This window comes from Psittacula echo (assembly GCF_963264785.1).
Source record: "Psittacula echo genome assembly, chromosome: 6".
Classification (NCBI taxonomy): Eukaryota; Metazoa; Chordata; class Aves; order Psittaciformes; family Psittacidae; genus Psittacula; species Psittacula echo.
The window spans coordinates 64,018,354-64,082,164 of NC_137743.1; the positions used below are offsets into that span (position 1 = coordinate 64,018,354).

A 63,811-nucleotide genomic window follows, 5' to 3' on the forward strand; every position below is an offset into this window, starting at 1 on the left:
TGGAGAGGGCTTTTTGTTTGTTTTGGGATTTTTGTGTGTGTGGTTTCATTGTTTAGGTTTTTTTTTGAGGGGAAGTGTTGTATGTTACTGTCTAGTCAAGTGACTTCTTCAGTTAAAGAGTGTAGGAAGATATTTGTACTTGCCTCTTCTCAGCTAACATGCCTCTTGCAATAGGAGAGAAAAGAGCCTGAAACCTACTTGCTGAAGTTCATTAGAAATATTCTTTTTCTATGATATATAAAAAGTAAAGTGGAAGGAAAAAGCTAGTGCTCAGTATAAGGGAAACACTTTTAAATACAGCTCTGTAATCATGTAACTTTTCTCCCTCTAAGGTCATAGAATCATAGAATGGTTAGGGTTGGAAAGGACCTTAAGATCATCCAGTTCCAACCCTCCTGCCATGGGCAGGGACACCTCACACTAAACCATGCCACCCAAGGCCTCATCCAACCTGGCCTTGAACACCTCCAGGGATGGAGCATTCACAGCCTCCCTGGGCAACCCATTCCAGTGCCTCACCACCCTCGCAGTAAAGAATTTCTTCCTTATATCCAATCTAAACTTCCCCTGTTTAAGTTTGAACCTGTTACCCCTTGTCCTGTCACTACAGTCCCTGATGAACAGTCCATCCCCAGCATCCTTATAGGACTCCTTCAGATACTGGAAGGCTGCTATGAGGTCTCCACACAGCCTTCTCTTCTCCAGGCTGAACAGCCCCAACTTTCTCAGCCTGTCTTCATACGGGAGGTGCTCTACTCCCCTGATCATCCTCGTGGCCCTCCTCTGGACTTGTTCCAACAGTTCCATGTCCTTTTTATGTTGAGGACACCAGAACAGCACACAATACTCCAAGTGAGGTCTCACGAGAGCAGAGTAGAGGGGCAGGATCACCTCCTTCGACCTGCTGGTCACGCTCCTCTTGATGCAGCCCAGGATACAGTTGGCTTTCTGGGCTGCGAGCGCACACTGAAGCCGGCTCATGTTCATTTTCTCATCGACCAACACCCCCAAGTCCTTCTCTGCAGGGCTGCTCTGAATCTCTTCTTTGCCCAACCTGTAGCTGTGCCTGGGATTGCTCCGACCCAGGTGTAGGACCTTGCACTTGGTATGGTTAAACTTCATAAGGTTGGCATCAGCCCACCTCACAATCATGTCGAGGTCCCTCTGGATGCCATCCGTTCCCTCTGGCGTATCAACCGAACCACACAGCTTGGTGTCATCGGCAAACTTGCTGAGGGCGCACTCAATCCCACTGTCCATGTCACCGACACAGATGTTGAGGAAGACCGGTCCCAACACCGATCCCTGAGGGACACCACTCATTACTGGTCCCCAGCCGGACATTGGGCCATTGACCACAACTCTTTGTGTGCAGCCATTCAGCCAGTTCTTTATCCACCAAGCAGTCCACCTATCAAACTGATGTCTCTCCAATTTAGAGACAAGGATGTCTCTAAATAGACAAAGTCTAGCTATCTTAATCATTTACATTTAATCCAAGCAGTTTAGGCTTTAAAAAAAAATATATGTTTTTTGCCCTCAAAATTCTTTCCAAATGAGTTTATAGGAAAGGCAGCCAAAATTAGACAGCTGTCATGTCATCAAATGTCACATGACCTCAGACATGCCTCCTTTGATGAGTTAATTAGCATTCCAAGAGGGCCAGGCCTGCCCTGTATTTGAACATATTCTGTGTAATAGGCAAGGTACTGCTTTTTCACAAGAGTTCTCAAAAACTAGAATAACTACTGAACTATTAACTACTAACTAATAACTAACTACTTAACTATTTTGGCTACATAAATAAGGTATTTGACACTTGTGTCCTTTTCAGAAGAGTCACAAAATGCAATGAACCAGGTATGGAGACATCTCCTAAGCCTTTGTGTGTGAAAATATACAGGATTATGTCCATTTAGCAAACCTGAGCCGTTCTGCTCCCCCTCCATAGAAAAACTTGAGGAAGGAAGATTCTCTAGGAAGTCTACGGTAGTACAAGGGGTTTGCTCATCTGACAAACTTCAGGAGAAAGTATTTTGTGAACATGCAAAAGTCTGTGATTGGTAAAAAGCACACTGCTCAAGAAAGTCAAAAACTGCCTGCTTAGCTTCTGTAAGAATGGTAATTGGTACAGCTGGTGTCCTGAAATGCCTTCTCAGCTAGAGAGAGGAACTTGGAAGAAATAGTGAGTCACACCGCCAGCTTTTGATGTGAAAAACCTGCCAGTAAGTGCTTGTGGAATATTGCTGCCCTCCTTCTGCCTGGATTCCATGAATTCCTGTCACCACAGAGCATTTAGAGTCAGGGGTATCACTACTTCCTGCACTCCTTCCACTTGTGCACACAGGACACCTCTGCTTGAAGTACTATGGATCCTGCACATCCTGAGGCCAGTGAGAGCATCCCAAAGGATTTTACCAAGCTAGAACAAACTCCAGTTTGCACTGTTAACAAGCCAAACCAAGATAAAAATTTGAAAATATAAGAAGATAAAAAAGAAACCTTTATCATACTGAAATAACAAGAGCCAGAGGTTGTGATTTTTTTCAGTAGTTAAGCAATGCTATATCCCTCTAGCTTACCAACCAAACCTACTTTATACCTACAAATCTAAAGTATATTCTTCAGTGCAAAATTCTATTCAGTAGTATAAAACAGGTAGTAACTAGTTTTCATTAATTCTCAGTAAGCTCTATTAAAACTACCAGATTGTAAATTGCTGCTTTTGCCTTACTTTTTTTAGTCACAGAAAGACATTTCTGTTTGAAGCTTAAAGTATATTCACTAGTAATTCTTCAGTGTTGTTGTAATTTCTTTGCTGTAATGTTTCCTTTTACATTTTCAAATCTTTCTTTACTATTGCAACAAGACTTACTTACTGTCATATTTATATGAGCTTTATTTTTATATCTTTAAATGCTTTCTGTATTGCTTTAGTGATAGGTACAACTTTATTTTTGGGAGTCTTAACTGCTTCCAAAAAACATCGGCTATCACAGTTTCTATTATGAAATAAAAAGGTGCTTCTCTCTGTGTTCAGACTTCCTAGGTCCTAAGAAAGCATATAGCAGGTTATTGTTACTTGCCACTATGTAATACTGGAAAGGAAATAAAAATAGCTTCTATAAAGCCATTAGTGAAATAGCAGTTAACTTTAAATTCTGGCATCCATGACATCTGACTTCCCTTTTTCAGTATACTTATTGTTGAGACAGCCCCATCATCCCCTGGCAAATTCATGAATGATAACCACTAATATGATTACATGAATGCAATTAGTTTTGGCAAAAGAAACGTTTAAGAGCAAAAGTTTTATCATCAATGAAAATTTAACTGAACATTACAACCTGAGACTTTTTACTTTTTAAATTACAAAGCATCATGAAACCAATTTTCTTTAAAACTGCAGTTATAAAGTACAAAGTCATAGAAAGACTTGGCCTTCATAAAGGACAGGTAAATGTGATTTAATATTTGACAGAGCCTCAAAAGAATCTTTAAGTTGAACAGGCAATACTACAATGCATCCAATAAATTATTCTATAGACCCTGTAAAGCAGGGATAGCTTATAATTAATAATTGAAACAGGAGTAACGTACTTAAGAACAAAAAAGCTTATGAGACTAATGAGGGATTTCTGATTCATCAGAAAGAACTCATTAGCTGTCACAAGGAAATATTTAACTCCATTTGGCACAGAAGGAGATGAATCTATCCAGTGACTACTTATTCACAGCTAAGACAAAATCAGCTATTGCTGGATCTACTCTGGTAGGTCTATCTACTCATGAAAAATATTCTCTGTCAACAGTACCACGTACCTGGACTACAGATAAATTATCACCCTTAAAGTTGACTCTGTGTAGGGGAATTAAAGCAGAATAACACTTCCAGGTCTCTAATAGTTTTACGACTTAAAAAGAAACAAACAAAGGAAACCCACCATTCCAAAAACCCCAACAATACTTAAAACATTATTAAAGCACTGCTTTCAGAAGAAAGAAGTATGCTATTCCTATGAGTATTATTACCATCTAGCAATCCTTGCTTAAAGATCTATTTAGCTACTAGCTTGAAAAAAATAGCTGTGTCACGCAGGATGAACTGAAGACAAAAACCATCACCACCTCACTTGATACCATAAAAATGGAGTAGCATTATACATATAGTTGTCAGGGAATGGTGGGCAAAAGGAACCACAATGATCACAATAAAGCAAAACCTGACTGAGAGTACAGAGTTTGATTTGTTAACAAAATGTATTCAAAACCCCTGCACTGATACTGAGGATACCAATATTACTCATTCTCAACTTCAAGTCACTTGTATTCCATAGGCACATCTATGTATCTGTGTATATATATGTATGTGTACATATACACATGAATCCTTAATATTAAACAGCCTTTGGAGAACATTAAAAAAAAAAAAAAAAAAAAAAAATTGAAATTTAACAAGCCATGAAAAAAATCAATAGCCATATATTGAAAAGAAACAGAGGACTAGAATGATAACCAACTTCAGAATGTTTTCTTACAGATTTTGTTAAAGCTGCATAGGCCTAGCATATAGCAATGTTTCAATCCAGCTTCAGAAATAATCAATAGGGTTATAAATGTAAGAACCAAACTGTGTTTCTTATATTTTCTTCTCCGTCAATCCTGAAATTTTTACAAAGACTGTTTACTTGAGTCTTTTAAAAATCACCTGTGCAGACTTATTCATGCAGTATCTTTTAATTAGAAGACCACAAGTTGTAACAATAACAGTTGAATTGCGTCAGTTACAGTTCAGTCAGAATACAAATTTGCTCTTGACTCAAGAGCTAGTACAAAGGACGCTTTCAGCACTACAGGACAGTTATGGCAAAATCAAAGACACAATTAATAGGGCTCTTTCAATTGAAGAGCAGAAGCTTAATACACATAGAGAGATCCAAGCATGCTTTTTTTCATTTTCAGGACTTCAAAAGAACCCCATACTATAGTGTGCCAATAAATATACATTAAAAGATTTTAAAATTAGTAAAAACCAAACTACAGCAATGAAATATTGGAGATGTCTACATTCCTAAATGTTTCATTTACAGTTTTTAATCAGCTGTAAGACTAAGTTAAAAAAAATGAAGCCTTTTTTTGACATGTTTGCAAGTTATTCAAGTAATGTCTACTGAAAGGCACCTCTGAGAATTTCTGTTTCAACAGCTAAAACTTAAGTCTTACCTGGAAAAGGATGGCACCATAAAACCAAGTACGTAATTACAGTTACACAGTTTAAAATTCTTAGTGCATATCAAAACATAAAAGCTCTTTGTTCCACTCTCATTTAAACTGGCATGTATGGCTTGCTGTGAGACGTATATGACCTAGTCTGCAGACTGGTGTTCTACCTATGGTGGAAGTGTACTGTTGTGAGAAGAAATATTACTAGAGAAGCAGTAGAACATTTCTCTTCCATGGCTACATTCCTGGGGATGCAATACAGTCAAAACAAACCCAACTGTCATCACTAGCACACCGACAGCAAGAATCAGGCAGGATATGAGGTTATCTGAATGGTTCCATCGCTCTTTGGACAACTTTAGGTAACACGCTGATGGGATGATAAAAACAAGTGGGGTAGCACTCAGAACTCCCTGTGTGTGGGAAACAACAATAGAAAAAAAAATCTCATAAGCATATTTATTTAGATGTGAAGAACAAACCCCTAAATTTTTAAATGGTTGTGATCAGACTAATACAACAGTAAAGTCAGAGAATAGAGGCCTTTGCCAGTTTTGCTATATGCAAAACTTCCTTTTAGAAGTGAAAAGTTACTTGCAGGAATATCTGTAAAATGATCTGAAATAATTCAGATTTATTTAAATGCTTTTTCTTTGCTGATACAGAGTAGTATTTTCTGCTGCAATTTTCTTTCTGATTTTCTTTCTGATCATCAGAAGTTTCTTGGTTTCAGCAGTACAGTAAAAGTCCAAACATACTGGCTCTGCAAATACTATAACTGACTCAAGATTTTTAAGTTCATTCCATGTAGGAAATGTAATACAACTCAGAAAAAAAAAAGGGGGGGGGAAGCATCATGTAGCAGTTCAAAGAATTCTGATCAATTTCTACATTTATGACCTGATTTGGGTTGGCTTTCATATGAAAGCAAAGTTCCCTTTGAGAGAATTAAAAATTCAACTCCTCTTTAAATACTCTCTTAGATAGGGACAGATAAAAAGCACCTGCTTAAGTACTTTTCATAGTAAAGCTACTGCAAAATAACATACAAATTACATGCCAAAAAAGAGTATTTTAATGCAGAAATTACAAATGTTTACTTTCTCACATACTTAACAAACACTATGTTTCAGCTTAATTATGGTGAGGAAGTAATCCAGCCTACTGAATATCTTTGCATCATTGTTTGCATAAACTTCTGTATTACGGGTAGAACCTGTTAAAAGTGATCAGTACAGACATAAAAAATCTTCTAGGGAAGAGGAGGCTGCGTGGAGACCTCATAGCAGTCTTCCAGTATCTGAAGGGGGCTTACAAGAACGCTGGGGAGGGACTCTTCATTAGAGACTGTAGTGATAGGACAAGGGGTAATGGGTTAAAACTTAAACAGGGGAAGTTTAGGTTAGACATATGGGAGTTCTTTACTGAGAGGGTGGTGAGGCACTGGAATGGGTTGCCCCGGGAAGTTGTGAATGCTCCATCCCTGGAGGTGTTCAAGGCCAGGTTGGAGAGAGCCTTGGGTGGCATGGTTTAGTGTGAGGTGTCCCTGCCCATGGCAGGGGGGTTGGAACTAGATGATCTTAAGGTCCTTTCCAACCCTAACTATTCTACAATTCTATGATTGTATGATTCTATATCTGTTCATGCTAAAAAGACTCATTGGCAGTTCTCTGGTGTAAATTTATTCTTAATATGTTATACCATATAATAAATGTAAACCACACATACATATACATAGATTATATGGGCACAAAAAGTTAATTAGGCTCATTATACCAGTATTCAGATATATGCCCAGAATATGCATGCACATATGCACACATTTAAATACTTTTATGGGTGTGTATATATATACACACAGGTGAATTTTCTGCACTTGTAATGTAGAAACAGAGTGGAAAAAAAATGGAAAAGAAATTACCAACAGATGCCATGAGTGAGAAAATTTTAATGGAAACATGCATCCTAACCAAACCATTACGAATAGTGTTTATTTTGAACTAGTTATGATTTGTTAAGTAGGTAATTATTTAAAATTGAGGGTAATTATATAACTTATCTGAATATTGAAACCTGTTCTATAATATATAACCCGGTAAAATCACAGATACAAAATCACTCGTTACTGCTCAGTTAGCAGATAAACTGCTCTGTGGATCAAAACAGTATACTTGTACCATAATGTACATACAAGTATGTGTATCACATAGCATAAATAACAACTCCCTCCATTTTGTTCCATCAACAAGCATGCAATATACGGCTTGAAAATATCAATGAATGCATGGACAGGGATGTAAGAAAGCAATTCCAAAATACTTCAATAAAGAAGTAAGGGCTGTCCTTAAAAAGTTTTCTCCATATTCTAACTTTCATATCCTTGAATATGTTTCCACATCTTCTTTATTTATTAATAATAGCTGAGTACTGTGTACAGTTCTGATGTCCTCAACATAATAAGGACATGGAACTGTTGGAGCAAGTCCAGACGAGGGCCATGATAAGGGGGCTTGAGCACCTCCCATATGAAGACAGTCTAAGAAAATTGCATCTGTTCAGACTGGAGAAGAGAAGGCTGCAAGGACACCACAGGGAAAAATTCCAGTTTCTACCTCTGTGGTCTCACTACTACTGCTTCTTTCTTTATCCCCTTGTTTTTGTCTCTTTGGCACAAGGCAATCCTTAGGATCTGATTCAGTGTTAGTAATTTGCCAACTTCGTCAGAAGCAGGGATTACAGAAAAACATGCTAGATTCACTCCTGCAATACAGTTAGGATGAGTATTTTAGTGATTTCTGTTACAGTTTAGATACATTTGGTAAATCATAGTAATTTGCCATATCTTCAGGACTGCCCTGAAAGCACTTTCCAACTATACGAACTTTACCTCTGAACTCCCTTTCTCCTGTTATTATCCAATTTTGAAGCAATGAATAATTAATTTTTTTCCTACTAACATTTCTACTGACTACTACGGTGAATTACATAAGATTTTAAGTAGAGCTGTGGATTTTTCATAATTCTGTTTTATAAAAAAGTGATTTATTAAACAAGAGTATACAAGTTCACTTACGTTGAGCTCTAAAACTATTCCAAGGCAATCGTACACTAATGATACACCAGTCGCCACAGCAATGATAACTACTGTCACAACAATATGGAAAACTATGGAGAGGTTCCCATGGAAAAACACATTGGCAATCACCTGAAACAGAACCACAATTTTAAACCTTGGTTTTGTTCTTTACCTGAACAAACAGCTCATTCCAAATCTTCTAACATTAGGAAACTAAAAGAATGGGTGAGAATACACTGACCAAACTCTACCTATTTTGCTTCAAGAAAACATCTTCATCCACATCCAAAAATAACTCATAAAAAGCATGACTAAAATTGCAGAACACATGCAAGACTGACTTAGTTACACCTGCAGGATCTACAGTATACTTACTTTCTTCTCATTTGCCCACTACAGAATAAAAAATTACAATTATTTATTGAATAGATGGATTTCCTAGACAGAGATACTATCACAAACCAAAACTATTAAGCACGATAAATATATTACTTTGGGCTACTCTCAACATAATAACAACAGTGGTATTTATGCCAAACTTGGAACTTTAAGCAGTCCTGCTATTAATAGAATATTGGATAATATTATAATAAATAATAAATGTAATACAGCATTATGTTATCAGAATCCAAATAGTACAATTTGTATGTCATACTCATTGCATGTAACAGTATAGGATATGATAATATTTATTACAGATCAACCACTGACTTCAGCTACAATATGTATTAATAATGTGAAAATAATATTAATATATATCAACATTGTTAATGGGAGAATGTAGTTAATTCTTACCTCTCTGGTCACAAAACATTCAAGGGGGAAGGTCAGAATTACAGTAACTCCATAACAAAATCTTCCAAATGTAGCAAGACTGTCATCTCTACAGTAGTTTTCAAATAGATCTCCTGAGGCATAGCAAAGCATCAGTTAGTTTGAACTTCATGTCATTGGCCTATTTGCAACTTGAAGTGTAAGTTACTGGAGTAATTGAGACTTTCTGATCCCCTTTCCTGATTCATCTCAAAAAACTGTAGTTACACCCAGAAATTACATCCAAGAGGAACCTTCACGTTATCCTGCTAGTAGCGATGTTTTTATTTCAAGTAGCATTTATCTTTCAAAAATATTTTAACATATACACACTAGAGTTTGTCATCTGTTATTTTCCCCTTAGCACAGATTTTGTATGAGATGCTGGTGTTTGTTTAAATAAATATGTGACAGACTCAGAAAGAAAGCTTGTATGTGAAAGATATATTTCCTTTAAAAATGTAATTCCTAAAACAGCAATTACACAAAGACAACCAGTGAGTTACCTCTGGAGAACTGCTTTTTTTCTGATAGTATCTAATCACAGCTGGTAAACTGCAGTAAAGAATTTCAAATATTCTGACCCTGAAAGGCCTTATAAACATATGGATTATTACCTAGTAAATCTTCTTGCATCTAACAAAAACATTGCTAGAGAATTCAAATCATCATCTTGCTTAGAGTTTACCACAAAGAATCTGGAATAATGATCTCTGAAGCATGACAGACACCGCAAGACAGTGATCAGATGATCTACCAGGTCTTTTCTACCTGATTACTATACTGTCTTATGATTCACCACTTTTAGGATCAAAACAGCATTGAAGAAGGATTAGGGTGCACTTAAAAGAAAATAGACAAAAGATTTTGACAGGGGAGACAAAGTAAGATGGAACCTGCTTGCAGTAGAGTCATATGCTGAGGGACAGCTGCAGTCAGAGCTTTCTATACTTGTAATATCTCAGCCAGTTTGCTGTTAAGTCTAGCTACAGGTGCATCTAGGACAGTAAGTTATTCAGCATAAACAGCACTAGAAGGAGGAAAAAAGGACAGATCAACCAGTAATCTATATCCTACAGTTTCTGTTCTCAACTAGATGCTGCTGCTCATCAGGAAAGGAAAAGCTTGTAAGCCTTCTATGATGTGGAACAGCACTATTAAATAACAGAAAATCTGCTTGCTTGTGAAGTATGTATTTTTCCTGAAGAAGCTAATGCATTGAACAAATTTATGCCTTGTTCCTCTGAAAGGACCTTTTATACTTCAACAAAATGATGTTAAATAATATGATGTAACATTGATTAGATATATTTATACATTTATGTATAGTCATATACCCACAGAAGTGGCAATAGGATTAGTTACAGCAAAACAGCTGTTGTAAAGATAGGAAATATCTCTTAAGTCAGAGGTAGAACGCTGTATTAGCACAGACAGGAAAAGATACAGAATGTACAGAAATACATGCCAGGCATCCTGTAGAAAACTCAAAGCCATTTTTGTTCTTACTGCTCTCTGCTAGCGGACCATATCGCTAAATTAGAGATGCTTAGTGCTCAGAAGTATTTTGATTATGGAAGTATTCAAAGGGGACTGTGACCAGAGAGGCTTACACTTGGGAATCTGACATCTCTTAGCATGCAGCTCAGATCTTTGTATCCTGTGTTGGTGGCTGGGGAACTACAAGCAATGTCCTAATCATTTCTGTCCAAACACAGTATGATTTTGTAATTTTTAAATTCACTAAGATATTAGCAGCAAAAATTGGACAGAAAGGCAGAAATGTAAGGATTGCAGCAAGCAACAAAATCAAGCAGTTTACCTTCTGTGTATCCTGTAAAAGTCATATATCCACATGCGGCGAACACTACACTGATAATAACAGCAAGTGAGACAGACACATGTGTGACTCGAGACCAGTTCTTTAATGTAGGTTCTTCCAGAGACCCATATATTAAAAAGCTGTTATGGTTGCAGATGAATGCTGAAACACATGACAGTTGAAGCAAATATATGAATTCATGCATATAAAATAAATTCCAGGGTAGGGGAGAGATAGCATAGTTTGAATCCACTCATTATTAAATACAAACATTAATCCTGCAATGACTGGCAAAGATAAATGGCTTGAACTTCTACTTATTTGATTTGATGAGGTTTATATTCAACCTGCAATGATTCTGATTTCATTACCCTAAAATGCCATGCTGTTTCCCACCCTCCACACCTCCATTCCACCTGTTTCCTCTTCTTGCTCTTTGCTTAGGAACCCAACAGCAGTTTTGAGATTATTTTTTTTTTTTTTTTAAACCACAGAGCCATTTGCTACTTTCAGACTTCCTATGACATCCATTTTAGGCCTCAGATTATCACAGTATCAACAAGAAGTAATATACTGGATCCTGCAGGCAGGAACAGATTTTAGAATGAGGATAACGGAAGCAAGTTGAGATTCACCTGAGTGTTTCACTGTGAGAGATGGAAAGTAACAGGCACTCTCTAGCAAATGGATGAATTGCAGCCTAAGATTTTTTTGTTATTGGTTATCCAAGAGAATACAGAATGATGACTTCCTCCTCAATTTATCAGTTATACTAACCCTGTTGGTGCAGGTGTTTTAGGATGACCTGGACAGTTGAGCTAGATTCACATACTACACCTCTGTCTGTGCTACAGTGGCAATAGTCCCTCGGAAATTATAGGAATAACAGGAATAATGTCTTAAATCATAACAATTAAATTCATATGGATGTCTCAAATTCAATTTCATTTTTTTCTAAGCCATCTTAGCATGAATACATAGAAAAAAAAACCAAACCAATTTCTAGGTCCAAAATATTAAAGACTTTGTTAAGAGTTGATTTGAATATTGAAAATATAAAAAAAAATTACTTACCAAATGACATCACCCCAACAGCTTGTACTGCATTTGATTTTGCAAATATCCATGCATTTTCTGATTTGGGTCTAAAACAGACATTTGTTTTAATAGATTATCCCCTCTTCAAGTACCAGCTATTAAAAACAATTTAAAATACTATGTTGTAATACAGAACTGCTAGTCAGATCTCCAGAACTCTCTCAAACAGGCCAGAGTGTTCATCAACAATAAGTTGAAACTAGGGAGATCCCTTCTCACCTCCCTTGTTTTGGCTAAAGTATTTCTGTAACCAGCTTTTACAGCCAAATGTCAGCCTGTTTCAGATTTGTAAATAAACTCTTCAAGTCATATACCAAGCGACAGGGAAGGTTAAACCTGTTACTGATTCTGACTAAGGTTATCTCAACCCAAAATCTCTTCTGGCTACTTAAAGGCAATTTCTTCCTTGGAATTTGCACATGTAATCCATGCAGTCTAGAGACACTTTTTTTTTCCTAGTCTACAAATCAAGTAAGGCAGTTTGCCTTTCCTTACACTTGTTCCAAATATTCCCCATAGTAAAGGGATTCTGCTAGTTCCTAAAGGAGTGATAAATCAGGCAAGAACTGTAATATCCCCCACATCTACTCTTATAAGTTATGCTCACAATTCTGGACCTGTGGTAACTGTAATTCTTAGAGGAGGACCACAGAAAACCATCAGCAAACTTTGTTAAAACCCATTTGATGCATGAACTTCCTCTCTGCATAGAGGGCAAAAATGAAGGAAAGGATGACACAAAACATCATTTTCCAGAACTGCAATTTGCTAAAAATATAAAATGAAATTCACAAGCCAGTTGAACATTGTGTTTGTAATTAACAATAAAACACAGACAAAAGAAATAGCACAGAGAACTTGCTCTTAAAAAGTTGGTTGCTGCTAACTTTGCTCTGTTTTTATTTAGAGGGAAAGCTGCTACCACCTGAGGCTTTAGCTGCTACTTTCCTACTGCCCTAGAAAGCAGTATGGCATTCATGCCAGTTCTGTGAAGGAAACAAAGGCAGCTCTGTATCTCCCTCTATCTGGTGGCATACTGGCATATGTTATGCTAGGTTTCATTGCCTTCAAATGTTTAAATTCCACTCCCACACCCTAAAAAGAAAAAAGAAGACAAAAAAATGCTGCTTCGTCTTTCAAAACTCATATCTTACGATTACTTGAGAGCTCAAACAGTCAATCCTGCCTTTTCCATATTAAAAAAAAACCCGAAACATATGCAATGCACATTCAGTTCAGACTTAGAGTACCTTTTTGGCTCTTAAGCTGTGGTTGCTAAGCTTAACTTTGAAGCGAACAGAACCTGAGTACCAAAATCAAGTTCAGTTTTTTACCCTCAGATGCAGTATGTTGTCTTGACTACTGTAACACACTGCTTCTAGTCTTAAAACAGCTGAATATGGCCCTCCTAAAACATTCTCAGACGCAGAATGTAGATGTAATAAATGCTACTGATGAAATAGAGATATCTGTCATTTTCTGGTGAAATAGGACTTCCAAATCACTATAGCTGCTGTAGTTCCTTGTACAGAGTACCCTCCCTCAACTGATACCAAATCACTACAGACGTCTGTGGACAATTCATATCCATAATTTTGAATGCATTATTTTTCAGGCAAACATTCACATCTGATTGGAAAAAAGTCAATAATATCTCAAAAAAAAAAATAGAATATAGAATGCTAACATTACAACTGCTCCATTCGGTAACCACTAGAGGTCAGCTTTGATATCAAACATTCAAAATGAAAATTTCTGTTATATTATCCTTTGATAAGAGAATTTGTGAGTCTTCTTACCCCTTTTTTATTAATAATTAACATTTAGATTATGTAAGACCCTATAAATCAATGCACAGAAATAAAGAATTCTTCTCTCTGAAGCACATAATGATTTCTGTGAAAATGGTACACCTCGTGTAACAGTATAGCTATAATAAAAATTTCCTACAAATAGGGATTTAAAAAAAAAGAATGTAGAAAGTGTGTAAATTTCAGTCAAAACATTTTTAATAAAGTGCCAAAATAAATAATAATAACAAAATAAAAACAACAACAAAAAACACCATCACAGGAGCTAGTTTTCCCCCTGCACAATGTTAGCTTATGCACTAGCAATATGCAATAGACCAAAATATAGCTTTGTTTTATGCATAAATGACAAATAAGATTAGGAGCATTATTTGGAGGAAAAACAAATACAAAAGAACAAAATCCTTCTTATGTAGCAGCCTAAGAAGATAAATTCTTTCCATTCTAGTTGCAGAACGAGGAAGAATATCAGATCCGTGATTTGAACACTACCAGCAGACTGCAATGGCATATAACGCATGGTGATACAGATTAGATATGCAACAATACAAGACTCTTTCATACAATAAATCATATACTGCTGTATGTGTTTAGGAAAACATTTTCATACCCTGGGAACAGAGGGATCTCACACAGATGTGATAAACTAAGGGAAAGCAACACAGTAAGCAATTCCATTTCTCAGTGATTAGAACTAAGAGTCAACAGCTCAAGAATTCTGATCATATCAACAACAAATAAGACCCAAGTCCAGTCTGCAGAACATACAGACTTATGCAAAGCTCCTGGAGAGGAGTGCAGCTGACATGAAAGTGTCTATATAAAATAAGACTTCAGACTCAGAAAGACAAAATTGTGTCAGAAAACTACCTGTTAGTTAGGGAAGAGCCACACGGTGAGTGATTACATAAAATTACTCACAAGACAAACGGCACCTAATGGCAATATCAAGTATCAAGTGTCAAGGTGAACATGCATACATTCATATAAATATGTGTCTGTGTAGGCAGATGCATACACAGGCTGAAAGTATCTTATCACAAGAATACCAGGTAACACTACACCTATTTGGCTTTTTCAATCCTGCTGCTACTGTTCAAGATTGAATTTTGGTTTGGTTTTGTGTTTGGGTTTTCTTTTTTTGAGAAGGACCTTTGTTCTGACCAGTTTGACCTACATTCTTGTTAAGAATTGTTAGGGGAAGATTTAACTGCTGCTCATACATTAATAAACAAAACCAGCTAACTTACTGTTCCTCGGTGTATAAAAACACAGGCTATGTCTGCATGAACACACAGCTTTTTTCATGCTGGAGAAGTAGTTAGATAAAACACAATAAAAGTTACAGAATAAATACATTTGTGATACTAAATGCACTTGTTGAGAGCTCTACTGCCTATCATACAGTAGAAGTTGTCACACAAAATAAAAACTGAGAAGTAATATAACTGTGATTCTTGGAATGAAAATAGTAAAAGATTGAGCACTAGACATTCGAAGGGAGATCCCAGAGAGGAAAAAGTTTTATCTGAAAGTAAGACAACAGCAAGATAGATTGACAATAAGAACTGTCCGTGGTAAAGGAAGGTGGTAAAGCCTAGCGATGAAGAAAGTCTAAAGGTTAAGGAAACTACAGAGTCTTCAGTATACTTAATGGAAAATATAGCATATAAACATGCTAATGAGTTTTAAAAAGTTTTGAAAATATTTCTGTTTATCTACACAATAACAAGGGAAAATGAAAAGAACTAATGAACTAGGAAAAAGTTAAGACTTCCTAACAGGGTAAACCAGGGCGTTTCACATCCAGATCACAAGTAAGGGTTGGGCAAAATTGTTTGGCAGCCTAAAACAGCGTATCTTCTACTTCTTGCAAAACATAATATAGCATTCCCTAAGATCCATGCCATGCAAAAGTCTTTTCTGTCATTTATGTAGAAATGCTGTGAAATGCAGCACAGCAGAGTGCACCTGAAGCAAAATACCTCTATGGAGAGAAAGAGAAACATAGGTCTCGATCTAAACCCAGTTTGCAGGTATAAAACACTGACTGGAAAAAAACAAACGAAAAAAAAGTAATTTGTAGAGAGGACACAAAGAACACAGACAAGGCAAAGCTATATGTCAGCCCCACTTAGTTACAGCTGCTTTAATTCCTCTTCCTTAATGAACTACTTAGCAGTCTGTAAATATATGGTAGTTTAGTTTTATTTTTTAATTTCATCACACATTAAAGTTTTTTTTTACTTACTATTGGATTATTTATACGAAGGAAAGAATCAACTTTCTACTTTCAAGTTATTTTCATGAACACTTGGTGCTTCACCCCTGTGATCAGCTGCCAGCTGAGTAATTGTCACATCTTATTTATGTGTAGCAGATGCTCTTGAAGCTTTTCCTAGAGATCTATGTATTATGCAGACACTGACACCACAACATTCTTTCCAAAAGAACACAAAATTAAAATGATCCATCTTTATAAGCTACATAAAATATTGCTTTTTACAGCAATGGATGTTGGTTTCAGCTTTGAAGCGTGATTTTATGCAGTATTAACATACAGCATGTTTACAGTCTGAGATAGTTCTAACCCATTGTTTTTGATCACAGTAGAAAAATACCCATCTAGAAGCAAATGGAAATAAAGAACAGACTATCAAAACGTGTTTTTATCCAGCATCTTAACCTACTGAGAATAAACTCTGGGTCCAGAACATGTGGTTTTATCTGCAGGCTCATATGTCCTTCAGGCAAACAATAACTATATGGACGATATTAATCAAAACTGAAACTGAGCAGGAAGTACCTCAGTTTCATATTTGTCATATAAGGAAATAAGTTAAATCAAGTAATCCCTCATCATAAATATATAGTTTTTTTTCTCGAGGACTAATTAGAAAATAATGTTCCTAAAATGTTCCTGGACAACCCACTCCATTCTCAAAGCAACACTCAAAAGACTTGTAATTGCTATTTTTCAGCCTACAGTTTCAAGCTCATCAAATCATTAAAAATAACCATAATGTTGTTTTGCTGATGGACTTAAACGTTTCCAGGAAATAAAATATTCTCTGTTGTCCAAATAATAGATATAATTTTCAACTAGAGCATGAATTGTATTTAAGCAAAAAGACAAATTCTTTTCCTATCTGACAAATCTAAGGACTGTGTTCCGTAATCATGATTTTTAAAAATCTCTTTTAAAACTCCAGCTTCTACTGTATTTTAATAAGGATTCACAGTAAATACATTATTGACTTGTTTCACTTGTTATAATACTATGATTGGATGGTATTAAAATATATTAGTGCTAAAATATATTAGTGTTCCTCATCCTCACTGAAAAAAAAAAAAAAAGAGATGGCATAGCATTATACCATTAATAAATATAACAAGAGGGCTTTAATAATTAAAGCATATATTTAATTCCCACGGTAAAATACAAATATGAAAACCAACATTGATAGAATGTTTGTGAGGCAAAAGATTCTGATTAACAGTTAATCAACTTGCTAGATGCATTTCTGAAAACCAGGCAAGAAATGAAAGTCTCTCAAGAATTAAAATGTGAAACTTCAAGAATCACTTAAACCCCAACATTAGTTATTGTAAGAAAAAATGAACGCATACCAGATTTTTTCAGTGCATCACAACTGTTTAGAAGACATGTTACCATAGTAACAAGGTCATCGGCAACCATTACATATAGCTTCTTCCTTTTTTGGAAGGGGATTTTGGTATTACACTTTCAAATACCCCTTTAACACACAATATGAAAAGCATGCTTTCTTTTTCGGGGGGGGGGGGTTTGGGGGGTTGGGGGGGAGGGGAAGAAATGAGAGGGAGACTCTCACACAGTTCCAAGTGCATCATTTTGTGGATAATAGACAATATCATCTGCTACAATTTTAGAAACTGCTATTCTAGACATCTTTCTAGCATTAAACACAAATATCGTGCAAGTAACCCACATATCACAGCCGTAAAACAAATGAACAATTATGCATAACAGTACTGAAATAATCATGGTGGAATAATCTAATTCTTAGAGAAACATTAGAAATACTATATAAAACTGTTCCAATAAATGAAAAAGCACTTTCAGAAATAGAGTTTGTTGTCTTTATTAGTAATGTCTTCACATTTAAAGGATAAGGAAAAGGTAGACCTTCTAGGCCATAAAGGAAAGACTATAGATTCCTAACACTTTCTTGCAATGTATTTAGAAAAATATTGCCACAACACATATTCACGTGTACTAAATTGTCTAGAATACTCTGATGTCCAATGTTAAACACTACTTTCAGAGTGTCTGTACTGCTGAAAATGTTTTGCATGCTTATATTGCTGTTCTCAAATGACAGAATAAAGTTTTTATTACTATATTATCTTTTTTCTTTTCATAGTTTCATAATAAAAACGTAATACAAAGAATTATATTAACAGAAAAAGAAATATTACTAAGATGCTATGTATTTTAAGATTGTAAATAAAGGCCATCTGACAGTAATGGATGAAATTCAAGATTTCTGAAATGACAATCTCATATGCCCACTCATGAGCCACCTCTTAGCCATATCTCACAGTTTTCAACTAATATGTAACTTTTTTTAGACTTTTCCTAAGTTTGCTTATATGCAATGGAGGGGTTAAAAAGAGGATAAAATAAGGTTTAGCAGTTCATTTTCTATTACTGTTAAAACAAATTTATTTTTTCAATTACCTCTCTCTCAAAACAGCCATAGTTCAAAACTATGCAGATACAATGCAATAGTGAAATAACAAATTATATATGATCAAAAATTCACTTTGTGGCAAGTGTAAGAATACTCACACTTGTGGACTGAATGTTACTGTTCTCACCATCACAACAATCAGGATGACAACAGTTAAAATCAGAGAAATAAGAGATACCTGTTAAGGGAAAAATACTACTTTAGTCAGTAAGCTGCTGAAAGGCTTTCAGTATAATGTGCTTTTTTTCTAATTATAATATTTTTATTTTAAATATTACATAAAATATTTATAATTAAAAAGCTTGTCCTATATCATAATATTTTAATTTGTTATACTTTTAAAGTAACTAGCCAATTACAACTATTTGTCTAATTTTAACTGATATTCTCATTTAAACACTTCTAGTAAATGGTTATCAGCGTTTCAATATCAGGTCCGTATCACCCAGTGTTTTGCAAGATTTGAGTTCTACTAGCAGTAGACGGAAAAATTCCAGCGATTCATGGAGACCAAAGTTCTGCTTAAACTATTCCAAATTTGCCAATATTTCCTGGGAGAGAAATTCTAAATATTTAACATGTTTTAGCTAGATATAATTGATTTCAAATAAATTAAGTTATAACTAGCACTTATTTTCTAATTGCATACAGAAAAGTAAACCAAAAATCAACTGCTATTATGATTTACCTTTCCTAGTTTTGCTATGTCTTGATATAAAGATATAGGCAAGGTAAAGATGATGGTTGTAAGAAGGATTATGAAGTGACGGTCGGTAAGCATGTTATCTGGTCCAACTAAAGCAAAAAAGAAAATAATTTATTTTTCATAAGAGACTGACAGGAGGAACTGTCCAGTTACATTTGAAAGTCTAGAAGTAACAAACTGATACTGACCAGGCTTTTATCCCCTTTACTTAAGCTAAGTAACACTGAAATAAAGACTAGGCATTAGCTAACTTTGAGGAAGCCATTCACAGCATGTGCATAATCACAAGAATTCTACAAATTCAAAACAAATGCATAACGTATGGGATATATTATACCAAACTTTGTGAGTCTGGCATTTCTACATATAGATTAGTATTAATTTTTTTTCAGCATGCCTGGGCCAGTGTTTGCAGACTGCAAGTAAAACATTCCACTACTTCTTTCTGCCATTTACTCTTGGGGAATTTTTGGCACTGTGTGTTCACTTCAATTACTGTGCTGTTGAAAAGAAGCAAATTCTTCAAAAAAATTACCCTAAAATAAGTTAATTTTTAGATTTCTTTTGAGCACCTCCTTTCTTGCTGTCAGCTGGCTTACACTGCAAAATACAGATTACCATGTGAAGGCAACAAGAATGATATAATATTCCCCGCAATCAGTGGGATTTATTTGTACAGCTGGTGGGGGTTTTCTTTAAAGCTAATGACAAAATAAAACATAATTCAGTTTCAGTCAGGCTACCATGAATCACGGGCTTGAATGAAAGCCTGCTGAATAATTATGGAGGAAAAGTGTCTGGCAATTGACATGGAAGTCTGTGTTCAGTTCTCTCTAATCTTTGGGAGATTATAATGCTTTCCCACCTCTTTCTAGGCAGGCATTCTACCAGCTGGGTGAAAAGATGTGCCAAGCTGGGGATTCCTCTTATTACAGAAGTGGTATTGCATATAAATTATCAGATATTCACTGTCACTATCAACCCAATCAGGTATTCACAGAACAACTGAGTGAGACAGTTACAAGTGAATCTACGCTTTGCAGGCTTCACCTGTTGAAAATTATAGTCCTGAGGTGAAAATCAGACAGTTTATACAAATACTAATTTCCACTTCATAGCAGACATATTCTTTTTAATTTCCCAGTGAAGAATGTTTTAACTTAGCCGGCTTTGTGCTGAAGTAGATGTCAAACATGCAAATAAATTGCTCCACTGCTCCTGCTGTGAAAATTTACAGCAGAAGGGTAACAAGTGCATGAGTTAAATAGTTCAAATTTCCACATTTGGTTTTGCAGTGAATATCTAATAGAACTGAAAGTTACATATGCAGTTCATGACCAACTATTATAAACACGCTCTTAAGTAAGTATTAAATCCACTATATTATTTGCAAGCCATCCAGAATTATTCAAGATAAAGTGCAGTCTTATTATTCAAAATATTATTATGGGAAATACCTAAAAAAAGATAGCAAAATGTGATGACCTTGTAAATATACCACTGCAGAAGACTCTTTCTATTTGCTTAGTATTTCACTGAAGCATGTGGTCTCTCACTGACACTGAGTACAACGATAACCAAGGGCTAGGATTCATAGTTTTTATTTGTGAAAGACTTATTAACAACAAGAAACCCCAAACAAACCCACTCCCCAAAGAAACAAACCCGAAACAACAAAACCCTACTCTCACAAATATGCTTCAAGTTCTTAATTTGAACTACATTTAAGAGTAATTTAAAAGTAATGTAACAGGTAATCCCTAGATATTTGTGCTGTATTCCTATCTAACACATTTTCCCCATCCTGAATTTTTAAAATGTATCTTACCTCCAGGAATTCTCTGAAAAACTTTAGTTAAAGTGTCTCCTGTTATTATGTTGTAACTGATCATAGCTTAACGAAAAAACAATTTTTTGGTTAGTACAAGTCAAATATGAAATATCTGATGAATATTTAATACATGTTTTGTAGATTTCAGGATTATATACCACTCTCCCTCTTGGGTGAATTCTGGCTAGCACCAACATCTTCTAAGGCTTTTTTTTTTGTTTTTTTTCTTTTTTTAAACAGGTACAATCTAAGCAAGAATCCAGCCTGATCAGCAAGGCAGTTGTGCTAACTTGCCATATAAGCTTACTTCAGAATAGGGAAAAAAGGCTTTTTCAAACTGTTTGTTTCTAACAGCAATTCTTTGTCAGTTTATTTTCAAACTTGTTTCTATTTAGTAAAGTGCCTGTTAGTCTACTAATCAGTCCTGCAAACAAAAGCTCATGTAAAAAGTTAGCAAAATCTTTAAACCGTAAAAAATGAGAAAATAGATAAAGGTGTCAGATATGGACTTCCATTCCTTCCTCTCATTAATAAGAACTGCAGCCTTAACATCTATATTTCATTCTTACCTTATTCTACACTAGAAATGTGTGTATGTGTACATCAGTGTGTACACACAAAATGTATTTATTTATTTTGAAGACCCATGGGGTTTTCACCATTTACACACCACACGTATAGGTATCTTTGTTGGTGACAGTAGGATTGAGCCCATCCTCAGCAAGTCTGCAGATGACACCAAGCTGTGTGGTGCAGTTGACAAGCTAGAGGGAAGGGATGCCATCCAGAGGTGGGCCAGTGGAAACCTCATGAAGTTCAACAAGGCCAAACGCAAAGGCCCCCAGTATAAGAAGGACATGGAGTCCAGAGGAGGGCCAGGAAGATGAGCAGGTTGAGACAGCTGGGGTTGTTCAACCTGAAGAAAATGCTCTGGGGAGACCTGATAGCAGCCTTCCAGTACATAAAGAGGGCCTGCAAGAAAGCTGGAGAGTTATTTTTTTTTTTACAAAGACCTGTAGTGATAGAACAAGAGGAAACAGCTTTAAACCGAAAGAGGGTAGATTTATATTAAATATTAGAAACAAGCTTTTTCCTATGAGGGGGATGAGGCAGTGGAACAGCTTGCCCAGAGAAGCTGTGGCTGCTCCATCCCTGGTGTTCAAGGCCAGGCTGGATGAAGCTTGAGTGACCTAGTCTAGTGGAAGGTGTCCCTGCTCATAGCAGGGGGTTGGAACTAGATGGTCTTTAAGGATTCTAGGTACTGACCTCAACTAATGCATAAATATTTACTATTGTGAAATTGTAAGTCATTAACACTACTTATAGAAACAAATAGAAGCACATATATATGCATAACTAGTCCATGGTAAGGACTGTGATCTTTAAAATTCTCTTCCATATTCTCTATGAAGTAGTACTTATACTCTTTAAGTCAACATGTATAACATTGTTGCCTGCAGTGGCATTAACTTGACCCCCTGAAAAATCTCAGCTACCTGTAATAAATTCAGACTGATTATTCCCAAAGTAGGAATTCTGATCTGGGACTTTGTGGTCACAAAAGTCTTGGTATCTCAAGACACCTTCTCTTACAGGCCCGTGTGTGAAAACAACAAGCTTATTTAAGACTTGACTGAATCATAGGTGACAGATTCAGAATACCCCTTTATTTTAAACTTTCAGTCTAATCAATTCATGCCCAGATTATAGCTGTTTGGTTTTTTACTATTTCTTCTTCAAAGGGACCTTGACCGCCCAATTTCCTAGTAGCTCATTGGGCATGAGGCTGTTGAAGAGCAATGATAGCACATATTACTCAAGTGAGATCTGATAAGTGGCTTCTCCAGTGACAGAAATACTACATCTTTGGAAAAATATTAATTCAAGATACTCTTGAAGTTATATTTTTCTTTTGTTTCAGGCACATCAACTTTGTGCTCTGTTATTCTTTCTAGAACAGAATCTCTTCTTTGCTATTTCTCATAGCTACTTTGTTATTAATTTGTAAGTGTGTGATCATGAATTTATCTGCTATTACATTTCAGTTCTATTATTCTGGTCCTCCAGTTCATTGAATCCTTCCTCAGTCATTCTTCAGAACACACCAAGTAATTATTTTTTTTTAATAGGAAAGAGGCATATACAGTATATTCTTTTCGGAGTTCTTAATATTTAACCAGTGAAAGAATGAGGCAATGTAAAAAAGCTTGTTTTTTGTAAAACTTAAACATTTATATTTTTATATAATCTTACCAATAAATGGATATAAAAATTGAAGAGTTGAAAGAATTAGATAACCCACAAGCCCATATGTTTTTCTGACCAGATCTTGATAGGTGTTGGCACTGGAGAGGTTTCCTCCTTTGATCAGTAATATAATGGAATAATCTGTTAAAATAGAAAATTACTGTTAAAGACAATATGAACCAAATGGTGTTTCCTGTTCATCTTTTTCACTTATTAAAAAAAAAATTTTAAAAAAGTCTGTAAAAAGAACAGTGGCACTGGGAAGAGAATGGATGAAAAATCTCAAAGGATCTCAATCTAGCAAATGCAGGAATTACAGGCGCATAGTAGAAGCTATTCCAGCTTTCCCAATTAGGGAGAGCAGAAAGTCTCATTTTCATTGGTTCCCAGTGTGGTCAAATGGAATAACTGTCACAAGCACCAAAAAAGGAAAATTCAACTAATAACACAGAGGTCTCCTGAATGAATGGAGCATTTGATTATATCCTGAAATGAGGTAAAATGCAAGGACTGCCTATGTCATAGTGCTAGAACTCTCAGTCACTTTACTCATTTATCTAAGTTTATGAAAGATAAAGCCTGGTTAGTATTTTGCATCTTCTCCTCTGTTTACAATAAAATATTCTAAACATTTTCATTGGGTAAATAAATAAAACACATGCAAAGTGATTTTTCTGGAAACCCATGAAGCAACATGCCTTGAGACAGAGCTGATGTCTCAGGCAGAACTACTCCCAGACTGAACCTCAACTTTTTATGAGGAACAAAATATTGTAGTTATGTCAAGCTATGCTTTTGAATTTATTTGAGCACCATGGGATTTTCCAGTCCAGCACAGAATTCATTACCTTAGTACAGATGTCTTGACAGACAGTAGCTAGACCTCGTCTATTCCTCATTTGTCTTTCCCTTAGCTTGTAATTTGTGCTGCAATAGGAACAGTTCCTTTCTGTGAACAGTATCGGTGTTTATTATCTTCTGGGAATGACTGAAATTTATGAAGGAGATTTCTACCATGTGTTAATGTAAAAGCTAATCCAGAGATTCCATGAGCATATGCAATTCTTACACAATATATACTCACACTATAATTTGGAGCAGACAAAAAGAGAAGTACAGAATTGTTCATTTTCAATTATGCTGCATGCTAAATTGATCTTGCACAAGAAATATTAAGTGCTTATAGCAAGGGATCTTAGACCCACAAAACTTTAAAAAAGATTTACCATATCATATCATATGTATTTGTCTGTCAATCTGGACTACACCCAGCCTACATAGACCCAGGATAAACCAGAAAACATTCCCCAAAATGAAATACAGTGAGAATTGATCAATAACAGCTACTCAGCAATTATTTAGTAAAATCTATGGAAAATAAATGCTAATGGTACATATTTAGCCTGTATTTTAAATGCTACAAGTTGAAAAGTTGTAACTATAGTTATAATTTGCTTATGCAAGATATTTTGAGCCAAATCTTCAATATAATAAAATGGTAAGTTTTAATTCACAGGTTCTGGGCCTATGGCTATAGAGCCTTCAAAATACTTACACATACAAAGGACAAATCAGATTTTCTACGGAAAAGTAACTGAAATTTCTCAGCTATGTTTATGATATAATTGCACTAATCTATTTTGCCATAAGCAATAGAGAAAATTTTCCATTCGTAAGGAACATATTCCTTATGTTATATTGCTCTCCAGTCAAACCTCAATCATTTATACAGAACCTTACATGATATATTAAGCAATGAAAAGCTCAGCACATGAGTAACAGAATTTGTAACATTCATGTTGACTTGGTTCATTATTTTAAGACTTGAATTCAGAGTCTTTATGGAAATTTGCCTTTGATGTCAGCAGATTTATTTATATTCATTTACTCTGTGATTTCAAACCCTGTCCCTTTTGAAGGTAAATCCATTATTTTTTTGATGGATGGTAACTAAATAAAATATTCAAAATCATAGTATACAACCAAAGGTTTTCATTCTGTTGTAGATTTTTGAAAAATGATATACAATCCCCTCAAGGATCAGTCTCTTAATTAGGGTAAAAACACTGGACCAGGTGATTATGAGGCACAAATATGAGCTATTCTTCAAATGTCACCTTGACCTAGTCTAAGAAACTATCTTTACGAAAATAAAATGCACACAAAAAGCAGCTTTATATGCTGTACAGTATAATTCTTTACTTTTATTAATCTGCTCAAGGGATTAATGAGGTAAGGAAAAAATCTCTCATTTTAATTATCATACATTATCATACATATACTTGTTTAAGGTATTATTAAGCTCAAGATAAGCTCAATGTTTCAAGGCTAATTTTCACTTTACAACAGAAACTGCTTTTAAAGTACCTGTGATATAGGCAACTCCAAATAAAAGCAGTACTCCTAGTGGAAAACCAGCTTCCTTCATTGAATATGGCAGTCCTGCAAATAACAAGAGGAGAGATTATAGAAAAACCTTCCCACATACTTATGTGTGATAACCAAAATAAATATTCAGATTAAAAAAAAAAAAATCCATCAATTGCTCAAAACAGACCAGCACGTTCAATAACTGCAGAAAGATCATTTTTAACAGACAAAGTGTTGCCTAGGTGTGAAATTCAGTTAGGACTTGCCCAGCCCATCCTCTTATCATTATGGCAAAGCAGCTGTAAGGTATTTATCACTGAGAGACCTGATCTCAGCTGATACCTCTGCATTTTTGAATAGTAAGCAAATAAAAATAGAGAAAAATCTTTAGGAACAGCAGAAGACAGTAAGACAACAGTGTCAGTTCTCCAAACTGGTTAGTCATGCGTGTATAAAGAAGGCTGAACACAGACTAGTGAAGAAAAGCATACTTACCGATTATGCCTGATCCTATGATAGAGTTGATAATGTTAAATCCAGCTGATGCTAGATCACCTTTTCCTCCTTTCTTCCTGGGTTTAGTAACAAGGGCTGTTTGGTCATCTACCTATTTCAGAAAAACAATAATAACATTATACATGAGAAAAATAGGTGAGAAAAAGGATTTTACAGACAGTCTATTCAAGATTAAAAAAAAAAAAGTCATAGACTCAGATTTGTAGGGTATTTTGATATCTAAATCCCATTTTTTTCAGTGAGAAATCAAAGAGATGTTAGGCGACTAATTCCTATATAAGTCTGACCCAAAATCTTCTGTAATTAATTCTCCTCTGGAAAAAAAAAAATAAATGTGAAAGGACAGAAATGTATACAAACTCAGAGGCACATTGTTAAACAAAGATCTTTTTAGTCGCTTTCCAAAGGCAGAAATGTGAATCAACTAGTTTTGAAAATATCTTGGCTAATACAACTGGTCAGTAAAAATAGGCCCCTGAATCAGGGGAATTAAATGTCAAGGGTTACTAGTAAAGTATGCCAACATCTGAAGATGATCTAATTCAAGGTTTTATCCGGCATTTTAAATATTCCTGTATCATCCAATGGTTTAGCTCATTATGAATAGTTAATGACACTATAAAATTGGCTAGTCCCAGGAAATTTCTATGGGAAGGTCTGGTACAAACCAAAGCACAATTTGTAGCCAATAGCTTCAAAAATGAAAGCTTTTATCTTCATAAAGCATTTCTTCATGAGCATGCAATGGTCCTCTCCTCAGATCACCACTCTGCTGTCAGAGAACATTTTAGAGTCACTCACTAGAAGGCCAGTATTTTAAATGAAGTTGTGTAATTCAAAAGAGGAACATGCATTTAATGAAGAAAATGCTCATCTGTGTTCTGCAAAAGCAAAACGTCGTGCACTTACCATGAAAATAAAACCACTATTTCATGGATGCAGGAGCCTATTTAACATATATAGTGGGTAGCACAAACTCAGATGCTTGTCACTAATACTCCTGGAAAAGAAACTGAATTACTGACAAAGCTAAGGCATCTGTAGGTAGTAGTATAAGCTAACAAGCATAAGAGTGCCTCAAAGAGGGCTACATATTTAAGTGTGTCCTGGGTTCAGCAGTGGCAGTCAGTTTTTTGTTTTTTTTCTCCTTCTTAGTAGCTGTTGCAGTACTGTGTTTTTGACTTTTGGCTTGGGAACAAAAAAAACCTGATAACACCGATGTTTAGACTGACCAAGGATTTTGTGAGTCTCATGCTCTGCCAGGGAGGAGGAGGGGCCGGGAGGAAGCGGGGACAGGACACCTGACCCAGACTGGCCAAGGAGGTGTTCCATACCACAGCACGTCATGCCAGGGGATGGAACTGGGAGCTACCCGGAAGGGCACGTCCCCTGGTCGGGCGGGCTGTCTTTTCCGGCGGGCGGTATCGTATTCTCTTCCCTTGTTATTTCTCTTGTCGTTGTTATTGTTGGTGGCGGCAGTGGTGATTTGTGTTATACCTTAGTTATTAAACTGTTCTTATCTCAACCCGTGGGAGCTGCATTCTTTTGATTCTCCTCCCCGTCCCTCCAGAAGCGGAGGGAAGAAAGGTGGGGGGGGGGGGGGGGCAGTAGACTGCGTGGTTCTGATTTACAGCTTGGGCTTAAACCACGACAGTTCTTTTGGCGCCCAACGTGGGGCACGAAGGGTTGAGATAACGACAGATCTGACCGGAGTGTGTCTAATCGTATTTGTGATAAGCATTCAGTGTTTTGGATTGATAGTCACTTGTCACAATGCTTAGCAACTATACATCTTTTTTCTCCTTCCTGGGTGGTCAACCTATGAAGGAGACATTCTTTTACCCTCCCAGTGCCCCTTCCAGACTGTTTACAGCATCGTTTGAGAGTTTTGAAGTTTTTGAGTGGCCTTTTAATATTGTTGAGACCTGTTTGCTGATTGTGATGGGGGTCACCATGTTGGCACGCATACAGAGTGTGTTTTGTCCACAACCATTACGTCTGATCTCAAGAGTTAAGCAGAGTCGGGTTTGGGCCTTGTCTGGGGTTAGACGACAAAATAGGGGGACCGAGAGATTTTCCCCGAGGCTGGACAGCCATGAGTGGCAGGGTGTGTGGGATAGTATGGGCAAGTATCTAGGTCAGTGGGCCCCTCCAGTGTTTTGGAACTTCACCACCGAACAAGTGCAAAATCCAGAAGAATTAGTAAAACACTTAAATGAGGTGTGCTGTCATCCTGGTCATACCAGAGAGGGACAAATCATGTCAACGTGCTGGGGCTTGGCCTATGCTTACCGGGCCTTGTTCAACACTATCCAGCACCTTCAAAAGGAAGGAAATGTCCTTGGATCTGAGGGCGAAGCAACAGACAGCGCAGCTACTCCAGCTCCCAGCACAGCAGCTACACCACCCCTAGCGACAAGTACAGCCACTACGCAAACTTCGACTGCAACAGACAGTGCAGCTACCCCAGCGACAAGTACAGCCACTACTCAAACTTCAACTGCAACAGACAGCGAAGCTACCCCAGCTCCAACCACAGCAGCTACACCACTCCCAGTGACAAGTACAGCCACTACTCAAACTTCAACTGCAACAGATAGCGAAGCTACCCCAGCCCCAACCACAGCAGCTACACCACCCCCCGCGACAAGTACTGTTGCTACTCAAAGCACAGTGATAATGACTGCAGCTAAACCAGAGGACAAATTCGTACCAATATCGATTTTTTGTCGTGGTTTAAGCCCAAGCGAAAGCTTTAATCATTAAAAGTACTAACTAGAAAAGTAATACTGGCTCAGATCAAAAGCTATTATAGCCTAAGTACCCTGTTATCTGAGAGTGGTTTATAGAAGACACAAGTGTAAGACATGAAAAATAATAGCACACAACTTCCCTGTCCCAGCTTTCATCAGGTTTCATATCTCAAGAGTTTCTCAAAGCAGGTATGTTCACAGTGTATCACATCCCTTAATGGATTGCTCCTTGGAATTGCCACTTTTCTGAAGCCATGTATAGTTTGTAGCATCTACAACATCATAGAATCATAGAATGCTTAAACCTGGAAACGACTGTAAGATCATCTAGTTCCAAACCCCTTGCCATAGTCAGGGATGCTTCACACTAGACCATGACACCCAAGGCTCTGTTCAACCTGGCCTTGAACATTGACAGGGATGGAGCATATCATGTGGCAATGAATGCCACATCTAAACTATGCATCACATGAAGAGACAAGCACTTTTCTTTGTCAAATATTTCCACTTGAGTTCCCCAAATTTTTTATATCATCACAGACAACCCAACCCCCAATTACCTACTTATCTTCTCCATATCATATGTAGTTTTATAGGTAGCATTTTCCCTCAGCATTTTTCATTCAGACTTACAGGTGCTACATTTTATTTCACCACTGATTCAAGCAGCAAAAGCATCACTCTCATTCTTTCTTAAAATTTTAATGCTCTCTGCTACTTATAGCACAATACACGTGAAATTGCACTGGACTAGAACAGCCTAGTTGCCCCTCTCCAGTTGTTACAAGAAAATGTGCACTGTACAGCTCAAAGACTCTATCATGAACACTGGTCCCTTCCCCAGTTGGAAGAGACACATCTGAACGGGCAAGAAAAGACAAGAAGGGGTAACAGAAATTGTGACACAGATGAAATGGCTTCTGTGTGAAGACTATCAATGCTCTTAAAGGTGCACTTGGACTGCAGATGAGGGACAAAGTGTCTGTTAGGAGGTAAGCTATTACACATGTAAGGCTATATTGAAGAGGTGAATGGGATGTGTTGGTCCTCTCCCAGGGACTAACTGCAGGCCAGGAGATCATCCTGTTAGCAGCAGGCCCACCAAGAGGGTGCTCAAGTTCTGGTTCTCAAGCAACATGGAATTTTAGCTGTGCTGAGCAGCCACAAATCCCCCACATCACACAAATAAGGCTCCTCAGACTGTATTTTTTTTCCTGCAGGGCACCTATGATTCTATATTCCTCATCCAAATTAGAAGTAAACTGCACAGAAATGAAACCACAGCTGCTGTCAGGTCAGCCGGGCTGAAGAGCACAGACCCGCCCGGGCTGCTTCACGTAGCTGGTCGCTCTGAAGCCGTTCATAACCGGCCGCGCTGCCCCTCAAACTTTCCCACCCCAGCAATGTCCCGCGATTAGGGACTGAGAAAAGTAAAGAGAAGTCAGGTGAATACCAGCGAGCTTGCTGAGCCGCGGGGAGCCTCTCACCTCGCCTATCCCCGTCGACTGATTCAGACCCGGTACCTGCTGAGCAGCGGCCGGCAGCGGCTCCGGCTCGTCGCGCTCCATCGACGGCTGCCGCGGGGCAGGCGTGTCGCTTCCGAGCTGCTTCCTGAGCTCTACGGGGCCCGGAGGAAGGAGTGGAGAGGCGCGGCGGGCAGCGGCGCGGGCTCCTCGTCAGGCGGGCTCGGCAGGGTGCCACGACACCTTCATGCGCTTGGGAAAGCCGAGAGCTGACGGCGCTGGCCCGCCCGTCTGGACCGGGGCCAGCTGCTGGGAGCCGGCGCCCCGCGCGAGAGTGCGGTGGGGCGCGCGCTGCCTCAGGGTTGTGAGGCGGCGGCTGAGGAGCCTGGGTGTGAGGGATCAGTCCTGTGTCTAAAACTTGACGGAAAAGTAAGCATCTCCACCATGTCTTTGTAAACCCTGAGTTTATAAAGTGCTCATTTATCCCGGATGAACGAAGACAGCTTTTTGTGCAGGGAAAACTGGCTCAAATATCTTCTTTCAACTCTCTCTGAAAGTTTTCTTAGATGAGCTCAGACCAGGCAGTCTCCAGCAGGAAGGTGCTTTGTAAGCATAGAACAAGGCATATAAAGAAAAGTATATGTTAAATGAAAACATAGGAAGTAGTAAGCAATAGTAAAAACATTGGAGACTGTAATTAATTTCATGGAGTATTACTCGATGTAAAATTAGTCTAAGATTAAAAAAATAACTTTGGGAACATAATCTGGTTACTGGAGGGCCCCATCAGTAGAATGATAGGGTAAACTGCAGTGGTTAAAGGAGTGCATGTGCTCCTTTATAATTTTGTCCTTATAATAATTTTGTCCTTAAAGATCTATGATGCATATGATTTAATGCAGAGAGCAAAGTGCACATAAAGAGCATATATGACATTTTTGTGCAATAGCTTAAGCATATTAGCTTCGGCTCCTTGAAAAACAGCCTCTAATCAGCTCCATGACAAGCTCCAAGCTGACATATATTCTTGTGTGACCAGTCAGATGACATGACTGGGCAGAGAAAATTTGAGAGGCCTGAGGTGCAGAGAGAGTTCTTGTGATTTAGTAGCAACGTTGTTTTTTGGTTTTTTTTTTTGTTTTTTTTTTATTGGACTGCACGAAGAGTGCTGTGTGAAAACATGGAATTAAGCTGGTTTAAAGCAGAGTGTAAAAAAGTGTATAGTAGGTTTTCATGACAGGATTCTACCAGACTCCATGTTTAAGTACTGTAGCAAGCTCTCCAGGCCTTTCCATCTAACACCCATATGCTCTATAGTAGTCCCCCTGAGTTCTGTGATTTTGTTTAAATTCCAGTTTGGAGTGTGCATTTGTTACCTTAGAAAATAATTTGTTTTGTTCAAATGGTCTCTTGTGTATGTCCTTGTTATTAATATTTATTATTAACAATTCTTCAGGCTTTTATTTGACTCAAAATAAGTCAAGCTCCGATTATGCAGCTCTTATTATATGAGGGGGCTGGTGCCTGAATGTGGCACCCACTTACTTTAGAGTCCTAGAATTTAACTTGTATTCTTGATACTGGCATGATTCTGAGCAGTGCTTGTAAACTTTAAAGTTTTAATTCACTATAGTAGCACTGAATTAGGGAAAGGAATTGGCAGTTCCTAAAAGATTGTGTAGAGTGTCTTTTTCCTGTGCTATGAGAGTAGTCTTTGATCACTTGGATTGCTCTGTGCTCCTTGCTGTGCTTTGGGATGTGCTTATTGTATGAAAAGCTTACTGCTAGTTTTCATCTTAGCAATGAGACTAGTAGCACATTGTGAATAAAATTACAGGGTGCACTGAAAATTCACTATTCAGTGTTTGCATTATATTCTTCTGTAGTTTGCAGAAGGATGGTTTGTGTGATTATTTACTTCTGTGGCTGCAGTGGAGGGCCAAGCTCTGAAGGATGCCAACACAATTAAAACACAGGGATAGGTCAATTACCCCTGGAAGAGGTAGGTCAATTACCCCCAAGGAAAAGAAAAGAAAAAAAGGGGAGGGGAATTTTCCAGAAAGGACACTAAAGGAGGTTGTGTCCAAAAAGGAAACAGAAGGGATTGGAAGTCTTTGTGAAATCTTGAATGAAAGCTAAAATGAGTTAGATTAGTTAAAATGAGGTTGAATGAAGGCTAAAATGAGTTAGAACAACAACTCAGCAAAAAGGAATCAAAACTAGTAACTTTGGTATTTTTGAGCAGAAATCCTGCAAAAGAATCCTGAGGATCTGCAGAGAGTTAAGGTTGGGTGGGAAGAGCAATCATAATAGAACCAGAACAGAGAAAATAAGTTGTAGACTTTTTTTTTTTTTTTTTTGCTTACTATCCATGATACTAAGTGGTGTTGGAAAATGGCAAATGTGACACAAATATGACTGCCTAAAGGGACTTCAGGAATGAGCCAGGAAACTATGTACCAATATCGATATGCCTGACATCTCCAATGGACAACGGAACTGTAATAAATAATAGGATGAGATGGCATTAAGCTGTATTGGCAGAGCTTTGTGGAGATGCCTGCACCACTATAGCTTTTGCTACTGCTTGAGAACTAAATTTCTAAATGCCAATAAAACCACTGTCATCTTTCACAAGCATTACATATATTAAAGCAAACAAGGCATTAAAAAGACAGAAAATTTGATACTGTAAGCTCTTTGTGCCCTCCAAGGATGTGGTCTAGATCATCTGAAAACATACAAGATAAAAGCTGTAAGAAAGATCAGAATCAAAGCAGGTCTGGAAAAAGAAAAGCCATGTGATGCAAACTGCCAAACATGAGAAATTCAATTTCCTTTTATCTCTTTCTTTAAAAGAATGAATAAAAAAGAAAACAAATGAGCAATTTTATTTTTTCTTGGTGGGGGGGGGGAGGTTGGTAGAGAATGGTTGTTGCAGTCACATGACACTTTAATGTCAGACTTATCAGACTGATTAGTACTTCCTGGAAAGGTTTCACTTTCTAATAGTGTCTTTGTCCAGGAAGCAAACATATTAAAAAAGAATTACTGTTTTCAACAGTAAATTTAATTTAGCTATAGGATATCTAACAGTCTGTAAGATTTGTTATGGACCACTTCTAAAAATATTAAAAAAAAAAGATTTTATGGAGAAATGAGCTTTTGTGATGTGTCTGAGCAAGATAGAATGAAATCCACCTAGCTTCATCTTCATCAGCCTTTGGGATCGACAAGTTATATTCTGGCAAGACAAAGTAATGAAGCAAAATGTCAATTTAGATTTTTTCCTCCAATTTTACTTTGCTATTTCACGCTAAAATTGTCAGTTTTATCTGGAGTTGAAAGTAAATGGTAGCAGGCACTCGTTCCCACAAACCAGACAAGTTTTTGGAAAGCTAATGTTCTTACACATTTATAATTTTTTTTTTTTTTTTTTTTTTTTTTATGCAATGGTTTTGGTCTCCCAAAAGCCAGGTCTACAAAAAAAGCATAAAACCCCCCCATCTAAATATGCCTCATTCAATGGATAAATTTTTATGCTTGTGGCTGGTAGAGGAAGTTGACTAGTTGTCAGGAAAAAAGTATTAAAGCAATTCTAATCCATGAAGACATATAAGAACTGATTTAGGTAGCTGCCTGAAGCTGTCACCATAATAAAACTAGTTTACTCAGTTATGTCACTCTGTGCCTCTTCAGTGTTAACTAAATGGAGACATGCTATTTGGTTACAACCTTGGCTTATTAAATAGGATCTTTATCCTGCTTCTCCATTGAAGGCTTCAGCTTTTAGTATCACTTTTTCCTCTTATCGTGGATCTTACAGTTTTATTTTATAATACTCTGTGTTCGTCATACATGTTTATGTTACTTGAAGCCCTTAATGTCAGATTTTTTTTTTTCCTAGATGGTAGATAATTGGTATGCTGATCATGTTTAAAGGAATTATAGTGTACAGTGTATATCATAGGTTTCTTACTGAATGTGCAATAGCAGATGAATTGGTGTTGTCATGAGGAGTCGAAATGTGGGACCTTCAGGTTTTTTGTTTAAATTTCTTTTCTGACTACAGGATTATAGACATAACAAAATACTACTACAGAATAATTTTAGGTGAAAGAATATGGACATAATAAAGACAAGTAAGAGATCTGAAGGCAGAAGAGTAAGGTGTGACTGATGACATGCCAGCCAGCAGCTAGCCTGGAGGCATTCAGTGTTCAGAGAATGAAAGGTAAGGACACAAAGATATGTGGCAGGTGTATGTATTATTTGTGTATAAAGTGTATTTTTAAAGTTTGTTTTTGTGAAGTGTGCTAAGTTTCTTTCCTACATTCACAGTTTGGATATATGCTGAGTGTAACAGCATTGTGGTTACGGATTGGTTAGCTTAATTGGTTCAGTTCTGTTTCTGAACTGTAGCAGAAGATGGTGATATTGCAAGTGATGTTTCTTTTGGAAAACTTTCTGTTCATGATTCACTGATGACATGAAGCCAAGTGCAATCCTAGAGCTTTTACTATAATATTTTTCCAGTGCCTTAACATATCCTATACAGAAATAAAGCAAGTTGCTTTGATTACTATATATGTGCTTTTGTTTTCAAAAGATTAAACTTGTGTTATTGTATTAATTTCTGTTACTAGTGCTTGCTTTTTTGCTCTTGCTTTTCTGTGCTTTAATCCTTGAATGTCTTCAGAAAGAATGCTACTCAATGCCATGATTCCCTTGCTTTTTAGGGAATCTCTCTTCTGTGTTTTCTGAAGTGAATGGTGAACTGAATGTATATTTGCAGTAGCTTAATGCTGCCTTTAATATGATAAGCTATGGGCTCATTTGGAAAACTAGGGTCAATTTACTCAGTACTTCTAGTTAATATACTTTGAATAGAAAAAAAAAACACCTTTTTCCTAATATTTTGATATGCATATCCCTTGTATCCCCAATACACAATAGTAATTCTTTCCTCAAGTTCTTTACTAATGTTTTTAATTCCTTTTTGCAGAATTAAGTGTTCTTACCCAGGTATATACTGATACAGCTCATTCTTAAGCTATATTGTGATGAATTCACCCAGCAAGGGTTAAGGAGCACAGCTTTTTGCTGGGTGTTGGAGTTAATACATCACCACAATCCTCTATGCTTCCGCTGCAAATTCCCATTAAAAGACTGTATTGTTAAGGTACAATGTTCAAAGTCAGTTGCTCATAAACGACGTGCTTGGTCCTGCAGGCACTAGGGGGCAATATTTGACTTCTTTTAGGTGCATACTGCAAACTGCTAACGGTCCCCTATGGCCTGTCGAGGTGTAGCTTGCTGTAAGTGATACCTTGTAAGCACTGAAATAAGTGTCAGGATTCTCACTTCATTTACTGCTTACATAGGCCCTAGTGGAAAAGTTTTTTCTACAAACACACTGACAGTTTAAAACAAATGGTGAAAAAGCCAGCATCTAAACTTAAAATCCATTTTGGGCATTTTGACACACTAGAAGATTTGTTAGAGATGGAAAATAAAAATACAATCAAGTGATACTGTTCAAATTCTTTTTCTCAAAAGAGTGTCATATAGAAATATGACAAAAGTTAAGTACAGAAAGTGATAATTGTGTCCTTTTGTCTCCCGTTTGTTTGTTCATGACAATCTTGGTAATGGCATTCCTTATAACTGTCCATTTATGAGTCCTGATCATAGAATCATAGAATGGTTTGGGTTGGAAGGGACCTTAATGATCATTTAGTTCCACCTCACTGCCACAAACAGACACATCTTCTACTAGACCAAGTTCCTCAAAACCCCATCCAAGCTGGCCTTGAATACTTCCAGGGATGGGGCAGACACAGCTTCTCTTAATCGTTTTCAGAATCATGTGCCTCTTTGTTTCTAAAGGTTGCAAATATGATAAAGGAAGTTGGTATTTGAATCACACTATGGAAGTATTTAACATATTTACAGTGTAAAACATTAGAGGCAATAAATGTTATAATTCATTTATGATCATAGAATCATAGAATAGTTAGGGTTGGAAAGGGCTTTAAGATCAGCTAGTTCCAGCTCCCCTGCCATGGGCAGGAACGCTTCATATTAGACCATGTTGCCCCAGGCTGTGTTCAGCCTGGCATTGAACACTGCCAGGGATGTAGCATTCACCACTTCTTGGGCAACCTGTTCCGGTGCCTCACCACCCTCACAGTAAAGGACTTCTTCCTTATAGCTAACCTGAACTTCCCCTGTTTAAGTTTAAACCCATTGCCTCTTGTCCAATCACTATAATCGCTGATGAAGAATCCTTCTCCAGCATCCTTGAAGGCCCCCTTCACATACTGGAAGGCTGCTATGAGGTTTCTACGCAGCCCTCTCTTCCTCAGGCTGAACTTTCTCATCCTGTCTTCATACAGGAGGTACCCCCTGATCATCCTCATGACCCTCCTCTGGACTTGTTCCAACAGCTCCATTTCCTTTTTATGTTGAGGACACCAGAACAGCACACAGTACTCCAAGTGGGGTTTCAGAAGAGCTGAGTAGAGGGGCAGGATCACCTTCTTTGACATGCTGGTCATGCTTCTTTTGATGCTGCCCAGTATATGATGTACCAAGAGACTGAACATTTTTGCTCTGCTTTGGGAAACTGTGAAATCCCCACTAGTTTTTGTTTGTTATTTTAAAATCTGAGTCATGGATAGAATATTAATCATAAAATCTTGGACAAAGTGAAGTCAGTGGTGTAACTCCTAAATGCTCTATGGTATTGTATGAATATAGCATAAGAGCTAACCAATTAAATACATCTGGAGGGGTGTAATGGATTATTTTGTTATGCTTCTTGTGTGTTTTTGTTTCTGGTATATCTGACAGACTTGTTTGTAAAGTCCTGTAGTAGGTTCTACAGTAATACATGTTTGGAGTGGTTAGTAAGTGAAAGACTCATAAGGAGTAGAAGAACAGGTAGTTTTTGTTTGCCAAAAGGACTAGCAAGGGGAAGGAGAAAAGAAGGAAAAAACTAGAAATGGCCTGTTGGAAGTGACAATTTTAAAATGATAGGACAAAGATAAGTAGGAGGTGATCAGGCTTGTCAAATGCTGTTTTGCTAATGATTTCCCTGCCATTTAGTTTCTCTTTTGATTGTGTTTGCAGCCTCTCAGATTTTTCTTTCTAGAAGTATTTTCTGATTTGCCATTCCTAATGTTTTATCTTAGTTAAGTGATTAAGTGCTTCCCAATCACCATTCCATTTGTAATCACATTTGATTGCTCATTTTAACCCTAAATTAATACATCTCATTGTGAAAAGCAGCCAAGAAGTTTTTGGCAACAGTTTCTGATTTTATTTCAAAGTGAGGATGAAGAGCTACATGCAAATACATTTTCCTTATTTTTTTGTTATTATAAATAGAGAAGTGAAGAAAGAGAAAAGGTCTCTAAAGGAAAGAAACAAAAAAAGTCTAGCAGGTTTCCAATGTGTTGTCAATATGTCCATTTAAAATTCAGTGAAACAGTAAACCTTTTTTAAGGTATTTACTTGACATGATCCAAGGGATTTGATAAACAGAGAGAGAGCAATGTTTAATTAAATATACCCCTACTGCTATGTAGGAGCTCCATATAATCAAATATGGAGATTTTTCCGTTACCAGTAGGATGTGGATGTGCCTTGCAAGTTTCTCTTCTGTGTCAAAGCATAAATGACAGGTGGTATCAGTGACACCTTAGTTGTTTCCTGCTTCAAAATAGCCTTGCTGTCAATTTGGACCAGGACTGAGTTAAATTTGGTTATGTATTTTTATTTGGTTACTTAATACTTATTATTTTTAACATTTCCAACTTGTTCTTCTGTTAATGCTGGCAGAATGAGTCCTGACCCATTATGTGGGCTCCTAGCCATTAAGGTAGTATGATGATTAAGATCAAATAAAGAGGTTGCATTCAGCATTCCATGTAATTACCATCATACAACAGCAGTAAGAATATATAGCAATATTTTCCAAAACACTGAAAGAATTGGGAATGAGAAATATTGTACTTTCAGAAAAGTATCCCTGATTTCTGCATGATCTTCTCTTATGATATTGAACATGCCATACACTTTCTCGTGCATGAGTTTGCTGTTGCTAAAATGAGGATAATGGTGTTTTCCACTTACAGAACTATTGTGAAGAAAATGCCACTAATATTTTGCATAGATATTAATGTGATAGATACTATAGAAAATAACAGAAACAAAGAACAAACACAGAAACCTATTAACTTTATTTGAATTTTTAAAAAGTGTGTTTTCAGCAAGAAGTTAAGGAATAAATTTCCTTATAGCAGTGAGCTGAATTTATTTCACTTTTGATCTATTTGGAGAGTGACTTATGTAGGAAGAAATCTGAGAGAAGTTAAAAGTTGCTAATGTGGAGCCTGCATGAAGTTGCTAAAAAGGAAAGCTATGTAGGAAGAGCCTATAATTTTCATTCCTATCTTTGTACTTGGATTAATGCCCGGAATAGTGACAAATCTGACGTCACTGGAGAAGGACTAAGGATCATCTTTGCTGGCAATAACAGCTAACTAAAGGAATGGATAACTGCATACAATTACAATAAAGTATTTGCTAATAAAAACAATCTCTTTCCTTTTTCAGTACAGATAACTGACAAGGGACTTTTTTAACACTCAAAGTAGCATTTTCAAGGGGGGAAGAAAAGGAAATGTTGATAACTGTATGTGCAACTATGAGAATATATGCATATATATACATATATCTATGTTCAACAGACAAATTCAGCTGAAGTTATTACAAAATATAGTTTCCCTCTCAAGGCCAAACCCATACTTTCTCTAGGAGAGTTACTGAAGAAGCACCTTTTTGAAGAGTTTGGTGTAAAAGGTGCATAATGAATGCCTCTAATAGAAGTAGGGGTGGCATGTAATACTGTAGTTCTATTTATTTAATTTGTCCCCTCTGTCATTCAATCTTCTTTAAAAAAAAAAAAAAAGAAAAAGAAAGGCACATACAGTATGCTGGTTTAAGTACTTCCCCACACACTCAGTCCCATGTTGCTATCCCTTGCTCAGCCTAATTTTACCCTCTGCTTCTCAAGAAACACTGCCTTACCTACTTCCCCAATTCTGCCTGCTTTCAGAAGACCTACAGAAAACCTCCTTGTGCTGAGCTGATAATATCCTTGGAGAAAATGAGCAACGGACTTTTTTGGCTGTCTTTGAAGCCTGAGGGAATAACAGTGGTCCCTGTAGTTCTCACCTCCCTTATTCAAGATTCAAATAATTATTTCTGTCTGGTTTCATAGAATTACCGAATGGTTTATGTTGGAAGGGACCTTAAAACTGATCTAGTTCCAACCCCACTGTCAAAGGCAGAGACACCTTATACTAGACCAGATTGCTCAAAGCTCTATCCAACCTGGTCTTGAACATTTTCAGGGATTGGATGGCCACAGCTTCTCTGGGCAATCTGTGCCAGGTTTAGGAGTAAAGTATTTGTGGCTGTAAGATGCAGTATTTCTGCCATTTGAAAGGGTTTAAGAAAGTGAGGCTCTGGCAGAAGAATAACCAAAAGAGGGCCAAATGGAGCAAAATAGTAGTATTTTGTAATGAAGAGATTCATAAATGATTTTTCTAAGGGTGTTTTCTTGTTGTTTTTGTTGTGTTTGTTTTGGTTTTGTGTGAGGTTTTGTTGTTTGGTGGGGGTTTTTTGTTTTTTTTTTTTTAATTTTCTTAACATGGTTGTACCTATGGAAAAGGAAAGCAGGTAATACCAACTAGGTTTGTGTATGGAGCAAGATTTTGCTGTAGTAGTGCATGAACAGAAGTTCCCCTTGTGTACTGAGATATTAGTTGTATTAATTTGGGGGTTTTTTTTGGCTTCCTTGCAGTGCTTTCTAAGCATGGTCAGTCTAAAAGGAATGTAGAATTGTAAGGAGTCTGCTGCTAATATTGGCCAAATAACATCCAGAAACAAGATGTGTATTTGAACAATAGACATATTTTCCTCATTGAATGGAGAATTTACTTACAGAGATGTCAGCTTTTTAGTATTCCTGATGCTGTAGTATTCTCTGGTCTTATGTCTTTCCTCATTTCTTAAAATGGTTACTGTTTTTAGGAAAGGAATAAATTATACATGATAGAGGGTCTATTTACATTGGGTCTATGCTAAGAGACCAGCTGACTTCACTGAATCTGCTTCATGCTTAGTATAACAAAAGGTAGTCTTTCAACACCTCTTTCTTTATTATACAATAGTATGTTAATGCAAACATGTATCTAAAACTAGATGCATTCTTTTTTAAAATCATTGCATATCCTGCACTTTTTGCCTACTAAATATAAAATTTGAGTGTGATTATTGAAACAATGTTATTTTCTACAAAGAATTTTAGTCTTGGCTCTTCTATTTGTGGCACTCCCAAATAGAGGGCACATGGAGTAAAATTGAGTAATCTATAGTAAATACAAATTTTTAAAATAAAAACCATAATTTTTGTTCATGGGATCAATTTTTATTATGCGATCAAATATTTTAGGCAATGTAACATATCTGTCATGCTTTTACATATAAAGAGGCAGTATTATTTAAAGCAAGACCAGATATATATATGCATATGTATGTTTTTATACTAGAACCAAGGCTTAATAGGTACCTGGCATAGTACTAGCTGGCAGTGATCTACTTTTGGCCTGAAAGACTGCAGTAACTCAAACTGGTGACATTGCTTGGGAAGTGAAGACATGTTTTAAATATTAACTGATATGAAATATCTTGTTGAAGGCTGTTGTTGACACATTATTCAACAACAGCAGTCTGTTTGCAAGCAGAAATAAGAACATGTGATGATACAGCTGAGGAAAATAGTTCACCATGTTATGTCAGTTGCTAAGGATATAAACCTATCAGTGATATCTCATTTAGGAGTTCAGAGAATGAATAATAGCTCTATGACTAACTATTAATGATATGGACTGAAAAAGAAGCACTGTTGGGTAACAGAAGGTAGAATGATTTTACTATATGCAGCAATGAACATTACCTTACACGAGCAGTACAGACTTGAAGTAGCGTGGGTGGAGGTGCAGCTGGGTGAGAGGCAGAAAAGAGGATTGAGAGAATATGATTTATGGATGCGAAATACAATCCTGTAAATAAAATTTAACATTAGAAATTTAACACTAGAGATGCTGCAAACTGGGCTTTGAGTTTCCAGACACTCCTTGCTTGCAGTTTTGGATTAATGACATTGTTATTTCCACAGCAACCATTAGTGAGATTGCACAAAAGACTGCAGCTAGATTTTCCATTAATATAGTTATGGATTACTGCTATTGTTCTAACTATTTAAGATTGTCTTCTATCAATTCTTTTCCTTTTTTCCTCACTGCATTTTTTTACTAGCATAACATATGCAAATAAACATCTGATTTGTATAACTGAAAGCTAGATGAACAGCCTTGCCCAGGCTTTTCAAATGTTGACTTCCTGGCATAGCAGTAGAGATATATTATTTAAATGCCTCTAAAGATGATTTAAAGATTATTGGTCCTACCTTAAAAACATAAGTTCAGTTAATTATAAAATTGGAAATGTCTGCATGATCCAGGTAATTGGTACAGTTCACAAGATTTGGTTAAGTGTACTACTGTGGTTGCAGTCATTATAGGCAGGATAGGCACAGAGGTGCTTAAAGTGAGGAAACACACATTACTGTGAAGGAGTTGGAATACCTTGATTCCTGTTATAGCCAAGAGTTCTGATTGCATAATGAGTTGCTTCAGGTTATTTCCACTTAAAATGAAAATACTCTTTTTCATGATCATTCTATGAATACTTATTATTGAACCATAATATGGTATTTAAAGCTTGTCTGTCTGACAGCTTTCTCTTGTCTGTTTTATTTGCAAAATAAATATTTAATAGTCCTGATCTACAGTGCCAGTTCAGAAAAGAAAGCTTGCAGGTGTGTTGAATCTGTTTTTCTTGCTGAATCCTCCAGCAGCAGCAAATTAAGGCCAAGGAGCTCCCTCCCATGCATGCAGCTGCTATGCCACTCGTTTCCCATTATGCATCTTTGTGTTGAAGACCCTGCACACTATTGAGTCATCTTGAGCTATTGCATTACCATACTAGCTCACAAGAGTGCAGTGTAGGGGTGGCTGAAAGGATGTTGCAGCCAAGAATTGAAACATAACTGATACAGTAAGTCTAATTTTAGGTGCAAAAGTCTCAACAGTTTCTGTGCAAATAATGAGAAACAGACATAAAACTATCTCGGTATTATACATGAGAAGTGTTCTTTTCAGTGTTATTTTATCTAATTTGTATTTTTTATTTGTTGTATTTGTTTTACTTCATTTTTTCTTCTCAAATAGTAAGATATTTCAGTCACAAAACCTATAGATGTTTTGCAGCTATCCAGATGTTTTCATATATTCCACTGCATTATATTTTTAACTGATGTTTAATAATGTGTTTGTTTTGCTGAATATTAACATAATCTATTCAGCAAATATCTAACACGATTCATTTTGAAAATGTTGTCTTGTGGGCTTTGTTTTAAATAGCTAATTCTGTGAATTGTATGTCCTTAAAAATAACAGCAGCTGTTCTATGTACAGCATTTTTAAGATGTTTAAGTCATTTAATGAAGTACTGCAACAGATCTAGTACATACACAGATATAAATATTCTGAGTGGGAAGAGAATAACACCCAGCTAGATACAAGTGCAAAATGGATGCTACAGCATTGATCAAATCCCTTAACATCTACAAATAGCAAGGAATTGATTTATTATACAGTATGAATCTATTTATTGGACTGGGCAGCCTTGGCTCCAGAAGTATAGCTTACACACTACTTTTACCCTGCTGATTGCATACATTGGACTCAGCAAAGTGAAATTCTCTATGCCTTGAGCTAGATGAAGGACTTTGTGAATCCTTGACAGCAGAACTCTGCTTAGTATTGTAGAAACTGACATACCATAATCAAGTTTCTAAGTCTGGTCCTTCCAGAGCTGCCTGACATCACTTAAGGCATGGAGGAATTTTAAAAAAAACCTAAATCTGTGTTTTTATAAGGGTATTTCTTGGCTGTTACTTCATTTCTCCCTCACATCCCCAACCTGACAGAGCAGTGTATGGTGTTGGTGATTGTTTGTGGTGGGGGGTTTGTGTGTTTGGGTTTTTTGGTGTTTTTTTTTTTTTTTTATTCTTTATGTTTAAAAATTGAGTTTACCTTTAGATCTGTTTGGTCTAAAGGGCACTTGATAGGAGTCTAGTGACATAGACCTTGATGGTGTTGGAGTACCTGAATTTACCTTCAGAAAATCTTGGTACCAGGAATATGATACAAGTAACTTTAATTATTCCTCTGGATAATGGTCTTAAAAATACATCAGTGACTGCATAAACTAAATGAAGTAAAATATGGGATTATGAATAGTAAGACTCTTTGGACTTATGACAAAGGTCCTGTGGCCTGTAGAGTCAGAATTCGAGCATGTTCCCACATGCTTTACTAGCAGGTCTAAGTGGACAGAATTTAACAGCAGCTTTGCTTTCAGAAGAAAAGGGTCTTACAAATTTTGGCTTCTTATTGTGTTACTGGTATCAGAAAGAAAATCCAGTGTAATGTCCTTATATAATTCAATACCAATAATAGTAAAAACAATGTTTTAGCTTTTATATGCTGCCCAACATTTGAGATGTTTGTTTTCACTTTTAGTCTGCTTCCAGATCCGTACATGTTTATGGAGACCCAGTTCTGTCAAAAGGGAAATGGTGATAAAATGTGCATAGTATTGTTAATACCACAAAGATAACAGTATAAAAACATCTTTAGAAATTAGTGCCACAGATAGAGGACACAATAACTTCAGCCTGTGTTTAGATAGTCTCTGCTTTAAATCCATGTGCTCTTGGGCTTTGTAGTACTTGGATTTCCTTTCCATTTTGCCGCAGAAATTTCTTTTGAGTGCAGATTGTCAAATAGAAAAACTGTATTCAAAAGTCATTTAATTGATAGCACATGTATTAATATTTATGGAATTTGTTGAACGAAGGAAAAAAAGATATTGAAGCAAGCAAAACCAAAGTTCTTTTGTTACTTGCTAAAGAATAACGTTATAACACAAAGTTCAGTTGAAGGCAAGTCACTAACTGGTGTGTACCCCACGGACTGATACTGAGGCCAGTACTGTTCAACCTCTTTGTTAATAACCTGGTAATGGAACAGCGTGCACCCTCAGCAAATTTGCAGAATGATGAAGGATTTGCTACACAATAATATACACCAAATGGCTGAACTGCTATTGAGATGGATCTGGACAGGCTGGAAAATTGAGCAGAAAGGAATCCCATGATGTTCAACAAAAGGCAGTGCCAAGGCCTACCAGTACCTGTTGTGGCCAAATGGCTGGAAAGCAGCTCTGTGGAGTGGGATTTTGAGGGTTTTCTGGTGGACATTGAGTTGAACATGAGCCAGCAATGTGCTTTCATGCAAAGAAAGCCAGCATTCTGGGCTGCACTAGGAAAAGCACTGACAGCAGGCTGAGGCAGGTGATCCTTTTCCTCTGTATTTAGTGTTGGTGAGGTCATATCTGGAGTACCATGTCTGCTTCTTGGCTTTCCAGTATGAGAAATACGTGGACTTCCATGAATGAGTCCATAAAAGGACCACAACAATCATCAAGGGATTGCAGCATCTGTCATCGGAAGAGAGGCTGAGAGAACTGGGACTTTCAATATGGAGAAGAGAAGGCTCAGTGGGGGTCTTATATTATGTACCTTCTGGGAGAGAGTGAGGATGAGGGAGCTAGTCTCTTGTCAGCAGTGCCTACTGATAGGACAAAAGGTGATGGGCACAAATTAAAATACTTGAAATACCCTTTGAACAAAAGAAAACACTCTTCTACTGTGAGGATGGTCAAACTTTGGAACAGGCTGCTTAGAAAGGTTGTGTAGTCTCCATCTGTGGAGATACTGAAAAGCTGTCTGGACACAATCCTGCACAACCTGGTCTGAGTGATCCTGCTTGCACAAGGGGGTTAAACTAAATGATCTCAAAGAGGTCCTTTTTAACCTAAAGGATTCTGCAATTTCTCTTACCTTCAGATATTATGGTGGGAAAAAAATATCACAATGGCCGAGTACATGCATAAATCACAGGCAGCTGTTCTTCATGAGATTGAAATGTGGAAAGAATCTGTGGTGGAATCTGTCATTGCAGCAGCGATGCATCTTGTGCTCATGTGCTTCCCCATAAATTCAGGATTGTGCTTAAACCAGTGGATTCTGGTATCTTTCCTGCCAAGACTTTACTGCTCTTTAGAGATCCATGAAATAAATTTTTGAGTTTCAGCTTTCATAGATCCAGTCTGTCAGCAGGTGATTGGAAATGTTCATCTGGCACTGCAGTATGATAGTAAAAAGAAAGAATGGCCTAATAAAATGTGTGCACAACACCATTTTCACTTAATATAAGCAGGTGTGATGGAAAAATTTATAGACAATCTGATATATTTAGTGCTTAGGGAAACTGAAAACTGAGAACTATACTAATTATAACAGCAAAGTGGCCACTGTAACATTTTCTTTGCTGTCAAGCCTATAGATCTTAGGATCTCTTTTTCAGATTTTAAAGGTCCATTTGTATAGGTAAGTAAAAACCTCTAGTAAACATAATTTCGTTAAATGTATTTATTCATCAGAACCACCCAAGTAAGATAAAATTTTGTGGTGTATGAAAATTTGTATCTAAACCCTGATTTTTATCATATTTATTAAAAATGCTTTTATTGTTTTTGCTAGGCTTTTCTGCCTAGTTGCAAGCATGTATAAAGTGTCGGTTTTCTGCTATAGTGGCTAAAAATTTTCTGCCCTTGTAATCTACTGCCAGTGGTGCAGCTACTGGCAGTAGATAATGTTTTAAGCATTTGCATCAGTGAGCACATTTTACAGGCACTTTGAGCTATCCTACCATGCATTTGAAGGAAACATTGTGTCTCTTTTGACCACAAATTGAATTTACTTGCAGGTCTCCATTTTCTAAAATATAAAAAGATGGGGAGGTATGGGGTGTGGGAATAAGGGGAGAGAGCAAGGATGCAGCTGTAACATTTTTTTAGGTGAAAACCATGATATGCTGTGAAAACTGAAAAATCTACTTCATTTATGCAAGCATGTGAAATCATTGATACTGCAATGGAACATCCCCCTCTGCAGACATAAAGAGGAGATTCTATGTGTATCAAATTCCCTGTGATTTGTTTCTGGGATTGAAGTTCTTGTTGATTCTAGTACCTAAATGTGCCAACAGTGATTAGCATAACTTTCAGATACTTAGAAACTTAGTGGACAGCTGAGTAATAAATTCATATGTGTAATTTTGATCATTATGGAATTTAACTAGGTTCAAATCTTTCTCATATTAGTAAACTGTTCTATAACCATAGTAAGATTTCAGTCATCTAGTTTACCCTTCAATAGTTGTGTCCCATTTAGGTACAGTTAATTCTGAAATGTGTAGTGAATGAAATCTTGCAGTTTCACCAGAAATAGTCTGTGTTCACAAACATGTAGAATTCAAACCTAGAAGCTGATGGGAAAATCCTCCTCCCTGTCCCATCCCACCCCCTTTTTTTAAATTTTATTTTTATTATTCAAACCAACTCTTTTCTAGTGTCTCATTAGGTGCTGTGTCATAAAGAGTGAAGTTCTGGTGGGTCCAGTGCTGAGTGCCATTCACCAACAGCTGTCATTAAAACTGACAAGGAAAAAATATACTGAGAAAGGAGTTCATTATGTGCTTCAGCAAAGTAAGTTAGTTGTGGTTTATTTTTAAAGGCTATCACAAATAACTTTTACAGAGACATTTTTTAACTGTGTGTAAGCAGTACTTGTTCAAGCCTAAGAAACAGAAAATAGGCAGTGTTAGCCTAGAGAGGAGGATCTGCGCAAGGTGAAATCCTGTGAATTCCTGGAGTATATAAAAGTTTAGTCAGCAATTAGGATGCTGCAGGACATCTCACTCTTCAACTGTCCTTGTTTATAATGATTTATTCTTTGAAAAAAAACCCAAAACAACCCTGATGTGTTTCTTTGAGCACTGATTTGTTTTTCACTGTAAAGTGGCCTAGCTCTTTCTTTGTAGGTCAGAAGAGTGAGTATGCTTCCTGTGCATATTGATAGGTATGTAAAATCTTAAAATGGTTGGGTTTATATTCATGTAAATAAAATGAAGGGAAAAGGCATTTACCCTGGAGGAGGTCAAGTATATAACCAGTCAGAAAATGTCATGAAGAAATTGTTTCCCTTTCTAGTATAGAGTTAATTTCAATACATTGAATGAATACATACTGTGAACCCATTTACAGTGGAAAGCATCATTCTTTCAGAATTTAGATATAACAGGAATGAAACACTGGTAACTTTGTTCTCCTTGCAACTTTAGAATAACTAACTAGGAAGGTAAGGGCATACTGGGAAAATACTAATTGTAAGGACTTCTCAACATTTAATTATGTTAATTTTTTTCCTTGTTAGTTCAATCATTTTGTAGATGGTCATGTGAAAACATTTCAGATAGGTTATTGTTTAATTAATTAAACTAAATGTTTTCTTGCTGTAAGTTATTAAATTTGCTCACCCTCCCAGAAGGGTTATCTGTTTCTTAAAGGGGAGTGGTGTTTTCGATTCACAATATCATGAACATGAAAAAGCAGAATAAGAATGTAACAAAATATTTTATTTTTGCAGATATCCCCTAGAAAACTAGAATTTAATTTTTTATGAGTACTAAAGTGCATCTTAAATAGTGGCCAAATAACATAAAGCTTGTATAAAATATCAGAAGAACTATAAAGTTGTATTTAATGGTAATATATGTTACAAAAAGTGCATTGTTTGTGTTAAAGTTGGGGAGGAGACAATTAAATCTGAAATCTCTGTACTATTTGTGTACTTACCTGATCCTTACTTGATACTTACAGAGATCAAAGTATAGCTGGTGGTGGTTGAGGACAAAAAAGGGAGAATCTAGAGCTAAAAATCCTGTCAGTTTGTATCTTGATAATATGTCCTAATAACTTAGAAATAATGCAATCACAATGCAAAATTCTAGGTGTTGGGTTTTGTTTTTTGGTTTTTGGTGGTGTTTTTTTTTTTTCCTGAGTATTAAAACACTATCACAATTTAGTGAGTTTTAGTAAACAGCAGCTAAACAAATGGCTTTCCACTTTTTTGATTGCCATGTAATGTAGTCCAGTGGATTGGAAGTTTATGGGTCCTTACAGCGGTTAGTGATTGCTTTCGCTCCTTCTTAGAGCACTAGTGGTCTGTTTTTACTCTGCTAACCCTGTGTCTCAGCCTGTCCTCCCTCTCTCCATATCCTGTAGGGCTTGTAAGGTTCCAGTCTTAGGAAGATTTATTTGTGTAATGCCATATATAAGTAAGTATTTCATGTGTTGTACAGTTGAGCAACCTCAAGATTAACTTGCTTAAAATTTATGGATTGCCAAGCATCATTAAAATTTATAATATATCCCTTATTTAAACCTAGATAGAACTTTTGGATCTGAATCTTATACTCGCGAAGTTACTTAAGTCAGGTTTTTGCTTTTAAAATGTTCATTGGACTGGATGATCTTTTGAGGTCCCTTCCAATCTCTAGCATACTGTGATACTGTGATACCCTTTGGGAAATTCTGAATTTAAAATGCATTAGCTTACAGAACTTAACTGCTTGTCATTTAAGTTAAAAAAGAGGTCTAATTTAATATTTTTTATGGAGCAAGATCTGTTCATCTCTTTTTTCAGTGCGTTAAGAAATCTTTGATAAGTCATTTGCCCTCCTTGATAAATAACATCCGTATGTGAAATTAATATGTATCTCGTATGACTTGTGATGCCTTTTTCCTCGGGGCATTCTGATTTTTTTGTCAAACTGAGTTTTACAATGTAGATTTTTAATACGCATGCTTAACTTTTATGATCTGAAAATGAAACTACTACTAAAGTTGAATCTATGGGGTAGCAGACTGTAGCAGAAAGCGAGTGTTCACCTGCTAAAGTTTCGAGCTCTTATGTAAACTGAATAGGGAGAAAATAAAAGGATCATGTCAACAATCTGTCAGCTAACCCAGTAAACGCAGATGAAATGTCAGCAGCTTATCTGCCAGGAGGGATGAATCACTTGTCTCCCTGTCTGGGGAGAATCAGAATGGAGCGAACTAGATTGCCAGACCATCTGCCCAGAGGTGCTGCTCTAGAAGTGAAATAATCTGCTGGCTAATAGGGTCCAGAATGCTAACCTGTAATCTTTTCTCAGGTACCATAAGCAAATGAATTACTTAAGAGAATGAGGGAATGGTAAAAATAAGAAATCTAAACATAATTTACACTAAGGCCGAATTCTTTGATAATAAGATATATGTTATTTAAAGAAGTATCTTTTAAGATATAAAGCTGTGCTAATGGTGAGAAGGATACTGGAATCAGGCAATTTTAATTCCAGTGTATGTAATCTCAGGTACATGATAATAAAGTGAATCAGAGAAGTTTGTAAGATTTTTTCCCCCACCACCACCTTTTAATTCGTGTTATTTTCTATTTCTCAAGGCAGTTTTGATACTAGTATTTTATCTAGTATTCTAGTAATAGTTCTAGTAAATCCTTCTCTTAAAAGAAGGTATAAAACTCATATTTAAAGAAGGGTGACTTTACAGAGCTGTAGTTAAAGCATTTTTTGTATGCAGATGTTCTACAAGAATTCCAAGATTCTGTATTAAGCCTTACATCTGTTACTCGATTATGATATTAAAAAGAATAATGTGCAAGCCATACTATCTCTTAACACTTCACATCTAAAAAATGTAAAAGGAGTCTCCTCTGCATGCAAGAATTTGTAGATGATATTCACATTGCTTCAGTATTCAAGTGGTTAAAATAATTTACTTATAATAGCTTGTTAGTGTAACATTCAACAAGTTTTGGCACCTTTGTCTTCCAGAACATTTTTCAGGACACTGGGAAGTATCAATTACTGGGTTTCTTTAGCTTCCTTGAAAAGTGGGTGTCCCTTGGTTCTTTGACAGCTTTTCCTGTGTTTCCCTGTGTTTGCCTGGCTTACAAGCTCTTTGGAATAGAAATTGACTTGGTTTGTGTATCACTTTTCAGCTTGTAATAAGTAACAAGTACAATAAATAGCAGTGAATCCATCCAGAAATGCATAGTTAAATAATAACAGATGCAGATACAATGCGAAAAAATTACAAATAAAAGAAAACAGGAATAAGTTTGCCTATGTAAATACTGATGTTTAAAAGTCAGCTATCATGTGAGGTGTTTGTCTTCTGCAAGTTGAGTGCCTGGATTTTTAATTTATTCCATACAAAAATATATAGGTTGCTTTTTTTCATGAGCTCAGAGCTTGTTACTTGAAGGATGTTTTGTGGAATTATGCTTCCTTTACATGGTTTATGATTGCAAAGAATTAACCAAGTCTGCTCAGGTGTTTACCTTTACTGTTCTTGTATATATTTCTGCATACATTTTAGTGTTGGTCTGTGGTTTGTTTTAATCTGAAAGAATATGACTGTTAATTGTCCCCTGTTATTGTGAATTCTTATGTGACTTTTAATTGAATATTAGTTAATGCATATCTGGTTTGTTTTTTTCTTTTTTTCCAGATAAATTAAAGGAAAATAAGAATTTGTTTCACACTTGTTTAAATTTTAATTGCCTTTTCAAGTAACAAACAAGCTTCAAGCTAAGATTTGTAGATGTTGAAAACTAGGTCATCTTGTTTATGCACAAACTCTGCTTGCTGTACTGCAGATTGGTGATCTATAAAAACAAATTAAAGGATATTCCTAGGATTAGGCAAGTCAATAAGAATGTTAGAGTATCCTTACTGCATCCTGCCATGAACTAACCATTATTTTTTATTAGTTATTCACCTATTATAATTCTGTTTTTTGCTTACTCGGATTTACTTTAGCTATCAGACTCTGGGTGAATAATTTTTGAGGAGATTCTTCACTCAAAATCTAACCCATGGAATCTAAGACCAGTATTTCACCAGGATTGATCCAGTGCTTTCTAGAATTTGGTCTCCTTTGCATGGTAACTTTACAGAAGACTGGTCACCATGAAGAGAGTAGAATTGTGTCAGATTATACTCATATCATATTTTTAACCACAAGATTAATTTGAAATGTGGTGACATAAATCTGTTTCCTTCCTTCAGCTCATGTTAGTCATACCGTATCTGTTGTAAGCCATTCAGTTTGCTGAAGTGGTGCGTATAAACAGGCTAATAGTTCTTGTCCTTGCTGCAAAACCTTATTATTTAACTATTAGTCAGGACTGTGAGGGTAAGTATAAAATGCTGACATCACAACAGGTTATATGGACAGTACAGGATCACATATGGTGAACTAGGGTCAACACTCAAAAGGCACAGTGAGAATTTTGAAAATTTTGGTCCACCTTATCTATGCTGCATGTTCACAGCCAGTATTTTCAGTGACATGATTTTAGTGCATTAAAATGCAGCCTGGTTTTCTAATGAAGACCTACTCACAGTTCAGGTTTGTTTTCTTTTTCTGAATCTCTTGCCTCTTTATGGAAGTAATAAGAAAGATACCAGATTTCAGAAAATTTTGAGATTTCAGTGCTTTTCGTGTCAGCTTGGTAAATAGCACAAGAAGAGTGCTTCATTTACCCCTGCTATTTTCCAGTCTTGTTCAGAACAAAAATGGAGTTTCATGAGAACTGAGAGAAAATGGTTAATATTTATTAGTTTTAAGTTTTCCTTATTAATTTCAGACTCTGTAAATGATTAAAGTCCTCGTGCAAAAATCTGCATTAATGCCACCTTAACAGACTGAGCATTTGTCTCTGTAAGATACCTTTCTTTTGCATTTTTCACCTTTTTGTTACTCAGAAATGGTGTAGGAATAGATATAACAAAATCTTACCACAGTGCTTGGTAGGTTGAGTATATTGTCCACATGAAAGGCTTATTATCTCTTTCTGTTTCCCTGCCTCATCCTGTTCTGCCTGTTATCTTCCTGTCTGCTTCTGTTTTAGAAACATATGAATATATTTAAATAGCTGATCTTGTACAATTTGTGATTTATTTAGCAACTCCTTCACTTTCTGATAGTGTGTGGGGTTTACTCAAAACATTAGCACTTTAAACTCACTGGGATGATATAAAACAGAAATGGAAGAAGCTTGCTTTGTTATTTAGAGCATTTGCTTCGCTTGGAAAATTCATTTAAGATAAAATTTGCAAAAATTGCTACGCTAGGTTGATTATGTTCTGTTTTTCACTGGATGACTGGATTTTTAACAAAACCTGTATGGCAAATGACTAGCTCCATTAAAGCTAAATAACTAAAACCTGAAAAGGGTCCAGTTTTCATCTGAAATTTTCAGTGTATGAATGTAATATTGTATTAAGTAGTTATCAATTTTGATGACACTGCTGTCATTTTCCTTTGTACACTTGGTTCTTTGAATCCACTACATATGCAAACTGAATCTTACTCTCCCTTCTTTCCCCCATCATGAGTGAAAAAATGATATTTTCTAGTTATTTTATACATTGCTCCTTTACAGATCAAAACATATTACAAGGAAAAGCTTAAGGCTTGAGGCAAAGATGACATTCAGTAACAACCATGTGACTCAACTGTCCAACGATTGAAACAGAATTTAACTCTTGCTAGCATTTTATTGAAGTTTTAACCTGTGATATCTTTTATTCATTTACACACAAATCTTAGTTGCAGTGCTTGAGCAGCTATGCAATGTAATCTGTACAAATGCCATAAAATAATTTGAGAGGGCATAGAAAGTGGGGCAATGTCTTCATCTCTGTCTCATTTTGACTTATTAAAACAGCTACATAAGTTATTGATAAAACTGGCTGCATATGTCTTACCAAATGCTAGACTGGAATTGTAGGTACAGGTGATTGTTTTCTTGGAACGATTAATACGGTTGGCAAAGTGGCATTTGGTCACAGAAACCTCTTTTTTGGATCTGAAAGAAAAACAACAAACTTTAAACTTAGATACCATTGAGAATAATTGGTCTTGAATTCTATGAGAAAGGAGATAGCTGCTTCCTATTTAGTGAAGTGGGGAGGGAGGATACAAGCAAGAAGATAGTGCCAAGGTGATCATTTACTTGGGGAGAGTGATAGGTAAATTATAGCCAGTGGGACATGAACATGTTTCACTTGGAGTGAGTAGAGAAGCCAGAAATAACTTAGCTTGACCTTTAAATTCTGTTTCCAGAATTTGAATTTGGAAAGGAAGGGAAAGAAACAAAACAACACAATTTAGTGAATGATTTACTTAAGTTTACTTGATTTGCAACCTGAGTAAATGTAACATACATCAGAAGCACTGAAGCAATAATATTATTTTAGTGCAACTTTAAAGGCATTTTCATCAGTGAAGGTTTGCAGTAGATCAAATTGATCTGAAACATCCTTCATGTATGGTCTGTTAATATTTTGCAAATAAAATACAAGGCTGTTGAATAGGCTAAAATTTCTTGTTTTGGTGTGTTTTGGGGGTTTAGGGATGGTTTATTTGGGGTTTTTTCTTATTCTGGCAGAGATATTCTTGATTGCATTTGTCCTCTTATAATACTGTTGCCTTGCTTTAGAGATTATATATCTTGAGTATGTGTATCACACATAGAACCCCTGAAGTCTTTTGAAATCAAAGCAGTTAATAGTTAATGATAGTTTGTTATGCGTTGTACTGTGATTCTGACTGCTGATCTTATTTGGAGAATATCTGGTTTCGGCTAAAAGTAGCTAACTGCATAAACCATGTTGATTTTTCCTTTACAGCTGTAGTAGTGGTATTTATTCATTTTCTTAGATAGTCGTAATGTATTGTAAAAGGCATTGAATTAGGAAGTCATTTACACTGTTCTCTTTTGATACCGCTATTGAGATTTTACTAATGTTGTTACACTTTCTTGGTCATGGATGATTTCGTTTCAAAATTTTTGGGAGCATCAGTTTCATACCTTTTCTTAAACAAAAAAAAGAAAGTTTTTTTGGTTTTTTTTCCCTACATAGTTTGCTGTTTCTGTGTGCCAGAGGTTGTCATGCACGTTGCCTCTAGAATATGTTTACAATATTTAAGTGTTTGGGGGATGGATATGGTGTTTTTGTAGCTTATCAATAGTAGAACTTACTGAAATTACAATATCTCTTGATTAAAATGAATCTGAAGTACACAGTATGACTTGGTTAGTGGGATAGCACTGGCTTATTAATATTTGCAGATGAAAAATCCCGCATAATCTACTGCAGATAGGGCCTAGCTATTTTGGAGGTTACTTCTCTTCTTTTGATTCATACAAAACTAAACTCACTGGCTCATTAATATTTGCAGATGAAAAATCCCACATAATGTACTGCAGGTAGGGCCTAGCTATTTTGGAGGTTATTTCTCTTCTTTTGATTCATACAAAACTAAACTCACTACCTGTTTGCCATGGCAACTATCTCTCAATAAACCTGTTGCCTTATCTGTATGAGTCATTCTTGACAGGAATGATCTGACTTGTCCTAAATGGTGTAGAAGCATCCTTACACTACATGATGGTTAGGCATGAGGCATGCTCACATGTAAAGTGGCAAGGAAAACAGAATCCCTATCTTCAGGTTACAGATTCAGATGTAATGTCTGTTCTGACCATGGGCAGATATTCATATATTCTCTACTACCCCTAAATGAGAAATTGTTGTCACCTTTGTTTAACACTGTTGAATCCTTGTATATAAATTGTCTAAACTGTATTTTGTGTATATAATAAATGCACATAATAAGGAAAGACAAAGTTATAGATAACTAAGGAAATTAATCTAGTTTGGTATTCAGTGTCATTGTGGGAAGTGTTTTAAGAATATATTTATATACAGGTACCACATCAAAATCAGTGTAGGATGCCATGATTGGTACAGGGAAATGGTGAGAATTTATATTCAAAATTATAACCCATATACAGAATTTGGATTTGCAAACAATACTTCATTTTTAAAGTGAACTGAACCAAAGTCTTGGCAGTAATTCCCCCAGAAGATTTGTAGCTCAAAATCAATGTCTTTTTTAGTGTCTTCTTCTTTTTCTTTTCCATTTCTGATGACATTTAACTGCAATTAGGCAATGCCCCATGAATTAACTGATAGAACACTCATGAAGTGTGGCGGAAACAATCCTGGGGGATTGTACAAATAAATTGCACATTTTCTGCTGTGTCTGCTGTACCTGAATTTGTATATCTCTTATAGCTTTTCCGCCTTTAAAAGTGTAAAAAGGCATCCTTGTCTTCGACCTGACGTGTATAATCCTTTTTTTGCATGGGTAAGGAAGAATTCTGAGTGAACAGTCTACCAGGCCACTCTGCCATGGAAATATTTACTGTCATCATTAAATCAAGCTTCTCCTGTTTGCCTGTCCCACTGCCTCCAAATCAGCTACACTGGAGGAGAGAGGTTACCCAAATGAGGTCTTCTGCTGATCTTGTCTTCCCTTTTATATAGGTTTTATACCAAGCCAGATTAATTCAAGGATTCAAAACCAACAGCATACCTTCAGTGTTGTCTTGTCTACCTACTGCTAGGATTGTTATCTTTGGGTAAACAGCCAAAAGCTCTGTAGACTGTTTTCTCAGTCTGAAAATATATCCCAAATGTTCATTATAAAGTTATTTTCTTTTTTTTAATAGCTTTGTTTGTTTGTTTGGGAGGACACAATGAACTATTGAGCCATACTTTCTATTGCTGTTTCTTCAGCCTTTTTTCTCACTTTATTGAGTGAAGCTGGCTATTTTACTTTAGCCTATAAAGATTCCAGGTTTTTAACCCAAGAATGAAGCTAATACCTCAATCCTGTATAAGAAAAAAGTGAGTCTCTTCCACAATATTTACACCTGTGACACACATCACAGCTCTAACTATCATGGTTTAAAGCATCATTTACTTATCCTTTGAGTAATAGATTCATAGCATCATAGAATACCAGCTTGGAAGGGACTTCAGGGATCAAAGGTCCAACCTTTCTAGGCAAAGCATGACCTAAACTAGATGTCCCAGCACCCTGTCTGGCTGAATCTTAAATGTGTCTAGTGCTGGGGAATGCATCACTTCCCTGGGGAGGTTCTTCCAATGGCTGATTCTTCCCATTGTGAAATATTTTCCTCTAGTGTCCAACTGGAATCTTTCTGGGATTAGCTTGTACCCATTACCCCTTTTCTTTTCCATGTGACTCCTTGTAAAAAGAGAGTCTCCACCTTCTTTTTAGCCACTCTCTTAATACTAGAATGTGGTGATATGGTCTCCCCTAAGCTTTCACTTCTCAACACTGAACGAGTCCATCTTATTGCTTTGATTTATGCACCCTAACTACTTTTTTAAGACATAACCATAATTTTGATTTCTAATTGTTCAAAAAGTGAAAGGTATTAGACATGTGACATCTCTATACCTAGAACGTTACTTCCATCACTCCTGTGAAAGCATAACAGAAGACTGATAGCTTTGCAGATAGTAATTATGATCAGAGATGAGGAAAGGTGTCTTATTGAAAGGTTTACATTGAAATACCTTATCTATATTTAAAGTGGAATCAATGTTCTATTGTTATTTTTATATAGACTTTCCACGAGTCACAATTGGAGAGATTTTTCATTAGAATGAAAACAAAAAATGCATATGAAGTGTGATAGCAGTTTGGGAATTCCTGCCAGGGACCAAGATTTCACAACACTGTTGAAACTAGTCACCAACAGAACTAATGCAATTTAATGACATTGTTATGTACTAATGTAACAATATTCCACACAGGAAGGAAAGAAGGGTATTTGCATTTTAGAGCAATATTTAAGCACATCTGAGAATTTATCTTTTTCTTTGGTCGTATATTTCTGACAGTTATATATATCTGGACAAATCATAGAATCATAGAATAGTTAGAGTTGAAAAGGACCTTATGATCATCTAGTTCCAACCCCCCTGCCATGGGCAGGGACAACCCACACTAAACCATGCCACCCAAGGCCTCATCCAAACTGGCCTTGAATACCTCCAGGGATGGAGCATTCACAACCTCCCTGGGCAACCCATTCCAGTGCCTCACCACCCTCGCAGTAAAGAATTTCTTCCTTATATCCAATCTAAACTTCCCCTGTTTAAGTTTTAACCCGTTACCCCTTGTCCTGTCACTACAGTCCCTGATGAAGAGTCCATCCCCAGCATCCTTGTAGGCCCCCTTCAGATACTGGAAGGCTGCTATGAGGTCTCCAAGCAGCCTTCTCTTCTCCAGGCTGAACAGCCCCAACTTTCTCAGCCTGTCTTCATATGGGAGGTGCTCCAGTCCCCTGATCATCCTTGTGGCCCTCCTCTGGACTTGTTCCAACAGTTCCATGTCCTTTTTATGTTGAGGACACCAGAACTGCACACAATACTCCAAGTGAGGTCTCACGAGAGCAGAGTAGAGGGGCAGGATCACCTCCTTCAACCTGCTGGTCATGCTCCTCTTGATGCAGCCCAGGATACAGTTGGCTTTCTGGTCTGCGAGCACACACTGCCGGCTCATGTTCATTTTCTCATCGACCAACACCCCCAAGTCCTTCTCTGCAGGGCTGCTCTGAATCTTTTCTCTACCCAACCTGTAGTTGTGCCTGGGATTGCTTCGACCCAGGTGTAGGACCTTGCAGTTGGCATGGTTAAACTCCATAAAGTTGGCATCAGCCCACCTCACAATCATGTCGAGGTCCCTCTGGATGGCATCCGTTCCCTCTGGCGTATCAACTGAACCACACAGCTTGGTGTCATCGGCAAACTTGCTGAGGGCACACTCAATCCCAGTGTCCATGTCACCGACAAAGATGTTGAACGAGACTGGAATCCTTTTGCTGTTTGTATCGTTGCGGATGTCATTTGGACTCTACTTTTGTACTGACACTTGTTCTATGCCACATCCAATTTAGCTGTCAGTCAAAGCAATAACAAAGTTTTTACTCAGCAAGTCACAAAAGTACACTTTACAACTTGTGTTAAGACCAAATGCAATAGTAGTTCCAGGTGGATTTAATTTATTAATGGGTAAATTTATCAGCCAAAAATAAACCCGAAGTCTTATTTACAGCTAGATAAAATTCATTGCTAGGTTTTCATTCCATTTCACATTGAAGAGATGACACATTTTCTTGACTGATCTTTTTTCCTGTGTTTGGAAGAAGGAGTCTGACTTGGTTTTATCTTTTTTTTTTCTTTTTTTTTAATGCTAATTTATGTCATTGTTAAATCATTGTTTTTAACCGTATTGTTCAGAGTGACCAAGAGTCTAGCCTAGAGTGTCTGCCCAGCGTAGAATTAGTACTGTATCTTGGGCAATGTAGCTCTGTGGTTACTTCTTCAGGGTGTATAATACTTATTCTGTATGTGTTAACTACCAGATGATGAATTGTATTTTCATCTCCCATTTTTCTTTCAGAAATGTTTTATTGTCTATTCTTAGGTAGTTAATATATAAATACAAGATGCTAATTTGTCTGTAACAAACAGCATAGTAGATAATAAAAGAGGTGTATTGTGGTATATACCCACAAGATGGCAGATTAACTTTAGCATATGTGACCTTCAGCATTTGCTGAATTTTGATTTTAGATATGAAGCCTTAATGTTTTATTGATTCCAGAAAGCCTCTGCCTGCCTGTTAAAGGAGTATATGCTGGAAATAGAGTGCATAGCACCTCCCCTTCGTGCAGTGGTATTAGTAAAATTTGAACCAATAACATATCTGAGAGCACTAAGCAATTCTTTTTTTTACCTAGCTACATCAAAACTCTGACTTCTCTGCTAACCATTTTACCATTTAAAATGGTAAAGCGTTTACAAATCATATAGTAAAGGATGGAAGAACATCTAACCTGATTTTCTTTTATGACAAGGTGACCTGTTTAGTGGATGAGGGAACAGCTGTGGGTGTTGCCCACATAGACTAGTAAAGCCGTTAACATTGTTTCCCACAGCATCCTCCTGGAGAAACTGGCTTGTTCATGGCCTGGAAAGGCATGCACTTTGCTTGGTAAAAAACGGGCTGAATGGCCAAGCCTAAAGATTTGTGATGAAGAGAATGAAATCCCATTGGTGGCTGGTTACAAGTGGTGTTCCCCAAGGCTCAGTATTGGGGCCAGTTCTGTTTAATAACTTTATCAACTATTAGGATGAGGGGATTGAGAGCACCCTCAGTAAATTTGCAGATGACATCAAGGTAGGTGGGACTGTTAATCTGCTTGAGTGTAGGAATGCTCTGCAGAGGATCTGGACTGGCCTCAGTACACTGATCCAGCCTACTGTATGATGTTCAACAAGGCTTATTGCTGGGTCCTGCACCTGCATCACAACAACTCCATGTAATGCTACACTGAAAATACCTAGCAGCTTGCATTTCTTTCCTGGGGAAACAAAGTATTCTGGGAAGAGAATGAGATAATCGCTGTGTCTTGTCCAGTGTAAGGTCAAGCTAAGGCAGGGTCGTACTTCCACATCTGAGAGCTATGAGGTCCTGCTTAATTCCGCAATGTATGCATAATCTGAGGGATAGCCTAGATATATGGGATAAGAAGGAGGAGTTCTGTTTAGGCTGTCTCCTGTCTGTGCTGGGATGCATTTTGCCTGCTTATTTCATTATTTATACTGTTTACTTCTTCCCTTCACTGAGTGTTACCATGATAATAGTATAGCCAGTTTCTCTGTGATTTTTGGTCAGCTGATGTTTAGAATCTCATAAACTGACAAAATGCTGCAACCTGGACACTCTTAACTGCAGGTGAACAGTAGATAATCTGTGTGTGTTTCCCTTGCAATAAAAGCCATGTGTAATAACAGTTGCAGCCCATCATAAAATCTATTTCTGTAATGCCTGTGTTTTATATGTTTGGACATAAAACATCTCTTTTATGATTTTTATGCTCAAAATTGCATTTTGAAGAATGTGAAACATGTACATAAAACACTGGGTTTTTTAATTCATTTTCATAAGCCTTTATTAATTAATCTGGAACTTTCTTCAGATTTTATACCTTGAAAACTGTTTTCTTTTCTTTGGTTTCTGTTAGGATCAGGTTATTTGGAAATGTGCTGTATGCATTCAGCAGCAGTAGCAAAACAGAGCTTTGTATTCTGGCTCATCGCCTCCATTGCAGGGGCAGACAGGTGGTGATGTCCTGTCACCATGACTACATGCAGCCTTTAGGGAGGGCTCTTGTAAGATGATAGTAATTCCTGAATGGGGGAAGGGCGTCAAGATATACTCCTCCTAGCTGTGGGCTCTTTTGTATGGGTTGCACTTGATGACAAGCCTACCCCTGTCGCATGCGTGTGTACTCCCTGAAATGAAGGAATCAGAAAGAATGCATCACTGCAGACAGCTTAGCAGGGGCTGCTCTCATTTACCATTTACTGTAAAAGTCTTTACGTGGATTTGAAAGGCAAAAGAACAATTCCAGTCACACTGTCTAAGCTTCTGCATTGTCTTGACCATAGATTTTCCCAGAGTTAGGTGCTTCAGAAGGAAAGGTATACTGGTGCTGAGGTGAAAGGAGGTTAAATCTGGCAGTGGTTTAGGGTGTTGGTCTAAATAGAAAGGAAGGGCTCTGTGGCTGTGACCACATCTAGTGACAGAAAGTAGCCATGCAGTAGTGGGTAGTGTTAGTGAGGGTAAAGGGAAAAAGTCCTTCAGCTCTGTTCTCCCTCAGTGAGTCCAGACAATTTAGGTAAGTAGAACTAAGAAGCTGCGCCTGGCACTCAGAGACCACCAGCTTTCACTTGTGAAAGAGGTCTAAAAATATTTGCAGTAATTAAATGCAGTTTGACCTTGTTGATGTCATAGCTGAAAAATGGGATTGCCTCATCTTTGGCTTCAGATTCGAATGGCTTAAAAAATAATTTTTAAGTGAATTGCCAGTATTGTCCTTTTACATATTTTTATGCAGCCTGACCTGGCACAGCCTTATTTAAAATTCTGAGATCTGCCAAGACCTCACCTGGAGGTGGTGTTGCTGCAGGATACTTGTCATTTCAGTTCTACTGCTCTCCTGCAGCGGCACATGTAAATGTCTCTGCTACTGGAGTGTTTGAGTAATGTGAGAGAAACTTGAGAGAGATGTAAAAGAGTTAAATAACATAAACCAAAAAATCATTATGGTCATAGAATTGTTTGGGTTGGAAAGGATCTTAAAGATCACCTAGTTCTAATCCTCCTGCCATGGGAAGGGACACCTTCTGCTAGACCAGGTTGCTTAAAGCCCCATTCAACCTGGCTATCAGACTTGAAGGGACAGAACAAGAAAAATGAAAGCTGGCCTTGTAGTTCCGAAGGGATTTTTTGTTGTTGTTGTTTACATGATTGAAAATTTACTTTTAGGAAAATGCAGCTGTCACTCTATATGTCTACATGTAATACCTAGTCAAGATGAGTTCTGGAAAAGAGTTTGTAATCTGTGATGTTACTACTGTTATTAAGTGTTGAGATTTCCAGCCATAAGTTCAGCCAGGAATGCTGTAAATAGAAAAAGAGAAGGTCTCCCTGATTAAAATTTAATGTGGGCTGACAGAAAGAATGAGATTTTAGTGCATGAGGAGTGTAAAGAAGGGAAGAAACCCTTCCTTTTGAATGGAAATTACATAGAACTGGCTAAAGAGAAGAAAAGACTAGTTAATCCTTCAAGTGTTTAAGTCCCCATAGTGAGTGAATAAGAGTTACCACCTGGATTTTAATTTCACAAAGGAAGAGACTCTGTGTATGTTTTCAGCGCTGTGGAGGAGTGCGGGAGCAGTGGTGAGCTGCAGGGAATGATTGGTCTCCTTTGTACTCCATCTTCAGATGCAGCAGTTCCTTCAGTCTGCTGTTTGCTCCTGATGATTCAAGAACAGAAAGAAGCAGTGACCTAGAAAGCATAGAAATATGATTTTACTGTAAAATATTTACAGTCTCTAGCTGTGGCTAGACAAATTCTTCAGAATGATGAATTGGGAGCAGCCTTGCTAGTAAAGTGTCTTTTAAAATTATCAGTTACATATTTTAATCTGAAGTACAACAAGGAGCATTCTTGTATATGCATATAATCTGAAAAATAGAAGTAGAATGGTTAGAACAAAAAATACAGGCTTGCCTAATAGCTTTGAAAATTTAGTAGCTCAGCCATCAAATTGCCCTGCCTACTCCATTGACAATTAAATAGCAAAAATCATCTGTCTAAAAACCATTACTTGTTTTGGGCAAGTATTCTGAAACTAATAAAACAATGGGGGGCTTTGTATTTTAGTTACTTGCTAAGTTTTAAGACTTGTTCTTGCATGTCAGGCATGAAGACATACAAGGTGTCAACATGAATTCTAATGCACTCAAATCATGGTATGCAAAAAAGTTTATAATCATGCTCGGTCTGAGCATGAGCATGGGGAATTCCACTATAGGGCTGCCAAATGGAGACCAAGTACCAACAGAGGCAAAGCTCTTTGCACTCAGTATATATTTCTATGTATATGGCCAGCAAGTGGAATGTTGCTTTATGTCCCCATGTGGAGCTCTTGAAATTCTTCTGCTGTATATCAGAAAGCTGAAGGGCACGAGCAGAGGATGAAGGTAATTTAAATCCCACTGCTGCCTTTCTGTATTTCCTATTGCACAGCTTGGACGAACCAGATAATTTATTCTCATTCTTTGAAAGAAAAAAAATAAAAAAGAGGGAAAAAAATTGTGCTAAACGGACCAGTTACAGGTTTTGTCTAAAATATATAATTGAATTGTGTAAATTAAGCATTTTAAAATAGAGACTCTGGGTTAAAATGCTGCATTATAAAATAAAGATAAAATAAAAATAATTGCTTGTCCTCATTTCTGTACAAACTCTGCAACACATGAATTAAGGATGTGCCTGGTGCAGATGGGAGATGTTAGTAACATCCTTTCTACACAGCACACATTCATGGAAGTAGCATATGCTCTGCCAGTTTTGTCCCTTGTCACTTTCAGAGTTTGAAAAGAATGTGCTGTTCTCTGATGCCTGGAGTTGCAGCAGCAAAATCCCATCCAAAAAATGAATGATACCTATGATATGTGTCCCACATGTTAGGATCTGACATGCCAATTAAAGCCACCATCCCTTTTTTCTTCTATAACTTTTTGTGTTTACATCTTTTTTTTTTTTTTTTAATGTTTCTTAGTTAAGAGAGAGAATTTATACACCTTTCCTGTTGCATACTTGCACAAGCTTTTCAGATCTTTATCTGCTTATTTGCATGAAGGG

The 63,811-nt window shown here is 36.8% G+C and overlaps 1 protein-coding gene across 1 annotated transcript; it reads right to left on the bottom strand.

The window, feature by feature from the left end:
• Positions 1–5,390: 5,390 nt before the first annotated feature.
• Positions 5,391–30,570, bottom strand: SLC38A11 (solute carrier family 38 member 11; the record flags this gene model as incomplete). Its single annotated transcript, XM_080622028.1, has 12 exons — positions 5,391–5,636; positions 8,297–8,428; positions 9,095–9,207; positions 10,935–11,096; positions 12,009–12,079; positions 18,678–18,757; positions 19,268–19,374; positions 21,114–21,179; positions 23,370–23,504; positions 25,731–25,805; positions 26,229–26,340; positions 30,490–30,570. 12 exons carry the CDS (start codon positions 30,568–30,570, stop codon positions 5,391–5,393), a joined length of 1,380 nt encoding a protein of 459 aa, XP_080478154.1.
• Between the last annotated feature and the right edge of the window lie 33,241 nt (positions 30,571–63,811).